Here is a 69,488-nt window from a genome sequence, read left to right on the forward strand (position 1 = left end):
AATTCCTTCCCACAAATTCATTAAACAAGGTTAATTTCTTTTTATCTTTAAAAGAAATTCCAAAAGAACTACTAGTAAAGCTAGGGGGATTGCTTACCTTAGAACGAGATGATAATGCATTTTTCAAGGCGGCCCTTTGCCTAGAAGTTGCCATGCTTCACCCTTTACTAGCTTGAATGTCTTCAAAAACTCACCAACCTCAAAGCTTAGACCCCGAAAGTTAAGATAAGCCTTAATAACCCGAAAAATCACCAAAAGCACGAATTTTTTTTCTTCAAGTGCACCACAATGGCCTTAGGACCGCCACCAAGCAAAGAAAAATGAAAAAAACTGAGTTTTTGGACCAAGGGTATTTTCGGAAACCAAAAATCCGAGTGGAGGGAACTCGAATATTTTTATGGGATCATGAACTAGAGGTTGTGAGGATCACAATAGCGAAATTTGGGAGAGATTTGATGAAGGGAAGTGGGTTAAAATTGAAGGAGAAGGTTGAGTTTGGTGGTATTTTAATGGTGTTTTGTGTTTTTAGGAGAGAGGGAGTGTTGAGGTTGAAGAAGGTAGGTGGAAAATGATAAAAAAATATGAAGGAAATAAGGGATAAAGGACAAAAATCGGGTGGAAAAACGAGCTGCAGCCGACGGGTATAATTGTACCCGGTCGGGTATAATTTCACCCGGTCGGGTATAATTTCGCCCGGTCGGGTAAAGTGCCTTTTTGCTCAGTTTTTTCGAGTTTTATCATGCAGCCGAGGGAGTTAACTTTACCCGATCGGGTATAAGTTTCACCCGTCCGGGTACAATTGTACCCTCTGGGGTACAATTAGGTCCCTCGGCCTTAAAATCAATGAACTTAGCACCCTTTGAAGGCAAGATAGCACCTTTCAATGTCAAATCGGCTTCCTTAGTCAAGAATTTCAATCCCCACAATCACTTCCACCCATGATGCCTCCTTCCACTTTGCCCTCTCAAGGTGACTCCCCTCTCGACACAACACAAGCAAAACATCTCGATCAATCATCAAAAATCCCTCTTCAAATCATCAAATTTTATTACATGGGTTGCCTCCCAAGAAGCGCCCTTGTTTAACGTCGTAAGCTCGACCAAGCCAAGAAGTAACTTAAATAAACGGACAAGTCATGAAGAATAAAATGGGATTCAAGGATGGACAAGACAAGTATCAATGAAAGTTATATGCTTCAAGATGGGAGAACCGGCAATGTAGTGTTTTAGCCTTTGTCCATTCACTTTGAAGACTTGATCTCCATCGGATACTTCAACCGCTCCATGGGGAAAGACTCGGACCACGGTGAAGGGTCCCGACCACTTTGACTTGAGCTTCCCCGCAAACAACTTGAACCTCGAGTTAAAGAGGAGAACCAACTCTCCCTCCTTGAACTCTCTCCGAATAATGGCCTTGTCATGGAATCTTTTGGCCCTCTCCTTATACAATCTAGAGCTCTCATAAGCCTCTAGCCTAAATTCTTCAAGCTCATTGAGGTCAAGTAGTCGTTTCTCTCCGGCGCTCTTCAAGTCAAAGTTAAGGAGTCGGATGGCCCAATGTGCTTTGTGCTCCAACTCAACCGGCAAATGGCAAGGCTTCCCGTACACCAACCGGAACGGTGAAGTTCCTATTGGTGTTTTGAAAGCGGTCTGGTAAGCCCACAATGCATCATTGAGCTTGGTAGACCAATCTTTCCTTGACCGGCTCACGGTCTTTTCAAGGATCATCTTGATCTCTCGGTTAGAGATTTCGGCTTGGCCGTTAGCTTGTGGGTGATAGGCAAGACTCCGCCTATGTTGCACCCCATGCTTCTTGAGTAGAGCATCAAGAGTCCTTTCCCGGAAATGAGTTCCACGGTCACTAATCACAATTCGTGGAACTCCAAACCGTGGGAATATGATTGTCTCCATGAGTTTGGTCACCGATTTTGCGTCACAAGTCTTTGTTGGGATTGCTTCCACCCATTTGCTCACGTAGTCCACCGCAACAAGGATATACTCATTCCCATTTGATGAGGGAAAAGGGCCTTGATAGTCAATGCCCCATACATCAAATACCTCCACTTCAAGTATGTAGTTCATTGGCATTTCATGCCTCTTTGAAATGTTACCACTTCTTTGACACTTGTCACACTTCTTGACGTAGGTGGCCACATCATGGAATAGGGAAGGCCAAAAGAATCCACATTGGAGCACCCTTGCGGCGGTTTTTCGTGAACTACCATGCCCTCCACTTGGCATGTCATGGCAATGAGAGATTATGGGTTGCACTTCTTCATTCGGGATGCATCTTCTAATTATGCCATCCGCACAAGCCTTGTAGAGGCACGGTTCTTCCCAAAAATATTGCTTAAGGTCATGAAAGAATTTCTTCCTTTTATGGGAGTCATAACTGCAAGGTGGGATGACCCGGATACCAAATAATTTACATAGTCCGCGTACCAAGGGACATCCATCAAAGCAAGTGCGAATAGTTGATCATCCGGCAAGGAATCGTCAATTGGCAATCCATCCTTCCCCTTGACATGGAGTAGCCGAGAAAGATGATCGGCTACCACATTTTCCACACCCTTCTTGTCTCGAATTTCAATATCAAACTCTTGTAGCAAAAGAATCCACCGAATCAAGCGTGGTTTTGACTCCTTCTTGATTAGCAAGTGCCTCAATGCCGTGTGATCGGTGTGTACAATTACCTTAGAGCCCACCAAATAAGAACGAAACTTGTTCATGGCATATATGACCGCCAAAAGCTCCTTTTCGGTGGTGGTGTAGTGCGATTGAGCTTCATCCAAGGTCTTGCTTGCATAATATATGGCATGAAGTTTACCATTCTTCCTTTGTCCAAGCACCGCTCCCACCGCTACATCACTAGCATCGCACATCAACTCAAAAGGTTCTCCCCAAGTGGGAGGTTGCATGATTGGAGCGGTGATGAGAGCTTCCTTCAACCTATTGAAAGCATCCAAACACTCATTAGTAAATTCAAATGGCACATCTTTGCCAAGCAACAATGTTAACGGTCGGGCAATTAAAGAAAAATCCTTGATAAATCTCCGGTAAAAACCGGCATGCCCAAGAAAACTTCTAATTCCTTTAACATTAGTGGGAGGGGGTAAAGTTTTAATCACTTCTATCTTGGCTTGATCAACTTCCAAGCCCTTACTTGACACTACATGACCCAAAACTACCCCGGATGTCACCATGAAGTGACATTTCTCCCAATTCAAGACTAGACCACTCTCTTGACATCTTTTCAAGACCTTACCCAAATTAGCTAGACATCCATCAAATGAGGTGCCTACGACGGAGAAATCGTCCATAAACACCTCCATGATATTCTCAACATATTCGGAAAATATAGCTAGCATGCATCTTTGAAATGTGGCCGGCGCATTGCAAAGCCCAAAGGGCATGCGCCTATAAGCAAAGGTGCCAAATGGGCACGTGAATGTGGTCTTTTCTTGGTCATTAGGGTGAATCGGGATTTGGAAAAACCCCGAAAACCCATCAAGGTAGCAAAAATGAGAATGTTGGGCAAGTCTTTCCAACATTTGGTCAAGGAAAGGGAGGGGGAAATGGTCTTTCCGAGTTGCCTTGTTGAGGCGCCTATAGTCTATACACATTCTCCACCCGGTTGTGACTCTTGTTGGAATTAATTCATTCTTATCATTGGTGACTACCGTGACCCCGCCCTTCTTTGGCACAACATGCACCGGGCTCACCCATGCACTATCGGAGATAGGGTAAATTATGCTTGCATCATAGAGCTTCAACACCTCCTTCCTAACCACTTCTTTCATAGCGGGGTTAAGGCGGCGTTGAGGCTCAATGGAAGATGCACCCTCATCCTCCAAGTGAATGCGATGGGTGCAAAAAGAAGGGCTAATCCCCTTTATATCATCAATTGAGTACCCAATGACATCCTTGTACTTTCTCACAACATCAAGTAATTTTTAAAGTTCGGTGTCATTGAGTGCACTATTGACAATAATAGGGTAAGTATCATTAGGGCCAAGGAAAGCATGTTTAAGAGTAGAGGGAAGAGGTTTCAACTCCACTTGAGGAGGCGTGGATCTCTCCTCTTTTTTACCATCTCCTCTCAAGCTTTCAAATTTTTTGTCCGGGTCTTCTTCAATTGTAGCTTCCATAGCTAGAGCATATTCCCGGTGTTCCTTGCAATCCTTTACCTTGCCCTCAAGGAACCCTTGCAAACCCTTGTCTTCATCAAATTTCTTCATATCAACCCATTCTTCTACCACATCAATCATATAACAAGACTTTTCTTCCGAAGGCTCTTTCATAGCCTTGTTCAAAGAGAATTCAACCTTATCTTCACCCACTTGTAGAGAAAGCTTCCCATTCTTCACATCAATCATGGCACCCCCCGTAGCAAGGCAAGGGCACCCCAATATGATGGGAATATTTGAGTCTTCGGGGATGTCCATTACATAGAAATCACATGGAAATGCAAGTTTCCCCACCTTGAGCGGGACATCCTCCACAAGACCAATCGGGTATCTTACCGACCTATCCGCAAGTTGGAGAGAAACCCTTGTTGGTGAAAGCTCATAACCTTTCAACTTCTTGAAAATTTTGAGGGGCATAAGACTAATGCTAGCCCCCAAATCACACAAGGCCCTCTCAATGTGCACCGTCCCAATCTTACAAGGTATGGAAAAACTCCCCGGGTCTTCAAGCTTTTGAGGAGCTTCATTCATGAGAATTGCACTACACTCCTTGGATAAGTTCACCGTAGTTGTCGGGCTCAAGGAGTTTTTGTTTGAGATGAGCTCCTTCAAGAACTTTCCATAGCTTGGAATCTCCTTTACGGCATCAATGAAAGGCATAGTAATGTTGATACCTTTCATCATATCCATGAACTTCCCATACTTTTGTTCAAGTTTGGCTCTTGCCAACCTTTGTGGAAAGGGAACCGGTGGTACATAAGTTCTTACCACTTGTTGTTGAGGCTCTTCAGCTACCCTTGTTGGTTCATCAATCACTCTTGGAGTTTCCACAACAATTTCCACAAGCTCATCTTTTCCCTCCTTTTCTTCAATTACCTTAGGAGGTTCAACCACAATTTGAGGTTCGATGACATTACCCGGTCTACTACTCTTCCTTTTCTTGACAAATTCCTGGTCTTCCAAATCTCTACCACTCCTCAAGTGGATAGCATTCATGGTTTTCGAATTTTCCTCGGTTTTACCCGGGAATTTCCCTTGGGAGGCTTGTAGTTGGCTCATTTGGGTAGCCAATTGGGAGATTTGGTTGTCCGTCATCCGTTGAGAAGCTTGCATTTGGGTTCTAAGTTGGTTGATGGATGTGGTTGTCTCTTCTTGTTTTTGAGTGGTATGGTTGATGAATTGTGTTTGAGATGTCATCATTTGTTCCATCATGAGTTCCATGTTTGATTTTGGTTGGGTGGGTTGTTGAAAAGGTTGGAAATTTTGTTGGAAAGGTTGGGTGGTTTGTTGGAAAGGTTGGGTGGTTGGTGGGTTAAGTGATTGAAATTGTTGTCTAGGTTGGAAGGTTCTTCCTTGGAAACCCGGTGGACCTTGATTAAATGTTGTGTTTTGTTTTTGAGTTTGGAAGTTTGGTTGTTGTGACTTTTGTTGGAAGGTTGGGTTTTGGACATTTTGAGAGCCATAAGAGAAGTTTGGGTGGGCTCTCAATCCGGGGTGATATTGGTTGTTGTTAAATGCTTGCTTGGCCGGACTAGACTCCCATATCCCGTTCACTTGCTCCATACAATTGCCATCTCCAACCACCAAAGGACACTCATTGGGTGGGTGTCCTTGGTCTCCACAAAGCTCACAATTATAGACTTGGTTCCTCATAGAAGAATTGCTAGATGTTTTGCTTGAGCTCATCAAAGCAACTTGTTGCTTAAGCTCTTCTATCATCTCCTTCACTTCCACATTGTTGGCCGATTCGACCGTTGACTTCCCTTTCCTCTTGTGCCTATCATTGTTCCAATGAAAGGTACGAGAAGCCATTTCTTCAATAAGCTCTTTCGCCGTCTTGTGGTCTATCTTATCCAAAGCTCCCTTCCCCGAACCGGAATCAAGGTTCATCTTCATCTCATTGTTTAACCCTTCATAGAAATTGTTGATGAGCTCATCATCCCCAATACCGTGGTGAGGACATAGCCTTTGGAGGCCCTTGTACCTCTCCCATGCTTCATAAAGGGTCTCATCTTCTTGTTGGGTGAACCCTTGGAGCTCACTCTTGATTCTTGCGGTTCGTTGGGGTGGGAAATACTTGTTGAGAAAAGCCTTAGAGACATCGTCCCAAGTCCGAAGAGAGTCGGGTTCACAACTTTTAAGCCACTCCTTGGCACTTCCCCTCAAAGAGTAAGGGAAAAGCCTAAGGCGTACGGCATCCTCCGTCACTCCATTGGCCTTGAACATGTCACAACTATCCAAGAACTCGTTGAGATGCTCGTTGGGGTTTTCGGTGGCTCCGCCTCCGAATTGGTTCCCTTGGACAAGTTGTAGCAAGGTGGCTTTCACATCAAAATTGTTGGCTTGAATAGGTGGCTTCACAATACTCGGATTCACCACTTTTTTCGGAGCCAAGTTATCTCTCATAGGTACCGCGGCCATTGTTACCTCCGTTTCCGGTGTTGCAAAAGGATTTTCGAAAGTTTCAAAGACGCGGGGTTCTTCTCGTAGGCCCTCAATCACTAAATTTTCTTGAGGAATTGGTGTTTCAATAAGCCCTCTTCTTCGAAGTGAATTTAGTCTTCTTGCGGTTGCTTCGATCTCGTGGTCAATCGGTCGAATTGGTTGACCTCTACGATTTCTTCTTCTCATGCAAAAAGTCCTACACACTCAAGAGAGGGATTAGAAACAAAAGACTTAGTCTAAACTAGAACGAAAACAATTAATATCTAGCCGAACTCCCCGGCAACGGCGCCAAAAACTTGATGGTATCAAGCTATACCTCGCAAGTGCACGATTTTATCGTTGTACACTATTAAGGGTCGATCCCACAAGGAGCTAGGAAGACTACTAATCGTTTTAACTCTATCGTTTAGCTAAGTCGACAATAAAGGGAGAAGGTTATGCTAGAACTACCAAAAACAAGGAAAAACAAGCTAAATAAGAAATAGGAGAAAGAGCAAGATAGAAAGAAAGGTTGTAAATCAAATGGGTTAAAAACCTAAGACTCGGTTCTTCCCAAACAATTCGTAATTCCACACAATCAAATCTCTAGGCTAATCACAAGGGTAGTTAGGTGAGGAGGTGACAACTCTAATTCGCCTAAGACCCCCCTCTCGGGTTCGAAATAGGACACTAGTACTACCCACCAACCCCCCTCTCGGGTTCGAAGGTCGGAATCCCTAACTTAATACCCGACTACCCCAAAAACATGCATTATTCCCAAGGTAGTCCAATATTTGCTAAGGTCATTAAGCCCCGTCAATTCCCGGGTCATCCCACTCCCTCTCTCGAGGGTCGATTTCAAACGCTAGTTTAGAGGTGTCCTACCCCGGTTCTCCCTTTCGGTCTCAACCAAGGATAACAATAGGGTCAAGTCTCGGGTATCCAAATCACAACCTAACCAACTCTCGTTGGTGGTCAAGGGTCGTAAGTCAACACTACCCAAAAGTCAACCCATAAACCATGTCAATCCTCTAAACTACCCTCACCAATTTCCCCAAATAATTAGCCTTTATGAAATTCAATTAGTGAAATTACTCATGTTGGGTCAAACCGAGCCCTAGTGGAAGACTACTCACTAATCATGGTCCTAATCGCAAAATAAACAATAAAGATGGAAACTTTGGTCACAAACATGGTTGGAAGATGGATTTTACTACTAAACATGCAACAATCCAACAATAGTTGTAAAGAAAGATGATTTAATCTAATAACAAGGTTGATTAAACTAAAAGACACAATCTTTAACCAAATCAACTCAAAGATTAAGTCTTTGAGGACAACTATCCAAAGATGAACAAATGAAAGAGAAACAAAGGAAAGATGAACAATGAAAAGATGAACAATGATGAAAGTAGCAACAACAAACAAACAACAACAACAATTTTAACATAAACAATAAACAAGAGAGAGAGAGACTTTGACTAAACTATCAACAAACAACAAGTTTCAACAACTTCCAACAACAAGAAATCTAACAACAACAAACAACAATGGAAAACAATTGAAGAACAAGGGAGAAAAGAGAAAAAGGAAAGAAACAATACCAACTATTGAAAGGATGAACAATAAGGAAGAACAAGATAAGAACAATAATAATAATCTTTGATTGATGAAGAATGATTGCCAAGTTACAAAGGATTTGAGTTTCCTCTCTTAACCTTACAAATTTCTTCCCCAAACTAGGATTGGATCCCTAATTTTCTGGGAAATCAAGTATATATATGCCTCCAAAAAGTTAGGTGAGAGTACAAAAAGAAGAAGACGAAAACTGCAGCCGAGGGAGTAAATTGTACCCGGGAGGGTACAATTATACCCGGGCGGGTACAATTATACCCTCTCGGGTAAAATGTCAAAATGGGCTGAAAAAAGCTAAAAACGCCAAACGGGTAAGAGGTACCTGACCGGGTAAGGTTATACCCGGTCGGGTGTCATTGTACCCTCTTCTGTAACTCCTCATAGTTGCTTCCATTCTTCGAGTAAATTCCGTTCCAAGTTCCGTTCCTCTTACATTTTCGAGCATGGTACCTACAAAAGGATTCATAAGTACGGGAAAAAGCTCAAAAGAGGTCTTACACTAAGCATGAGGGAAAAGAACTCGGACTAGGCTAATACTAACTAAATGAGTTCATAATGCTTGATTTATCATGACAAAATGGGTCCGAGACATCAAAATATAGGGGTTGAAGTGGTGTTATCAAAGCCCTCTTGGTTTATCGGAGTTTCAGGTAATCCGAGCCAGGTGAGATAATGCAATAATAATAAAAAAATGAGTAAATTAAAAATAACTCCCTTTTAAAATTCAGTTTTTTTTAATTACTCCCTTATATAATTTTTTTCTAAAATTACTCCCTTAAAATGCACTTTTATCAAAAATTGCTTCAAAAGTTTAATTTAGGCGACTTATTTCGTATGTTTTTGATCTTATTCTTCATTGTTATACCTTTTAAAGTATAAATTGGCTAAGATACAAACGGAATAAGTTCATAAACATACGTAATAAGACACCTAAATTGGAATTTTGAAGCAATTTTTGATAAAAGTGCATCTTAAGGGAGTAATTTTAGGAAAAAATTATATAAGGGAGTAATTTTTAAAAACTGGATTTGAAAAGGGAGTTATTTTTAATTTACTCTAAAAAAATATTATATTTTGCAGTAATTATAGTACACTTGTAAATTGTAATTTTGTGTACGAGTATGCTTATTATACTTATGTTAGGAATTTGAACACCCGATTTCCGTAAGAAAATTACTAAACTAAACACGACACAATTTGCGAAATAATATTGAGGATATAAGTCAAACTGTCGGTATGTATCATGACTAATTTTGGTGTACCAAACACTTGTTACATGGCATGAATCATGTCCGACACGCACACACAATAACCTAGTATATGTAGTTCTTACCTCACAAATTCCCATTTGTAACGGGTATATCCGTCGTAAGCTTACAACGGGTTAAATATTATCCATGTGGGGTAGATAAGACAAAAGCAGAATATCTAGGGAGTAACAATCTGTTTTGTCTTATCTAACCACATGAATATTATTTGACCTGTCGCAAGCTTATGACAGATATGTCCGTCACAAGAGAGACTTGTTGTTCTTACATATACTTATTACTCACAATTTGTTGGTGTATACGCAGGTTACGAATGGTGAGAACAATACTTCAACTCCGGTGTAGAATGTGTCAGTGCTTTTTTCTAATTGGCCATTAGATGTGATGTCGTTTTTAAATTTCGTTTGAATTATGTGTGCTTTTGTTTAACACAATTTAGTTTGTTTGTGTATTTTAGGCCCCGAGTTGAATTGCGTACTTAGGTGAGTGCTATATTTCACCTTTGTACTCATAAACTCATTGTCACATCGTTTACTTGTTTGTTGTGTGTAATAAAATTAATGGCCAATGTTTTTTTAATTTTCTTTTTGAAGTTTATCTTTTTTTTTTTTTAGTCAAAACAACTCAACCTATCAACTTCTATTATATTAAGTTGGTTAATATATAAATAATATAATACACGGTTTTCGAGATTCTGAGTCTCAGAACAAAATTCTCTTTAAATCACAAATAAAGTTTCTCGGATCACGTAAAACGGTCACACAAAATTTGAGAAGCAACGGAGGACTTTTGCGGGTGCCGGTATGCAATATACCAGCATTCGTCGAACCTCAAATACTCGTGAAAAACGAATTAATACTCGCTATTTGGGCCTGAAATCGAATTGAATAAATCCTGAAATGACCTTGGAAACGTGGTAGAAAAACGGGAGAAAAAAAACGTGGTCCGGTACACTCTCCCGAACGGTTCAAATTAAAGTGTATTATAATACACGGTTTTCAAGATTCCAGAGTCCCGGAACAAAATTTTCCGAAAATCACACAGAAGGTTCCTCGGGTAAGATAAAGCGACCACACAAAATTTGAGGAGCAACGGAGGATATTTGGGTGCCGGTATGCGATAAACCAGTATTCGTCGAACCTCGGATAATCGTGAAAAATGAATTACTACTCGTTATTTGGGCCTGAAATCGAATTGGTTAAATGTTGAAATAACCTCGAACACGTGGTTGAAAAAACGGGAGAAAATGAAACGTGGTCTGATACGACCTCCCGAACGACTCAAATTGAAGTATAATACACGATTTTTGAGATTCTAGGGTCTCTGAACAAAATGCTCCGAAAATCACACGGAAGATTCATCGGATCAGGTAAAGCGACCACACAAAATTTGAGGAGCAACGGAGGACATTTGAGGGTGCCGGTATGCGATAAACTAGCATTTATCGAACTCGGATAATCGTCAAAAATGGATTAATACTCGTTATTTGGGCCTGAAATCGAATTGGTTAACTGCTGAAATGACCTCGATAATTGATTGAAAAACTAGAAGAAAATGAAATTTGGTCCGGTACGACCTCCCAAATGACTCAAATCGAACTGTAATAAACGATTTTCGGGATTCCAGGTTCCTGAAACAGAATTCTCTATAAATCACACAGAAGGTTTCTCAGATCAGGTAAAGCAGCCACACTAAATTTGAGGAGCAACATAGAACATTTGGGAGTGTCGGCCGGTATGCGATAAATCAGCATTCGTCGAACCTCAAATATACTCGTGAAAAACGGATTAATACTCGTTATTTGGGCCTGAAATCGAATGGGTTAAATGCTGAAATAACCTTGGACACATGGTTGAAAAACCGGGAGAAAAAAAACGTGGTCGGGTACGCCCTCCCGAACGTTCAAATTAAAGTGTATAATACACGATTTTCGAGATTCCAGAGTCCCGAAACAAAATTTTCCGGAAATCACACACAAGGTTCCTCGGGTCAGATAAAGCAGCCACACAAAATTTGAGGAGCAACGGAGGACATTTAGGGGCGCTGGTATACGATAAAACAGCCTAAGTCGAACATGAGAACATCGCGAAAAATGGATTAATCCTTGTAATTTGGAGCTTTAATCAAATAAGGTAACTGATACAGGAGGGACATGGGTATATGTTCAAAATGCAAGTTCAAGTCACTCTTGACATTTCAGATTCGTTTACTTGATTTAAAAGCTAAATATCTTCAAAAATATAGCTAATTATGGTCTGATTCTTATTCTAATTGAAAGTACATGATGTTAGCTTTCCAACAAGTGGTCATACGTTTTATTTGGTTAAATAACGAAGGAGATATGGTCGTTTTAAGTTGAGCTGTCCAGATTGTACGCGGGTGACGCTATTTTGGCGAACTAAGATGGAAGCTTGGTTGAAATTGTTCTCGAGTTTACTTCCCTAAATCGAGTCCTATAATTAGTTTCCTAATTCGAGTCAGTTTGTTATTATTTTTCTAATAAATATAGGAGAGTTTCCTAATAAATTTAGGAAAGTCTGTTATTTTCCTAATCCTAGTTAAGGTAGTTGTTATATTATTTTCTAGTTAGTTTACGGTAATGTTAGTAGTATAAATAGAGAGCTTGTATGTCAATTTTATTAAAATAAATAGAGTTTGAGAATCAATAAAAAATTTCTTGTTGCTTATTACTTGCGAGTTTTAAGATTATTATTTCATTCTTGCGAGGGTGAGATAGTTACCATTCTTCCTTGCGAGGTTGAATGTTAGTTGTGTGTTGTTTCGAATTTCTTGCGAGGAAGGAGAGCAATTCACTTCATATCCTTTACTATTTTCGTTGTTCATATATTAAAAACACCAAAAATACAATATTTTTATTCCGCTGCAAAATAACTCTAAATTAGTTAAAACTTGTGATAGTTTTATATCAGTAACACCTGAAACAATCTTGAACACGTGGAAGAAAAATTGAGAGGAAAAGAAACATGGTCCGGTACAACCTCCCGAACGGCTCAAATTGAAGTGTATAAAACACGTTTTTAGGGATTCCAGGGTCCCGAAACCAAGTTATCGGGAAATCACACAGTAGGTTCCTCAGGTCAGACAAAACGACCACACCAATTTTTAGGAGCAATGAAGGACATTTGAGGGTGCCGGTATACGATAAACCAGCATTAGTCGAACCTCGGATAATCGTGAAATTGATTAATACTTGTTATTTGGGGTTAAAATCGAACATGTTAACTCCTGAAATGACCTTGGATACGTGGTAGATAAACCGGGAGAAATATAAACACGCTCCAGTACAACCTCCGAACAGCTCAAATGAACTGTATATCACACAGTTTCGGGATTTTAGGTTCCCGGAATCAAATTCTGCGCATATCACACGGAAGGTTTCTCGGATCAAATAAAGCGACCATACAAATTTTGAGGAGCATTGAAAGACATTTGAGGATATCGATATACAATAAATCAAACTAAGACAATCTTCTATATTTACTACTCCACATCTACATACCTTAAAAAAAAAAAAACACTACTTATTCAATGAGACGGGTTTTCAATAACATTATGGTTTATGACTCACACTAATTATTCCACGAGATGGGTTTTACCCAACATCTACATCAAATGTTTACTCAAAATCCACATTTCATGACCTTCGTAGAAACTTCGCACTGTGGACGGTGGTGGGATGTTGCATTTTTGCAACAGTTTTTTAAGTGTTATAAAATCATACGAGTGCGTAAATAGCAGCCTTTTCATTTGCAATCACTCTCAAAGTCTCACTTTGTTAGGTACTTGACCCACTTGACCTATCTTCTTTGTGGGCCCAGCCCACCAATAAGATAATGTGAAGCACTTTTCCTTGAACTGTGTAAACATCTTAATTTGTCTTTGGTCTTACTGGGTTACGATAAGGTTGTGACGGATACCGTTTTCTCTCACAAAATACTCATTGAAAGGTGAGTGAGAAGCACATGGAGGGTACCTCACCTTACCCCCTCTTTCTTTTTGTAAAAGGTCATAAGCTTGTGACAGGATTAGCCCGTCACAAGCAAGACTAGCTGTAAATTATAACACTGATTATAAGTTTTACTATTTTGATCTAAAACAATAAGTTAATAAATCAGGATTTTGTAACCATTTTATAGCCAAATGTAATTACAAATGAAAAATAAGTTACCATAAGCTATAACCCTGATTATACTATTTTGATTACATTTAATCATAAAGTAGTCATATATATCGTTTAAAGTTTCAGATGAAACATGGTTGTCGATACAAGAATTTTCGACATTAATGGATATGTCTAACAATTTAGTATTTCGTATACAAAAGTTTATACGGAACTTCTTTCTCCATGAGCCATGAATATATTGTCAAGAAGAAAAAACCATGCATATCAATTTTACAAGGATGAGTAAAAGGGTGACGTCTCACAATCGATTAAAATAATGTTAAAAGGAACCGTGATTAGGAGATGTCATAAGTCATATCGAGTAATAGAATAGTACGGAGTATTACGAATGAGTAATGGTTCAATGTAAAGTTATTTCTTGTTAGAATTGGTATGCTAAATTTCACTTAATTTTATTTACAGCTAGTCTTGCTATAGAAAAATATATCCGTTTACAGCTAATGACGGGTCAAATAGTTTGAAAGTGGCGATATTTTTGGCCCCACCATCCCACTTATTGTTTGTCCTATTAAAAATATGGTATTGTATTTGATCTGTCATGAGATTTTATGTTTTATTCATGCACAAGTAAAATCAAGTTCGAGTGAATTTGAATTAATAATTTATTAACTTTTATTATACTCCCTCTACTTTTTAATATATGACGTTTTGCTTTTTCGAGGCGAACTTTTGACTTTAATATTTACAACAAAATATTTGGTAAAAAATTATAAAAATTATACCATTAGATTACTTATGAAAAACTCTTTCATATGAGTATACATATCACTATATTTAAGCATATAATTTGAGAAATATTGAAAAGAGAAGTGTGTGTATTCGAGAAATGTGAGAAATCGTATTAAGAAAAATAGAGGAGTACGAAATAAGCATGTTATTATCATTTTTCCGTTTTATCAAAAGTTCAATGTGAACATTTGAAATCTGTATTCAGATAAACGAAAAAATCGGGTAAATGAAAACGAATATGCAATTGAACCGTATTGACATATTTGTATTATACGATTTTGATCATCAATTAGTCCTGAAGACGGCTTCGGAAGCAGTGACGGGAATGCCACTCACAAAACGAATAAGGGACAAGGGTGGGACTCTATGTTTTCCTCTCTCCTCTATTTGGGTCATTTGTGAGAAAATGGTATCGTCACTCCAAAGCCGACGGATACGCACTGCCACAAATGAGATTTTGTGTTTCTATCAAGACCGTCTCTTCAAAATTTTAGTAAATGACTCAATAAGTCAAACAATTGGTCTCCTCGCGACGGTCACCATTTGTAGCGGATATTTTGTGAGTTAAAATGGTAATAAAATGGGTTAGTGGAGAAAAGAACCACATAAATAGTGTTGCGAGAGAGAGAAAAACGAATACTTTGTGAGATAAAATGGTATCCGTCACTCCAGAGTGACGGATATGTGCCGTCACAAATGAGATTTTGTGTAAGTCAAAATACCTTCAAAATGAAGTAGAGTTCCCTTAAATGACAAAAGGCAAGAAAATTATACAACGGAACCCCACAAACTGTACAAAGAGATGAACATGTGCAACCACTAGACTACAAAACTAATTTATTCTCAATTTATTCTCAATTTATTCTCAATTCCCACGTCCAATAATTTGTCAAATGCGTCAATTTTTATGCAAATTCTCTCATTTTATTTTCATATAACACCCTTTCAACCCTTTTTATCTAAACTTTTGGGTATCTTTGAAACCTTGAATTTTCAGGTTCAAAGAAGTAGATAGCTGTCACTGTATCAGCAGTGAACTCAGATTTTCTGTTAATCTGGGATTCTATGTTGGACCAACTGTACAAGGTAACCTACTTTTTTTAATAATCAAATCATCAAGTTTTGTTTGTGACGGTCATAAGCTTGTGACGTCTCATTCTTACCTTTCAGGTTCAAAGAAGTAGATAGCTGTCACTGTATTAGTTGTAGTAATTTGATTGAAAGTCTTTAGCTTTAGAACAATTTGACTGTGAATTTTGATGTGGATTTCTTGACCCAATTTTCATCTTGGGTTATTCGGAAACAGCCTCTTTGTGTTGCTAGAACAAGTGTAAAAGATCGCGTATATCCGACCCCCCTTACCCCGTAATGTTATTGTGGTTGTAGTATTTCACTATTTCTCTGTTGAGGTAATTGTTAATCTGTTATCATCATTTCTGTGTTTTAGGTGTTAGTGTGTTGATTTCTGAACTGGGTGTTTTTCATTTTGGATAAAGATGAGATCTTGAATGTTAAATTGGGTGGTTTTTGAGCTGATTTGAAGTGGGATTTCAGGGATTGGAAAGATTTAGGGTTAATCATGGAGAAAGGGGTGAACAATGGGGGTAAAACTATGGAAAAACACCCGAGTTTTCGAAAGGTAATGGAAAAACAAGTGAGTTTTCAAAATGGGGTGGATAAAGTAGAGAGTTCTGGTAAAACTATGGAGAAACTTGGGAGTTTTCGAGGTGGGGTACGAGGGTTATTGGAGAAACAGAAGAGTTTGCATTTGAGAATGGAGAGGCAATTGAGTTTTGTAGGTAGTGAGAGGAAGAAGAGCAAGGAATCCCCTGGAAAGCGGGGTGATACGCCTCTTCATTTGTTCGCTAGAGCCGGTCATTTGAGCAAAGTTAAGGAGACTCTTCAGAGTTGTGATAATGGTGCTTGTAAGAGCTTGCTTTGTATGCAAAATCAGGAAGGAGAGACTCCTCTCTATGTTGCTGCTGAGAATGGACATGCTGCCGTAGTAGCGGAGTTCTTGAATTATCTGGACTTGCACACTGCTTCAATTGGGGCAAGGAGTGGTATTGATCCCTTTCACATTGCTGCAAGACAAGGTCATGTTGGTAAGTTTCTGTCTCGGTTGTCGAGTTTTCTTTGTCTATTCTTAGCTTCTAGTTCAAGCTCACTTTGAATTTGCTCGGATATCATTTTATTTTATACTCCCTCTGTCCCGCTCATTTGTTGTCCTTTTCCATATTGGGGTGTCTCAGTCAATTGTTGTCCTTTCTATTTTTAGAATGAATTAATGAGCAGTTTGATCATTTACACTCAATTTGTTCCGCTAGTCATTTAGTAATTGACTCCTTCCTCTTTTCTTGGTCTTTGTGCCAAAACCAAAGGACAACAATTGACCGGGACGGAGGAAGTATTAGATTAACTAAATCGCTCCTGTGCGGTGGATATTTTCATGCTAAAGCATTCCGTTGTTCTTTGATAATACAGAAGTGCTAAAAGAACTTCTCCGAATTTTCCCTAACTTGGCCATGACAACTGATCCATCTAATACAACGGCACTTCACACTGCTGCTACTCAAGGCAACATTGATGTCGTAAATCTTCTCTTGGAAACCGATTCCAACCTTGCTAAGATAGCCAAGAATAATGGCAAGACTTTGCTCCACTCTGCAGCTAGAATGGGACATTTAGAAGTAGTTAAGGCCCTATTGCAGAAGGATCCCAGTATTGGGGTTAGAACAGATAGAAAGGGTCAAGTTGCATTGCACATGGCTGTTAAAGGCCAAAATCAAGAGATTGTTATTGAACTGCTTAAACCTGATCCATCTATCGTGTGTCTAGAAGATAATAAGGGAAACACGGCTCTGCATATTGCAACAAAGAAGGGTCGCACAAAGGTCAATTTCTATCCTACTAAGTTCTTAAGTATGAGTGAGTGTTAGTCTATTTTAATCCCCTCCTTACACCAATGAGCATGTGCCTACACATATACACTCGCGATGGTATGAGGTCTTAAAATGGAGTAATGTGAATGATTTTATGCCTAGTTTAGTTGAAATGGTTCGTATAGATCCCATGGTGCATGGTTATTCTCCCATTAATATCTAAGGGCTTTCCTCTTTAATTTTTGTTGCCATTTAACCCCACCTATGATCAGACCTCGCATACGATTCATTTGGGCCGAGTAAGCTCGGGCAGGAACACACTAGTTATGTTACTCACTTTGGGGCAAGTCATTTTGGGCACATAGCCGCTTCTGGCAGGGTGGTTACAACTTACAGGTCTGATCATTCTGGTCTCTCGTCTGAGTTGGATCTTTTCGAGCCAATTTCTTTAGGTTTGTCATTTATTTTGTAGATGAACTTAACTCTGATTTCGAATTAGTTATTTTACCGTTATTAGGTATATTTGGGAATGGGATAGTTTTGTCGGGTAGTTTTGGCCTCGACATTTGGTTCGCATCAATATTGGTCCAAGATGGTACAATTTGAGTACTGGTTGGATCTGGTGAAACTTATATCTTTATTAAAACCTGCAGATTGTCCGTTGTCTTCTATCGATTGAGGGCATAAATCTGAATGCCATTAACAAGGCAGGTGAGACTGCATTAGATATTGCTGAGAAAGTTGGACCTCCGGAGCTTGCTACCATCTTAAGGGAGGTCGGGGCCCTGAGTTCCAAAGAGCTCGGAAAACCTCCGAGCACTGAAAAGCAGCTTAAGCAAAGTGTTAGCGACATCAAACATAACATTAAAAGCCAGCTGAAACAAACACATAAAACTGATATTAAAGTTCAGAAGATTGCAAATAAGGTCAAGAAGCTCCATAAAAATGGCCTGAACAATGCGATAAATTCGGCCACAGTTGTTGCTGTGCTCATAGCCACTGTTGCTTTTGCCGCTATATTCCAAGTTCCGGGTCAGTATGTGGAGCAAAAAAAGACCGGCGCTTCACTTGGGCAGGCCGAAATCGCAGATTCAGCGGCATTTATCATCTTTTTTGTGTTCGACAGTGTGTCACTGTTCATCTCTCTGGCTGTTGTTGTCGTCCAGACGTCTGTGGTGGTCATAGAGCAAAAAGCAAAGAAACAGCTCATGTTTTTTATAAACAAACTCATGTGGGTGGCTTGTATTTGTATTTCAATCGCCTTCATCGCTCTATCTTATGTGGTGGTCGGTCCACACGTGAAATGGCTAGCAATATGGGCAACGGTCATCGGGGCTGTGATAATGATCCCAACTATCGGGTCCATGTGCTACTGTGTAGTCAGGCATCGAATAGAGGGATCGAGAAGGATTAAGAAATCCGAGAGCAAGTCCCTCTCCTATCCTATGTCTGTAAATGTATCCGATCCCGAGTACCTGAGCAGTGAATATAACAAGAAGATGTATGTACTCTGATGAAACTAGGAGGCAGAAAACAAGAATGAAGAAATTGGATTTGCTACTTCTGTAAAGAGCTACTCTCCTTTGGCACAGTCCTGCGGTATGACACATATTTAAGTCGGGAGGTCGAGACTGTTGTTATTATAGAATATCAAGTCGTCAAAATAAACATGTTATATATATTCAGCGAGCTTTTAGGCTGAATTTATCGTTAGTAGCATGGTATTATTAACGCGAGTGAAGTTTTAAGTTGAGATAGAGTAGAGCCAAGATCCATTCCTGTAACCTGGCAAGTATCATTTCTCATGCTAACAACAGTCAGAAATCAGAATGTTGGAATGTAATCTACTATTAATGCAACTACAATTTTTCGTCATATTCCCTTTTCGGTTTAGCTGAATTCAGGCTGTCATGTATATGACCGGGATTCAAAACCCGTAATCAAAACTGTCTTTGTGGTTCCAATTTCCATGTTTAACACAGAATAGTCGCATCTGACACTCCGATTTGCAACCCATGTTTAACACTACTACTTCAACTAATCTCGGTTTCAGGAGCGGACCCAGGATTTAAAGAAGTGCAGAAATTTGCACTGCCTACATCTCTGTCTGCTCATATATAAACTGAAAAAATCAGATTTGACAATTACACTGTATTTTCAGATAACAGGGAAAATAACTGATTTAAAATGAGTTTAGTCTGACTTCTTCATGTATGTACAGACTGATGTTATGACAACTACACATAAACTTCTAAAGTTAAATAAAAATAAATCAGAACAGATCAACTGCGGTCACCAGAGTCGGAGTTGTTATCGTGCTGCTGGTTGTCTGATGACGGCTGAGCTTCCTTATTTCCTTTCCTAGAGCTATTTGATCTTGAGTCTATGCGAAATGACTTGGATGAGTAGCAATGGCGGACATAAACTTGATGCCTTTTAGTCTCCATGGAACAACTATTCTGAACTTGAACTGCCAATATCACAGCCTTATCCCTCGTGTCTTCCGACCACCAGTTTTGTGGTACGCCTTCCACTAGATCGCCCAGTGTGTGGAATTCTGTATGGCGTACCATCACTTCCATGGTTTGTCCGGGACTGATTACCCCACATGCTGGCATAACCTGCGTAAAATGATAGATGTCGTTTTATTAACATCTTAGAATGCAACACGTTTCAGTTAGCTTAACTGGTAAAATCGTTGAAAAATGGATGAAGCATTACCTCAAGCCAGCTAGGGAAGCCGAAGGAACCTTTAGGACGAAACTCAGAAACTTCCCCATCGTCATTGACCGGGGATTGACCTTCACATATAATACGAAACGCTGCTGTCTCTTGATCACTCTTGTTAGTGATTTGCAGACTGTAACTCTCCTGGTTTTGGAGAGTGATACTATCTGAGTTAACAGTTATCTCCGGTAGCTTAGCGTATTCCTTAAGCAAAGTTTTAACTTCTTCGCTAGTATTCATGATGTCCCCATGCTCTTTTCTCCTGACTGATCTATCTACACGAGCTAAACGTACACTGAATTTACACCGGACAGGTTTATGGTCACTGTCTGTAACTTCCATGCATGCTTCGTACCTGAAAAAAAAAAAACCGGTGTTAAAAACTTAAAAAAAGGATGATTTGTTCATTCTGGTTTGATTCAAGCACTAAACCCTAACATACATCTGGATTGAGCTTAAAACCGGGCAGTTTAAACTGCACTCGGATTGGCCTGTTCTACAATCACGATATATAACCCTGTCACACCATGCAGGAATCCGCTTCTTCTCTCCAGAGTCGTAACCTGTGAAAGATCAAGAATGCAGCTATCAGTAGGGGTGGGCATAATCCGGTCCGGACCAGAAAAATGAACCGGTCCAGACCGGAATCTAGTGGACCGGAACCGGAATTAAAAATTCCGGTCCGGTCTCCGGTCCACTATTTTCCAAAATTCCGGTCCGGTCCGGTCCAGGACCAGTATTTTCCGATCCCGACCGGTTTGGACCGGAACGCCCGGAATTATTGTTATTTGCATTTTTTTCTTAAAATTGTATTTTTATTGGTCCAACCGGTCCGATCCGGTATTTGTAAAAGTGGGTAATTCCGGTCCAACCAATCCGGTCCGGTCTTGGACCGGAATTTTGGAATCACCCAAAATAAGGTTTGGAATTTCGGAATCACCCAAAATAAACCAATAAGCCAAAAGATTAGCCTTAGCCCGAGGCAAAACGTAGAGCTGGCACAAACTGACCTGATCTGAAATGACCCAGGCCATGCTAATCGGAAGAAGAATATGGAAACTTGAAAATAACCCGACTTGAAATGACTGATATAGAATAATTACCTCCTAAACCAGGGATATGTTTCTCAAATTTGTAGGTGGGAGGAAATTTGAAAACAGCCTCGCGCATTCCCTGAAAAACTTTGCCAGCTTTCATTTCTGCTCTAAGTTGATCCTTCTCTCGAAGCCAATCAAAACTTCGTTGAGAAACAAGATCTCTGGCTTCATCGTAAGATATTCCAAAGAGCCGATAGTTAAAATCACCACAAAATACAACCATGTCTGCCTCTGATAAATCCGTTCTCGCGTCTTCCCCACTGGCACCCTACAAGATTCAGGTGTCTCAGTAAAATAATACACTTTCCGTTCCATTAATATTGCAGAGCAGATTAGATAAGATGACATACATTTGCGCGAAGTACTTGAGAAGCAGAAGAAGCTCCTGCTGTAAGAAAGACGATCAATGAGAAGTCGGAAGAGAAAAGTAAATGCAAGAGAGCAGTACAGAAGCAGACGTCTCATACCAGCAGCGACATTCAGCAAGTGAGACTGTCGAGAGAACACCATTGTACGAAAGATGTGATCAAAGTCTGCATTTCTCCGGTTTACTGCCTCTAAATGCGCAGCTAAGTGACAGTTGACAAAGCAAATTATTCTGTCATGGACTCTCAACCTTACGCCTACGCCTCCCTACACAAGCATATGCATCAGTGCATCAAGATAATGCTGATACACAGAAAATTCATAGTTTTGTACAGCAATCATACCTTGTTACCAATTGTTCGGCCAAAGCCACAAGCAACAGCTGCAACATCAAGGTCTCCGACATGCGTTCTTAACTTCTTTCTTACCCTGTAACAAGAAAGCAATCAGTTCCAAAGTTGATGGTTTTAGGAGGTCAGAACAATGAAACAGTGGAACCGGAACTTGAGGTTATTACCAGATAGCGATCAGTAAGGCCGCCAATTGTCGAGAACCTACACGTTCAAAGATTGGACCTTCCTCTAAAGCCTTGCCAATCGCATCTTGCCACATTTGCCCAATGGCGCTCCCTTCTAATCCTACCTGTATACACAAGACAGTTGAGATTTGAGAAGAGAAAGCATTCAGCAACAATGACAACTAGTTTTAATCCCGTGCAAAAAATGCACACTAAGTTAGATATAAAAAATACATTATTCTGGACAGATTAAATAATAAAATTACTTAAAAAAATTGTAAAATATACTAGTATATTATAAGTACATAATCTGAAATCACATTATATTATTTCTATTCAAAAATCGATTTTCCATTTGCAAGGTAATTTTATTTTTTGACCTAAATTTGTACAAAATTAAAAGTAGATTTTTTGTTGGGTATTGTAAAATTATTTCTTAAAATTTAAAGTGCGGGGCGCATAAAGTAGATTTGAAATGACAATTTTATTATAATAATGCAACCTTGTATAGTATTTTGTAAAACTTAGTAAATAAACATATAAATTTGTGAAACTAAACTTGCAAAATAAAAGAACTGAAATTAATTAATTTGTTATTTTTCTTAAATCTCTCGGCCAATCAAAAAGCTTAAAAAAAGTCGGCTTTACCGTCTCTTTAGCTGCAGACATAGCAAGGAAGCCAGCACCCATCTCAACTTCCTGCAACCCAACCACAACAATTCCAACATCCGAAGCTGCAGAACCCAACCAAGCCTTAAGTCCTTCAGGATTGGGTTTTCCCTGACCTACATTCCACGACCCAACCAAAATCTTCACACCTTCTTTTCTGGTGTATAACAATTCTTTAGCCGACAGACCTTGCCGTATAATGTTATCAATCGGTCCAGGAGACGTAAGGTGCCAACCGCGAATACCTCCATGAATACCCATGCTAAAAACATACCCTCCTCCTATCGCCATCTTAATAACCGGACTAGTATGCGCAACCCAACCCGATGTAATATTCCCATCAAGGTCCAACAATTGGATGATACCACTAGCGTGCCCGACCCAAAGTCGAGCACCATGAGTACAGAAACACAGAACAGCTGTAGGATTGTGATGAAACTCCTGTAAGCGATTTCCGTTAGAATCCCATTGAACAAGTAACCCATTTGAGCATCCACTCCAAATTGTTCCGTCTGAAGTTAGAATCATTGCCTCGGTTTTCTTATTATCTTCGTTAAATGCTCCTGACCCTCTTGCTACTCGGCGTACAGCATCTGCTGCACCCATTATAGCGTTGCGTGAGCGTTGCAGAAAGCCTTGAGACTTTTCCTTCTTTGATGTCGAGGCAAATTTTACTTTCTCGTCTGGCTCTGCTGGTTGATCTTGGGTCCCTGGCATCTCAGCTCGATTTTCTATGTGCCCATCGATGTTAAACACTTTTATAAGCTCCTTTGTACGCGCATCCCTACAAAGACAGTCATCAAAGTCCAAAAACAGCACAAAATCACGGAATAAAAAACTCATCGTTCATTTCCGTCTATTCACATAACTGTCTCCTGGTCCCTTTTCGCTAATGTTTTTTTTCTTACATAATGACTATACTACCCTTGCTACTTTTCATTACCTACAACCCAACCGGCCCACCCGACCTTAACCCATCCTATTAGTACTTTTCATTGTCCATTACCGTTATCCACTCATTTTCTTAATTCTTGTGCCATTTCAACGATGGGACAGTTATCCGGAATAGGAGGGAGTATTATACAGGGGTAGAGAAGCGAGAAGTACCATAACGAGAAGGAGAGGGAAGTCGCGCACCAGATCCTGGCTCTAGCATGATCAGAAAGAATGACCTTAACATCAGAAGACGAGATGTGACAGACACCATTCACGGTAACTTGGCTTCTTAAGTCGATATTTGCTCTCTCGACTAGCAAGGCCGCCATGTGCTTTTCCTCCACAGATAAAGAAAGCGATTTCTCTACCGACTCCCACGGCCATATCTTGATCACGCCACCTTCTCCGCCAGACCATATGTCACCTATCAAGCCACAATAACCAATGTCACTCGTATTTAAAACAAATGACCAGGACAAAGCGAGAGAGAGTATGGAACCATACCGTAACAAGACATGGTTAAAGAGAGAACCGGGCCCTTATGAGCCGACCAAGAAAGACCTTCCTTAAACGGCGTTGCTTCATCAACACCAGTACTCGGTTGATCCATTTTCCAAGACCGAATCTTACCGTCTTTATGACCGGTCCAAACCAACCTATTCCCATGATCAACCACCATACAATACGTAGGAGACGAGTTAGCAGACTCATAAAACGGAGCAGCTTCCTCGTCTCCTCGTCTCACCCTCCCACCGACTCCACTCCCCGCCTCATACGCATCCCGAATATTCCAAAACCTGACCCCATTCTCCTGCCCGGCCCACAATTGTGTCTCCGTACACCCGATGGTACGGAGGAACTTCCCGACTTGAGTTTCCCTCAGCGGGTGAGGCCGAAGCTCAAGCGCTGGGGGACGGGTCGGGTGGACTGCAGCACGAGTAGGGGTCTTGAAAATGCCTACACCGCCGCTGGCGGTGAATTCGGGCATTGCGAGGCGGGAGTCGTCTTCGGTGTCGGTGTCGTCCGGGGCGAGAGACGGGGTGGGGCCGGTGTGCCCAGGGGAAGGGAGGGAAACAGAGTGATCATAGCGGACGGGAGCAACGGTCGAGGAGGAGGAGGATGATGACGAGGAAGCGAGGGAAGGGTCGATGTCGAGGCTGTGGTTACGGTTATGATGACGGTGAGTTGGGACGCGGTTTTTGGTGACGGAGGGAGCTTCGACTTGACGGTGGTGGGAGGATAGGGAGTAGGTTTTGAGGTTGGACGGGTCTTGGTCGTCGAAGCGATCTTCCATCGCTTTCGACAGCGATTAAATGACTGGAATTAATGAATGAGTGAATTAATTAATTAATTAATTAAGATATGAATAAATGGGAATGAATCGATGAAATGTTGCGTGATGTGATTGCGAAATCGGGAATTGAATTAGAATGTTGAAAGAATAATGAATTGAATTAGAATGAGAATGAGAAATGTTGTGTAGAGAGAAAGAAGGAAAGGGAAATGAGATGAGAGGGAAGAGGAGGTGAGTGGAGAAGCGGGAACAAAGGGGGAGTTAACGGTTTCTAATGTTTTAAGTTAGTTATAATCCGTTAATTTAGAGAGAGTGAGTAAATATAAAGAATTCACGTAGATAATATACTCTTTAAAAGATACACTATTCTTAAGCTGAAACCTGAAAAGGTAACTGATAAGGTAGTTGAAAATTAGGAACTGATAAGGTAGCTGATTATATAAAAAAGTGTTTGGCAACGTAACTGAAAACATAACTGATTTTGATGAAATGACGTAAAAGGATATGATAATTATTTAATAGTATAAATTTAAGGGGTACAAACGGGAAATTAAATCAAATCAGGTACCTGAAATTTCAAATGCTACTCTAGGTAGCATTTCATTTCGGGTAGCTTATTTGGTTAAATAAGCTACTTGCCAAACGCTTACAAAAAAATAAGGTACTTGAAATTTTGGTCAAATAAGCTACTTTGACCAAATTAGGTACCTGGAATGCCTTGTCAAACGAAGCCTTAATATTTGCTTTTGGTGTGGATATTTAACACCTCACATGCATGTGACTTTCGTCGGTACAATACTACCATGCATATAAATCCAAAAAAGGAAACGTAAAGAATTTGTTAAACATGCCGAAAAAGGAAAATCTAAAGAATTTGAGGTATGGGTGGAAGTAATTGTCTAGTACACTTATATGGGAGGAAGTAAATGTAAATAATTTGGCGAATGAGAGGGAGTGTGAATTCTCAAAGTAACCATGTATTTTAATTTTAAGCGTAAAAAAGTCGTCTGTCCGTGATTTGGGTTGGATCAATGACTTGAAATTCGAGGTCAACTAACAATGGGTTATTCTAGCTTAATCAGATGTCTCGTGTTCGAGCCCTGAGAATGCAGCAGTGTTAAAACTCATGGGGGAGAGTTTTACTGCCCTAGTGGTCCTACCCGACTTGTATCCGGATTATCTACCCCAAAAAAAAAATGACTCGAAATTCGAAATTATGCAATTAAACTTAATTCAGATAAATTGCTCGTTAGGTCAAGTATTCCCAATCATAGTTGTACTCCCTCCCTCACATTTATTTGTTAACCTTTGATTAAAATACTCTCACAAAAAATAAATGATTAAATGATTGGAATGAAAGGAGTATACCAAAGCAAGAAGCAATAAGTCATATGAAAAGACTGAGGGTGATTTGTTCTTGAAACTATATAATTCCTTTCAACTATGTACTTAAGCAAACATCACACCAAATATGCATACAGTTCATGAGGCTGTGTCTTTGCATCTTCGGCGATGAGATATGAATCGACAAGAGCTTTTCTGATTATATATAGAAAAAGGACCAAATGGTCTCCTAAAATCTTGGTAAAGACACCATTTTAAGTCCTGTAATAAACCTTCTCTACAAACAATGTTAAGCTGATGAACCTCGTCCCGAAATAATAGCGACCCTTTAGTTCTACCCTTGTTCAGAATGAATCTATACAGAAAAGAATGCACCCTTCGCCTCGTCAGTCCAAGTAGAAGAGAGTTACAATCTTACGGAGGTTCTTGGCTTCTTGACACGTTTCCATGAGTAATTTGCTATCGTGAAATGCAAAACAGATGATTTGTTGGACTTGTGAGATTATGTCCATGTTGCATAGCCTGCAGTTCAGCAGTTTAAGACGTTAACAAGTCTCTTGATAGACCGTCTCATTGTTATATATGTGAGACTAATCCTTTTTACCCCAAAAAAAAACACTATCTTTTAACTAACCCAAAAAAAACTGAAATAAATAACTAATTATATTGGTGGGTCTCAAAGTCTCATGATAATCTTATAATGAGCCCGTCTCACATGAAAACTTATGTTAACAAATATACCTCGGGTCAGAAGGAAAGACCTTTTTTTCATAATTAGTGCCTAATGAATAGCAAAAGCAATGGGGAATAGGAGGCGCGGAGGGTGGCAACAAAATTTGATAAGGACCTTAGAAGGTACCTTGGCAACGGACTAGTACAGTGAAGAACAATGTACATGTGGGGTCGACATTTGTTTTCAAGAAAATATGAGAACTAGTCGAAAGTGACGGTTCTACAGATGCATTGCCTGTGAATCTGTGATTATAGCATAATTTACTCACAAACCTCCTAAAATTTACCCCCTCCGTTTCTTTTCCTTTAAGGTCTGTCAAGTGTCCCACTTATCTGTACTGTTTAATCCTTTCCTTAATATTGTGCCATGGTTGGAAGCGAAAGAAATCAATGAAACGGAGACTGTATAATTTTGTTCCATGTATGAAATGGAGCCAAAGACTCCTTAGTCCTTACTCTTGGTTCTGGATTAATAAGATGGAATAAAGCAAAATGATTCACTAAAGTGGTTGCGCTTCTTTGAGTTCTTTCTATTGTGAAGTATCATTCCTACATTGTAGTTCATCTCGGGTCATCTAGAAACAACCTCTTTGTATAAATTGTATTGCTTATACAAGGCTAATATTTGATTTCTTTGAGAAAATACAGAGACCTGTAACAATATCAAGAGATAATTGAACCTCGAATTATTACATACCTGCTAGCTTCTAGCAGAGGTAAGTGATCATTATGAGGCTTCTCAACGACATTCTTCACCTGCAATAACATTGTAAGGAATCCTTAATACATACTCAATTATTGCCAAGATTATACTCCTTGCCAGAAACAATTTCACTGCAAGTCGAATTAGTCAATCTAAAGGCATATCCAATTAATTAGCAGATAGATATTCTCTGTTCACGTAACTATTAACGAGTAAATCATGAACCATATTCTTCGCTTGCATGCTAAGACAGCTTATTTTATGGAATCACGCAAAATTCAAAAACATCTAAAACCTTGGAAATCGGAGAATGATAAGTTTGGTAGTAACAATAAGATAATAAGGCTCTATCGAGATTCCACAGCCCTCTAACAGACACCTTCTGATGTGAACAGATGACATTTACATGAGCTGTGCTCCCTTCCACATGAAAACCCCACGAGGCCACACATGGTTCAACTGTGGAATCAGGAACCACGTTTAACATAAAGGGGTACGTATGGGGATTGAAGATATCTAGACCACCGATCTTGAAGAAAAATGTTTCCTTCAATTATAAAGTACGCAGAGTTTTTTTTTTTTTTCTAAATGGAAGTTCAACCAATGATTGAAAATCTGATTCCAAGAAGGAATTATAGCATGGACTTCAATGTCCAAGTGTTATGCTAGCAGCGAACCCTGCACTAACCTAATACTACTCTTCAGGCATAATGGGCTTAAGAAATAAGAATGAACTAAATATTGAACAACTCATAATTATCACAAAGTATGTAGGAAAGTGAAGTCTTACTTTTGACAACAATTCTTGACTCTCTGAAGACTGCTTTTTTAAACTTTGAGGCAGAATCACAGTAAGAAGTTCCGGTTTCTCAGCTCTCAATGCACCTCTAATAACAGCTGAATTAGTCCCTGAGGCACCGGAAGTATATATGTGGTTGTTCTGCAGAAACAGCAAACTTTGTCATGAATAAAAGGAAGGAAGTCAATGGCGGCATATGAAATGACGAAAATGAATTGGACGTACAGTTATGACCATAGCATAGCTAAGAATCTCGATTAGCTCTTGATGCATAAAGCCCATATTCCTGGTTCCGAAAAACCCTATTGATCGTGGCCCTTGCTGCTGGATGGCCAACAATTCCTGTAGAACATTCCAAAACGGAAACATGAGGATGACCAATAGCTAAACTAGATTTAACACTCTAAAAATAAAACGTAGGTAAAGCAGTATAAACTACAAAAGTACAAACACAATTATTGCTCCATACTCTGGTATACCATTCTAAAATAAGGATTCATTGCAAGGACAACTGACGGTTGCATATTGCAAGGACCAGAAAATGAGGATTAATCATAGCTAATTTAGATTTACTACTTATTAGTTGCGGAAGATATGATATAGGAAAAGTAAGATGAATCGCAAGATGAATTGTTACTCAATAATCCAATGTACAAATCTAATATAAAATTACACAAACAACAGAGCAGATACCAATGTTGAGAAAGAGCATAAAGTATGTAATACTCGTATATTTTAATCCTAAATTGCTAACTAATTATATTTATTTAATGCAAAATTGCATTGACATTACGGAGGGATGGGGATGAGGATACCGGCCTCCGCCCTCCGGTATGTGGTAGATGAAAACGATTTGATGTTAATGCCACATTACAAAATAAGTTTCATACTGCAATATTCGAGCAGTATGAAAGCCATCATGTTAATTTAAAATTTTATTATCCCAGTAACAGCGGTATTTCGCCACATTATAAGTATATCGTGTGAATCCTGTGTAAGACATATTTATGCAGATGGAAAAGTCATCAACTCATCAACCCTAACAATAAATGAAGAATACAACTTCTGACTCTTGCATACAAACGTCACATATAAATTTCGGTAAACTTTATAAGGTAGCCACAGCAAAATGAATAAATACTGGACCTGAATGTAATCAACATCACGGATTGGTTTATACTCGGACACCATTACTGAGCTTGATCCCTCCACAAGGGATTTAGCTTGTGATGGAATTTTGGTGCCAGATTCTTCATCAGATCCAAACACGCCAGTGGGATCTTCCATGCTTGTCATCCCTTTGTCCGTGTTATGAGGGTTCTTCATACTCGCAACAGCCCACTATACCAGATTATCATGTACATAAAAAACAGTCCCTGGTATTAAGTCATTAGTGAAAACCACATGCCATGATGTAAAATGACAGATGAACTCAAGCTACCTTGACCGTGATAACTAATGATGGTATCACATAAAACACAAATTTTTCTTCTTTTAGATGTAACTTTTGACAGAAAAATGGCAAAAGCTACACTTTCATGTTAGTATGTTACAACTTAAATACTTTCTTCAAACGACGAACTTCTATAACTGTTTATCATAGCCAATACGGTTTAAGTAGGTCCCAACGTCAAACCAACTCAAATCAATTAAAAAGGGTGAACGCTCCAAAGATTTAGCCAGCGCTGAAAGGGGAAATATATCAGCGCCTAGCTTTTACAAATCAGACCATCTAGCTACATTTTCTCTGTTTTCAGCAATTTAAGTAAAATCTACCTAAAAGGCTAAAACCCCACCTGTGAACTAATGTCTCCGGTTCCACACACCTATCAAGTTTAATTCCAATATTAAATTAATAGAAACTAAGTATCATATTAGGAAGTATGAGATTTGCCAAAGATTGGCCAATAAGAACATTTCAGATATCGCAAAAGGCCAAAATTGCACCAGTATTTACATCTTAGGGCGATTCTCTCTGTCAATCTCATGCTTACTGAAAATGACTACCAAGCATAGTTTCCTAATTGAAAAATATACTACTTCTATAATAATACATACACCTTTCTGGCATCTCCGTGAATAAGCATAAGTGGCTGAGCAAGTTCAACTTCTATAAGGATACTCCTTTCTGGCATCACCGTGAATCTATCTTATCTTGTCAAACGAATTAAATCCTCAAAACCCTAAAAAATCATTAACTTGATCCGGCAACAAATGTAAAAGAAATGGTCCCCACCCTTAATGTCACACAAGACCCTTCCTCACAAATTTAACTTAGTATCCCAATTCTTATCTATCAACCAAGAACACATTTAACGGAACACATTGACTTTCAGAACCTTCACTCATCCCAGCTACACTATCGACAGAGTTTTTCATTAGGTTTATATCCATAAAGAAGGCACATTTAATAATCTACGTGTAACCATATCCCAAGTACTGAATTCAAGCCCACAAACACATCCTGCAAACTAACGTTCATACCGCTAGCCACTAGAATCGGTATGAGCATTGCTGACGAACACTGTCGGGATCCTACCAGGCTACAAACCAATCCAGGCAAAATGCAAACAACAACAACATCAGAGCCTTAATCCCAAAATGATTTGGTGTCGGCTGACATGAATCATCCTTTAGAACCGTGCATGGGTCCAAGCAAAATCCAAACACAACACAAATATCCACCAAACAGCATTATGAATCCGATGAAGATTCGAAGCAATACCAAGTCCTGATAACAATGTCACAAATTGAGCAGACAAACAAGGCCACTGCACCTAAGATTCTACTTCCTCTACCCAAAAATAACTAAACTTTCAACATCAGTACACATCATACTAACCATAAGCTTCTAAATTTTGGAAAACTACCCGATTTCCGGACCGAATCCTAGTTCTTTTATCTACAAACAGCACAATTCAAAACCTCCCAATTCCATTTCCCACTTCAAAACAAAAATCCAGCAACAACCCAAATCCCAAAATCCACAAAAACATCATAAAAACAATCTCAATCATTCAATCATCAAATACCAACATTACAAAAAGAAATCAAATTCCAAAATAAAACACAATCAATCAAAAAACAGCATAATTTAGTAGCAAAGTGGATAAAAGGATGAAACCTTGGAGGAAAAAGATGATTTTTTGGGGAGAACCCATTTGCAGTGAAATGAAGAGAAAGTAGAAGAAGTTGTTGTTGATGAAGAAGAAGAAGGATTAAAAGGGGTAGACAGTAACAGCCGCAATGAAGTGGTGGTTGACATTATTTTTTGTTTTTCTTTGATTTTAGTTTTTGCTTAGTTTAGGAGATTAGGGTAGACCAACCAACATATATATACTTCACTTTTACAGTCAAATTTTACCCAGTATCAAACTCATTTTTTGGTGAAAGATTGGCAACTTTTTGATGATTTTGTTGGACACCCACGTTTTTGTTTTCTGTTTTTTGGGGTTTTGAAATGATTACCTTCTTTTATTTCCTCTCGACACGACTTAGATTTTATTCTGCGATAATGTAATGGTCCAAACTTATCCTAAAATACCTCATATTACTCGATTTTTAATTTACGTCAGTCGTGCAGATGTCAATTAGCTTAGTTAATAATGTCGTGACACTCAATCCCTCGTAACCTGGGTTTGAACATTGTCAGCATCAAAATCGTCATTATGGCGGTAACAGTTTCTCTGTGTTTCTTTGTACTTTTTGTGTGTAAATGCCTCTTTGGATCCCTTTATATCCTTTCTCTTGGCAGATTTAGTAATTTGGTATTTCAATCGGATGTGAAGGTACATTAATTGCTTGCAAATACCCATTCCATAGCTAGCGGATCCTTCGTACCAACAAAAAAAAAAAAAAAAAAAAAAAAAGCAAAACGGATCCTTTTTGTTCAAACGGTACTACTTAGCCCGTTTTAAGGTTTGATCCTTCTGTTTAACAAAGAACTTCTGAGTTGTGACTTGTGATAAGGGATACCTGTACTAAAAATAGGTACAAAATTAAAGAGTCGCTCTAAACCACGCATCAACAATTAAAGAGTTACATAAAGCGGCACAGAAGAATGATATCCCAATAAATCGGCATATAACAGTAATACTCCCAGAATGGGGTAAAGATTGAAAAAAGAGAGAGGGTACATAGGTTATCCCTACGTTAAGAACGATAATCGTCAACACGAACCACGTACATGGTATGAAAAGCTCAAAAGCACGGCTAGGTTAATAAGTCATTTCACATTATTACAATTTGAGGGCGAATAGTAATCTAAGATATATACCAGGAATTCCCACAGATATCCCCTCAGAGGTTCAGCTTACAATAGTTGAAACGCATATCAACAGCTTACAAAACTGAATCGGGATGAAACGGCTTCTCTAATTCCACTTTCGAGGTTTTGGAGATAAAAGGTGTCCTAAGATTCGCAGTACAACAAGGTGTGGTCATATATCCCATCTCTTCTTCACCCGAAACATCAAAACTGAAGATTTAATGTCATCTTGAGGTACTTGAAGCATGAACTGAACTTTCATTTTCATGGGTGCCGTTTTGGCTTTTCCGGCTTCATCTCCAACCTGGAAAAAGAGCATTTACGTGTTCAGCATTCATCTATTTCTAGCTATGGAAATAAATCCAAATTGTTAAGCAGCTCAAAAAAGTGTGTCCATAAATATCATTGTGATATTCTGTATTCGTAACACCAATCAAGAATTCACGTGCACGAGGAAATACTTTTAGAAAAGGGTTGATAAAAGAGATCTAAACAGAAAATAAAAACCACGGGTCGTGCCTTACAAAGGTTCAGTTTCATTAAAATCTTCCAATTAAAAAACTACAAACAAAGAGCAATGCAATGCATGTTTCTACCTCAAACAACGAATCAGACATGGTCAAAACTAAAAAGCAACTTATTAATTACTCCTTTAAACCTCAATATATTTGGCATTCATTTAAATTGTCAAGTGCCTACAAGGCTACAAGAGAAGATATCACATTACTTACCCAAAGCGACGCCCAGCCCAATCTGATCTCAGAGTCGTATCCGGCTTTGAACTTATAATCGTTGCCAGCTGTATGCTTGTACACCGTACTCCAATAGTTTGAATCAAAGTTGTACCAATAACTGGAAGCATAAATTTCATGGCAAACTTCAGAAATTTGGTATAACTTTAGATGCATATTTAAAAAGAGTGAAGGACAGTAGACTTTTCTCTCTGCCGAAAATGTCAAAAGTTGCAAATCCATCCCAATAGAAATCATCCTCTAAAATTAGAAGGAAGACGGAAATAAACCTTAATTTGTCTGAGGGACTAAAGCGCCGTTTAAATGCACATGACACTGCATTTGAAGGTAAAGAAATGCTCGGTATGAAAGACATTTCATCATCCTGCATGAATTTCAAATATTTTAATCAGCACTACTTATAAGTTGAAAGCAACTAGCATACTGCATAAGCAACACAAAAACAAGTAGGTGTCTTAGCAATTCAGCGTTCGACAGATTCTACCACAAAGCCGCTATAGCAACATGTCTGTAGGAGGTGACCGTAAAGTCTCAAGTCATAAACTGATATTGCACAAAAATGGAGATACTAGAAAGCACACCTTATAGGAGTATCGCAGATTCAAATTTTCATCTTTGTACAGAGCGGTGCAAAACCCATTAAGAATAGAACCTTTCACGACACCATTTACTGACAAAATTCTCTTCACTTCTTCATCCTCTTTCTCCTCTACTGACACTTCACCACAAGGAAATTTCAAAGTTGCCCTCGGCTACAAAACAAGAGCAAACAAGGACCTCAGCATGGAGAAAAATAAAACATCAACACAAAAGGAAACACTCATATTGAGGTACTCTCTTTTCCTACGACATTTCATGACTAGGTTGAGGAAGAAGGTGTAATATATTCTCAAAATTCCAGCAAAATGCAGAAGCGATACTATACAATTATAAAATGCTACATTGATGTATGGTCGATTGGTCGTGTGACCACATAAACTTTCAGGATGCAAATGTCATCATGATTCATGAACTTAGAGGAAATGCACATAACACCACCCACACAGTTGATAGGCATGCTACATTTTGGCTCAAAACAAGCCCAAGATGCAGCTACACGTGCCGAAGCACACCTTAGAGAAGTAGCATGACATGACAACATCACGACGCATCGCCAGCATGTCAAGGGCGACAAGGCGCTGGAAATAAGAGCCCTTGACAACGTGGACTTTTGGTCTAGTTACTCTAGTACTTTATTAACATAGTGATAGCCGCCCACCAAAGAGTATTTTAGAAGGATTACTTATTTTGCATGTTGTTCATATATTGAGGTGATAAATAGAGGGAAAATACTACGTATTACATAACTAAAACAAGCTCATGAATTTGCTCAAGGAGAGTTCAAAACAGACCAACTCACCAAACCAATGGATGGAACTGGAGATGCCAGCTCAACTTGATATCCTGGATCAGAAAGATTTGCAACCAGTGTAACTTCTCCCTGTTGTGCCTGAATAATAAAGGCAATATGGGATACAGTAATAGAATGTTAAACACCGGTTTAGATATCAACAAATAGATGTACACGCACTCGTCATAAAAGGAACAAAAAAATACCAAATCACTATAAGAGATAGTTTAAAACTTTAAATTTTAATTATCTGTGTCTGAGTCTCTGAGATAATTTCTACCCTTTTTACTGATATTTAATCTGTGCCCCGTAAAACAAATATCATTTCATGACCACCACTAACTTTTCACGTTAATTGGAGAGAGCAAAAGAGACGTAGAAAGGCACAGAAACCTTTGAATTATGGGCAGCTCTGAGCTGCAATCCAGAACCAACATGAACTGAACCTTTAACTTCGACATTCTTCTCGTTCAAATAATAATGGACAGAAAAGTTCCTTGTGAACAGTCCAACCTGACGCCTATACATTTCGTTCTTCTCGTTATTCTGGTTTAATTAGCGTAAATGACTTGTCAAATGCCTGGGAAGGTAAAACTGGATATCTACTATGCCACTTACAGTAGACTTGTGCATTTTAACCTCTCAGGTTTTTCAAGTTTTCAATGTGTTACATGAGCACTTCCTAAATACAACATGTAGGTGCTTCAAATTTATTTAAACAAATTGACTCGTTTTCTTACTCTATGTTTCAGCTATCGCATTACAAAATTTGTCATTACACAACATCAACATTCAACAAGCACAAAATATGAAGTTATATTGTTCAAAGCTTCAGTCTTCAGACAATAAAACATCCACAAACGAAATTCTAACATCACATCGAGTAATTCACTTAGTCTTAATTTTCAAATTATCATATTGACTATCACATGTTTGATGCATGTTTACCTAATTCAATTCATTATCCGTTCTCAACAAACTCAAAACACCATACATCAACAAATATTTAACACAATAAATAACATCTAAGGATCTAACTAAACCTTGAGATTGAGCAATCCGCTTCTTCTCAACCTTTGGATTATGTATCTTACTAGCAATCAGCTATTAAATGCATGTTTGCCTAAAGCAATTCATTTCCAAATCTCAACAAACTCAAAACAACATACATCAACAAATATTCAACACAATCAAAAAGTCAAAACTAACAAGTGAGTAACAACAAAACAAAATAAACCTTAAAATTGAGCAATTCACTCATTCATATCCTTCGAATTATCATATCACCAATCCGATATCAAGTGCATGTTACCTAATCCAATTCATTTCTAGATGAAAAAAAAAATTCAGCGCAATTGAAAATATCTAAACCAAAACTAAAACGAAATAAACCTCAAGATCATGAGCAGCATTGAGCTTCAAGTGACACAACATCGACATTGCAAACAAATGCAAACAATAATCTTATATTGTTCAATTTTACACAAGAAAACATCCTCCAAAACAAATTTCATCTAACATCAGACGAAGTAATTCATTTTTTCTTGCTCTTCGAATCATGGTAATTACAATCAGGATGCATGTTTACCTAATTTAATTCATTTTTCAACCTCAACAAATTTCCGCTATAAACTGCAATAAAAAACTTCAACGATCAAAAACCTGAAAAACTAAGAACAAAAGAAAATGAAACGAAATAAACCTTAAGATCACTAGCAGCAGTGAGCATCAGATTATTTAATTCACTTATTCTTAATCTTCGAATTACCATAATTACAATCAGGATGCATGTTCACCTAATTCAATCTCATTTCTAAACCTCAACATACATAACAAATCTCCACCATAAACCGCAATCAAATGTCAACAATCAAAAACACCAAAACTAACAATGAAACGAAGCGAAGCCTTTTTTAGATCATGAGCAGCATTTGAGCTTCAGATTAACTAATTCACTTATTCGTAATCTCCGAATTATCATAATAACAATCAGGATGCATGTTTACCTAATTCAATTCATTTCTAAACCTAAACATACATCAACAACTCTCCACCGGACACTGCAATCAAATATCAACAATCAAAACAGTGCAAACTAACAACAAAACAAAATTATCCTCTTCGAATTATCGTAATTTCAATCAGATTACATGTTCACCTAATTCAATCAAATTTCAACAATCAAAAACGCAAAACTAACAATAAAACAAAAACAAAACGAATCGAAGCGAAGCGAATTAAACCTTAAGATCATGAGCAGCATTAATCTTCAAATTCGGTCCAACATCAAAGAATCCATTAAACAACGCATTCCTCTCAACGACGTCGTAATGAACATTAAGATGCTTAGTAACAAGAGACACCTGAGGTTCAACAACCTCACCAACAGAAGTATTCCGAAACGAGAGCTTGAGCTTAGCGAGGCCATTAAAGAGCTTAGAAGACACCTTATGGAAGAACAGTGAAGTATCGCTGTCAAACTCGGTGGTGAGTCGAATCGGAGGACGTCGTCGGATGACGGAGCACGGCGGAGGAGACGGCGATGTTTGCGGCGGTTGGGGCGGTGGTGGAGAGTGTGGTTGGAAGGCGGATGGGCCAGGAAAGAGGATTACAGGTGGTGATGCGGTGGGGGAGGGTGGTTGTTCGGTGGTTGTCATGGTGGAGAGAGAAAAAGGGATTTATTTTGTGGCGGAGATATTTTTGGATGGTTTTTTTGAGTGAGGTGTGGACGTGTGAGGTGGGTGAGAGTTGAGTGAGTGAATGGTTATTTTGTTTTTTTGTTTTTTTGTTTTAAAAAATATAATGCATATTTAAAAAAAATAATTAAAGTTGTTGGCCTATGCAGGTCTCGAACCTGCGACCTTCGCGTTATTAGCACGACGCTCTAACCAACTGAGCTAATAGGCCTCTGTTGGTATTCAATTTTTTTGTTTTTTTGTTTTAAAAAATATAATGTATATTTAAAAAAATAAAAAATTAAAATTGTTGGTTGGCCTATGCAGGTCTCGAACCTGCGACCTTCGCGTTATTAGCACGACGCTCTAACCAACTGAGCTAATAGGCCTTTGTTGGTAATAAGCTGTCGGGAGTTTGTTATCAATAATAAGTTTTGCTTTAAACAGTTCGGAATAAGACTGACTAATGTCACCATTTTTTTAGGGGGCTGTTAATGCCACAACCATTATCAACTGCTCCACGGGATTTTCTATGTACATTTATGCATGGGTGTACTGTTTATGTGAGAGAGGAGTTGTGGATTAGTTGATAACATTCGTGGCATTATCAAGAGCCTTTTTTTAATAGAGTGTAACCATTTAATGACAAAATATAATAACTAAAGTTGTCACTTTTTACCCTAAAAATGACGGGCTATAACCCGTTTGAAATAAGAATTTACGTTGTACTATAGTTTCATTCTCTTTCGTTATTAGCTTTGTTTGCAATTTCTCCTTCCAAAAGCGCAATTGAAATGAAGTTTCTCAACATAACTCATCTTAGGTTGTTCACGATCAAATTTTAGAGCAGTATCCTTAAAAAAAAAAAGAAAAAATTTAGAGCAGTATGGGCTGTATTAACGAGTCGAGTCTAGATTATCAATGAGTCGTTGGGAAGCTTTGAAGAGAGCATTACATGAGAAAACTTGTACAACAAAGACTTGCATTCCATTGACCATCGTTCAGTCATTCATTCACATATTTCTACATGTATGAGACCCCAGTTACTTGGTTTTACTTTCTACATTTCTTCGTCGGCACAACAAATGAGTTTGATACATATCTATTCCGGGAAATAAGCCACTCGATAACATGGAGGCACACAAATAGAACTCGCTAAAGTTTCCCCCCCTCGAAGCACTCAGCACACGGGCACACGATGACTTAGTAAGCACACAAATTCTGAAACCAAATGTGCAAAAGTTTTTTGGGCTTGAGTTAAGCAGCAGGAACAGGAAGGGGTTTCCCTCGACCCAATGAGAATCCTCGGGTGCCATCAGGCATTCGAGGTCCAGGAGGCGGCTGCTTGGCAACACCAACAACTGGCTGCTCACCGTTACTTGTCCTGTTATTCTGATGGTGATGATTATGATTGTTGTTATGACCCCTTCCTCGCCCTTTTCCTTTGCCCCGATTCCGGCTCTTTTTCTGTCCTCCCTCTTTCTCCATGCCTTGTTCGTCTCCCTGTGAGAACAAACAATGACAAATTTTGAAAAAGAGATGAAACAAACATGTTAAACCAGGGCATCTACTAGGATAGTTGGTTGCCCCTTCGCCTGAGAGTTTACAAATGGATGAGCATGGGGTATGTGAGATTGTGAGCTAGCTCAAGGGGTAAAGTCATTAAGTAGTAGTACTCATAACCGGCGTCGAAACTCGGCAAACTGGAAACTGACCTTGTGGCTCCTTTTACAACCAAAAAAACATGGATGTGCATGGGGTATGTGAGCTAGCTTAACGGGTAAAGTCATTAAGTGATAGTACTCATAACCGGCGTCAATACTGGGCAAAATGAAAACTGACCTTGTGGCTCTCTTTACAACCAAAAAAAAAATGGACCAAAAGATGATCGCTAAAAGAAGCCAAGTGGACATTGACACGAACATTTAATACTAGAGAGGATGTTCAAAAAGCTCAATCCAAAATAACTATCAGGATTCGAAGAAAGCTATCAAAAATACTGGATAAACAGCATACTTATACGAAAGGAGAAAAATATGCACATCAGTTTATGAATTTCACGAAGCAGTCATTAACTGAAATAAGTTGTACAATAAAGCCAGCAAATACAACTAATCAGATGTGTTTGTCTCCATCAGATAGCCATTTAATATAGTGATAGCCGAAAATACTTACATGTTCGGGAGATTGGCCACCCATCTCAGCAGTAATATGTTCTGTTGGTTTCTCATTTTGGTTCAGCTCAGAAGTGGAAATAGATACTTCTTCACAGTTTACTTCGCCATCATTGCCTGCTTTCTTCGCTTGTCTTTGGCCAGGCTTCAACTGAAGCAAGAAATAATGGGAAAAGAAGGGAATATATATGGATCAAATGGAAATCATCATAATATAAAAAGCGTATTAATTCCGGTTAAAATAAATTACCTATTTAACGATCTAACAAACATGTAGAATAACGGGTTACAACATTGTCCTTTTAAGGAAAAAACGATCACTTTTGAGGTTTTCAACTGTGTGTCTCATTAGCTGATTTACAAAGGACCCAACAACCAAGTTACTGCAAGTCTGCAACAATTGGTCCATTTGTAGCTAATGAACAGTCCCTGAAGTTTTCAAGGGTAATAATCAAACAATTAATCTGCAAGAATAACCCACACCAAAGTTCGAGTTTTCTGGGATTAAGTTCTGGGATGTATTTTCTCACCAAATAACCCACATGTAGGAATAAATATACCAACATAACAAAAAACCTTCAAAGGAAATAAGCAAATAGATGATCTGGATGTAAAGAGCTTATACCACTTGTTTCAGAAGTGGACGAACTCTTAAACCATTCCTCCAGCTATCCTCAACATTCAGCTCCGCAATCTGAAAGAAAAACAAAATTTTCACCATTTTTACTCAATATCCTTTCAAGGAAAGGAAATTTTTTTAGGGGAAAAAACATTTCAATGAGAACAACAGAAATATAGAAATCGCAAAAGCAAACCAAATCCATACCGCTTTCTCAGCTAGCTCAACTGATTCATATTCCACAAAAGCATGCAACTGCACAACAGACAAAATTGTTGTCTATTAGGACACACAATAACAGCCATCACATCAACAATACAAGTTTCAATAGAAGTTCTAACTATTCCAGTGTAATTAGCCTCCTCACCTTATTTGTTTCGTTCACTTGAAGGATATCAGATACTGAAATAAAATGTCACGTCCATTCGTTTCAACTATTTTTTAATATTTAGAATGATAATCAGCTAACACCACACACCAGAGCACAATTCAATTCATTTCTTTAGCACTATAAATCCAATCACTACTTCAGTAAACTCTGTTCTAAAATTCAATTCTAAGCTAAAAGGGATGGGGTGATGAGAATGATATTTAATGTGGCAATTCTGTCGCGCCAAATTTTTTGTATAAAATTCATCAGTTGTGGAAAATTTTAATCATAAGAACATTATGACCAAAAAAAAAAAATTAAAACAGAAGGAAAGAGCTGAACTCACAAACTGCCCTTGTATAGAACAGCAACGACTCAATAAAGCAAGGACAAACTACAAACATGTAACTTTGTCACAGCTGAGCATAGTACTTTCCGCTTACCTTATTGTTGTAAGGATAATTGTCAGTTTTTGAAGACCTAGATGCTGAGGAAGCTCCATTGTTGGAAGGCTGAGGCTGACAGGTGCGAATAGACTTCACACTGAAGAAAAACAATGGGGACAAACGCTCAACTATGACCAAGAAATAGTATACCAAGCACCAATAACTCTATACCCTAATACGCCATAATAGGACCCTTTTTTCTCTTCTTTTATCATATACTCCTACTTATATTTGCGGGCCTTCCACGGCAACATCCCTATCAATGTTAACAGGGTATATGGAAGGGTAAGTGAACCAACATCCATCGTTGATGAAGCCTTAAACATCTTGTTCCATGAAGTCTATATACTACACATGCAATAGTTAGATAGAATGTACCTCCCAATAACTGAGAAAATCTTCATTAGATTTTGGTGGCAATGATCCTCTGGCAAATTTTCTGCCACAATGATGCGAGCCTACACAGGGGAAAAAAAGTATATGACGCATAAATGCATGTAGAAACACAGAGTATTTCAAGGTGCACAACATATAATATGGAACTGATAATTAATTATATAGTACTGTATATATTAATAAGAGTAACACGAAAATATTCGAACTTAATTGCGTACCTGCAGTTCTTCCATGTCAGAGCTAGTAAGAGGTTGCAGGCGTTTCACTTTCTTCCCATCTTCACTAACTGCCTGAAATGAAGGCCAGGATAAATTTGTGAGATGGGCAGAAACATTCTAGACTGCAGAAACAGTATCAAGACGAGATATTTTATAAGATAGAAAAAAAAACCACTAGCTCTCTCTCAGAAATTTCAAGACACTAGCAAACTTGCACGTAAAGAGTACTCGCGAAAGAACGTACAAGTTTTGTTGAGTTTCTCAATACGGCTGCAAGCTGAGAATTACTGCTTATCAAGGCCTTAATCTTCTTAAAGGAGGCAACAACTGTCACTGGAACTGCATATAGAGTCACACAGAAGTCAAAATGGTATGACAATTCATCAAAGCAAAGAATAAATAAATAATATGATGTTCCTAAATAATACTCCCTCCGTCTCAACAGATTATTTACATTTTATTAACATACTCCTCACGAATGAATAGAAGTGTAAAGAATCTGTTGAGACGTAGGTAGTACATGATTATCCTCATTGTCACCCAAGAGGCACCTACCGAGGCATGGGGTCAAATATGCAAAAAAAGGTAAAATAAAAGGTTGAATGATCATACCAAATCCTTCGGGATCCTTGAAGATGAACTTTATAAGATGATCCGTAGTAGCCAAGTTCACATCACTGAAATAGTACTCCACCTAAGTCATCATTTGTTAGGTCGTTAAAAGATATTCAGTAAAATAACTTATCATAAGTCTAGGTTGAACTATGATTTTAAAAAACAATGATTCAAGATCCGAAAGCAATAACTATCAGCACAAAAATTAAATTGTCAAGTATGCAACATGCAAAGTCTTTCAAGATTAAGCCAGGAAAATCAAGTACTTAGTTTCAGTAAAGATTGTCCTTCACGTATATCTCATGATGAAATACACACAACAAATGACTCTAAAGGCCTTGTTTGGATACAAAAAAAATGGAGGGGGAGAGGAGTTTTCCCTCCAAATATTTTTTTCTTTGGAGGGAAAATAATTTACTTTTCCTAAACTCTAAACCATCCCCCTCCAAATCCCTCCACCCCCACTTGATTATCCAAATAAAGAATATTGGCTCCCTCCAAATCCCTCCCTTTCACTTCCCTTCAAATTTATCTATCTAAACAAGGCCTAAATCTCCCTCTTATTACAGCCCAAATCATCCTTCCGTCCACCTTACCGAAGCTCGCATCTCAAGAAACCTCTCTCCTTCAAACTAACAGGGGCACAGCACCTCTGCAGTTATGCTATCCAATACCACCAAGTGAAGACATAAGTAGTTTAAGATGTTTGCAAAATCGTGTCAAATGGTATTTCCGAAATGGCAAGCCACGCATCTCTTCCAGCAGCCTCCGGACGTTGGTTGGCAAGATCGTGCTACTTACAATTCACAGTCTTGGCAAATTAAGAAAGTGGCAATTTATAGAGTTTCTGTGAAATGTATCATATTATTTTTCCATACACACCTTTTCACCTATGTCACATCAGAAGACGCTATATCTTTATTTCATATCTATCATTTGGACCATAGTTAATTTCACTATTTTCTCAAATTATTTTTCAAGCTAGAGAATTCATCTTATTTAGTGAGTTGAATTTCAATTTCTAGGCTTGGAATCTCACAATGTAGACAACTTAAAATGTAAACTACACCATGCAATTAGGGTATAATAGAAATATAAAACCCCATCAATGATCAAATTGAACTCCTATACTCCATTACATTTAAACGCCACCGAACTAAATTTATGAGTCCCTTGGAAATAATTAGGCCATTACCAACAAGTTTCGACTATTCTACCCCTAAACATTACACGTGATAAACCAAGCATATACGGAATACCGTAAATCACTTAATCTCCAACCAGACTCATATATTTCTGCAAATTCAGAGTCAACTTCTGCACATGAAGCCACCTTGATCACCATCCTAAACTCATTCCTCTTTTTTCGCTGAAATGTAGTATAATACCTCAGTCACCAACATTTGACCAATTCTCCATAAATTAATCAACACAATGTGCTAATATACCGGGGCAATAATCTCCAACCAAAAAAACCACGATTCCAATCAATTAGTCAACTCAACAATCCCTCCGCCTCAATCATTTATTTACCTTCATTTAAAACACCCCTCGCAAAACACAAACAAGTGACTGAGACGGAGGGAGTAATAACTAATAATCACCATACGAAGACGTAAATCGAACAAAAACTACAAAAACAAACCTGATCACCATCCTAAACTCATTCCTGTTATCTTACCAGTTACCTAAATATTCATCCACCAACATTTGACCAATTCTCTACAAATTAATCAACACAATGTACAGAAAAACACACTTCCAATCTATAAGTCAACTCAACAAATACAATTGACTGGGACGGAGGGAGGGAGTAATAATCACCATACTATCTTTAACTAAAATACGCGTGACAAAAGGTAAACAATTGACTAAGACGGAAAATCGAACAAAACCTAGGAAAACAAACCTGATTAATCAACTTCTGCGCGGCCTCATCCGATAATCCATTAGTATTACTACTACTATTACCACTACCACCTTGATCCTTATCAACTTGACCGCCTTGACTAGACCCCACAGCATCCACCTGCTTACTAACCTTCTTATACTGACGATCATTGTTACTCTGATTATTACTGTTATTGTTACTATGATGAACTTGATGGTGATGAATATGAGGATGAGGATGCGGAACACCGCGAACCGGAACCGGAATCGGAATCGTCGGCGGGAACACATGTACCACCGCAGTAGACGGCGGCGGAGGCGGCGGTACGATCATCGGCAACGGCGGCGATTGAGCCGGTTTCATCGGAACAAACTCTGGCGCTTTAGCGTTTAACTTACTAAACGACGAGTTTCGAGATAACGGAGGTTGTGGTTGATCAGGATCGATTGGAATTGAGGAATCTAGGGTTTGATCGGACATTTTTTTAATTTTTTTTGGGTTTTAATTTGGGGATTTAAAGAGAGAGAGAGAGAGAGAGATCGGCGGAGAGAGGAGTGGAGAATTAAAGGGGATTTGGGATTTGGGAGGGATGATTGTGGGGCCTACTATGGTATACCAGTACTCATAGTAGTAATGTTGTTGTGGGGTGTTTTTTTTTTTTTTTTTTTGGTGTTGATCAGAGATCCTCACCGACAACAAAAGAATCTCCTTCGGGATATCAAGCGCAATTTAATGGGTTGACCCCTCCCAAGTTTGGCTTTTTTCATTCGCAAGAGTCAGGAATCGAACCCCTGACCACTTGTTTAAGAGATGAGAGCCCTTACCACTCACACCAGCCAACTTTGGTAATGTTGTTGTGGTGTAGTGTGGCAGTTTTGGGGGAAGATTTGATTTTAATTCGTGATTGGATTTGAAGTCGTATTCAATTATTTTCATCATTGGTGTGATTGGAATTTGGGAATGGTCGACTTAGACGATTCCCAAGTCGTGGCAGTAAGTGGATTATATATCTGATGTAATACATTAGATTGTATAGTTTTTGAGCATTAAGATAAAAATTTTGAGTTTTAATCTAAAATTTTTGAGTTTATTATTAAGTTTTTAAGTTTATTTATTTAAACTTTAATCTCAAAAAAATTACATATAAGCTCAAAAAAATTGATTTTTGACATCATAAAACTAAGATGAAATTTATAAACTTTATAGTACTCGAAAAATACACAAAAACTCAAAAAGTATTAAGCATGATGTAGTACATCAGATGTACAATCCTTTTTCTCCAAGTCGTGGTCGCACTAATTAGATCGCAATACGATTTTACTCTTAGTCTCACTTTATTTATCTTGATTTACTCACACTTTTTCAAGCAGAAGATCATGACTTACCTCATTAACCCAATCATTTTTTCTACTTTCCAACACTTCCAATTAATTTTTTACTTAGTTTAAATGTTGTAACCAATTACAACATCACACATATAAGGTCATCAATTAGGTTAATTTGCTCCACCCCGGGTCACCAATTGACCATATCATCTCAAAGGTCATCCTAATCATCTAAGAAGGTCATCCTAATTATCTTGCTAATGGAGTAATGGGTAATTAGCATGACCCCACAAGGTCATGACCTTGCTCGGGCATGGTCTTAGATAATACAGTAAGTCATTGAGATACCTCTTTTTAATCCCACTTTATGTGTTTTTCGTTACTATTTTATTATTATAATCGCAATTTCTAAATCTCGTATATCATTTTACTAAATCCTACACATTTTACCGACTTATTCCAAATTTACCCCTCCCATTTAGGGATGTCATCGGGGGCGGGTACAAGTGGGTACCGCCCCGCATCCGCCCCAGTTGGGGCGGGGATGGATAGAGCTTTGGCGGGTGGTGGGGCGGGTGCGGGTATGAAAATTGTACCCGCCATGGGTAATGGGGCTGGGATGGATTTTGCATCTTACCCGCCTCATACCCGTCTACCTGCCAATCATTAAAAAAATTAATATGATTATGACAATTTTTTAAATCTTATTTAGTTATAATTAAGACATAATGTTAATAATAACTATTTTGTAAAGATTTTTATTAACTTCTTTGGTGAAAAAACTAAAATTATAAAGATAAATTCAAAAAAAATGGAAATTAATAGTGAGTAAATTAACTTGTGCGAAAAATTTATCGAATAAAATTATGGTGTAACGGGTTAATGGGTAAGCGAGCGGGTACGGTTTTATATTTCCGTCCGTTCGGGCGGGGATGGTTTTGGAAACTTGTACCCGCCACGGGTGGTGGGGCGGGGATGGGTACAAGTTTTTCTTGGTGAGTACAGGGTATGGGGGAGCCTATATCCACCACCGCCCCGCTCCAATGACATCCCTACTCCCATTTCACATACGAATTAAACAAAATTAAACCCAATCTGGAATTCCCTCGTCCTTCTCTTTCTCTCCCCTCTTCCAACAGTGTCCCCTTCTCCGCCGCCTCAAACGTCGTCTCTGGCCATCAACTAACGACAACAACAGTATCAATTAACCCTCCGCTGGCCCATATGTCGTACCTCTTCAACACCCAAAATTCATTCGTCGAAACCACAAATACTACGCCGTGTTCCCTAAAATCTAACGCCGATGTGCACTTGTTGGAGCTTGTGTCATCCACAAATTAGTGTGATAACATTTGTAAATCTCTTACAGGTTCACAAGGGTATACTTCGTATATTTAATCAGTTGATTAACGTTTACCTAATAACGGTTGGCTTGCTAAAAAGTTTGACGTTATTGTCATACAGATGGCGGTGATCAACTGGTCCCTAAAGGTCACACCTATAGGACGTGTTTGAGAAATGTGGTCATAGAAATATAATCACATTGATGCCCAAAATGACTAAAAAGTTAGTCGATGTGTTGATGAGATAATTATTTATAGAAAATTAAATAATATTAGTTGAGACGAATTAACTGTCAATTCGTAAATTAAATATAATAAGTTATATTTAATTAAATATATATAATGTTAGCTTGGACGAATTAATCTGTTAATTCGTAATTAAATATAATCAGTTATATTTAATATCAACAAGTTGAATGTGTCATAGTGGTAATAGTGAGGGTACACAAGCCAAGAGGTCATGGGTTCGTTTCTCACTAGATGACAATTCAACACATATTATATATTTTTGGAAAGACCAAAATAAGGAAAATACACTCCTTATTTTCGGTCTGGTTGGCGAAAATTAGGATGTTTTTTTTTCCTAATTGACTCCATAATTTCGGTCTGTATAAAAAGAAAGGGAGAGAATTATTTCTACCCTAATTCTTTTTCTTGACCGAGCCTCCTCTCTCATAAAAACACAAAACAACTAAATTTTACAGAAAATTTTAAATCGATTTCTAGCATAATCAAGGGGCATATCTCATATCGTCTTGGGTGCAACTAATAGGCGAATATCAATTTTGATATTGTTCTTAGGCCATATTTGCTAGGACCGAAGGTTAATTCTAAATCCTTATACTTTGTTTATGTATTTTGTTTATGATCTTTTATCATCATTGTTAAAATTCGTTATAATCCTTCTAGTTTAAGGGAAGTATACAGATTATTTCCCACAGCACTTAAGTCAAGTCCACCTCTATGACACCCCCATACTCCAAGTGCTTTACCAGGACCACTCAGGTATAGAAATGTCACCATCTCGGTTTCCCGAGGCAATGATAATCAAATGACAATAACGAAACATAATTTAAATAGTATAAAGTTAAGTGATTACAATTCCCAAAAACCAAACTCATAAAATACGGTACAAGTTCTCCAAAAGCCAAATGTCTAATAAACTAAATAACATTGTCTAACAACAGCGGAAGACTCTTCTAACTGCAAGTGATGACTCATCCCAACTAGCCCATAAGCACCATATCAAACATGCTCAACAACTGCTCACCATCCCCGAATGGATCACCACAGTTTTACAAAACAAAGACGGGGTCAGTACTAATCACACAATACAATCACAAAGAGACAAGAATCAAAACAGCTCAATCGTCACATCAACCCGAACTCCATCACCAACTTCTCAATACTGACTACACACTAAAGTGTGTAGCCTTGCCAGAATACCCATCGCAACAGGTTACTCCTCGCCGCCAGTGGGGGACCGCAACCGTTTCCACCTAAGTCCCGCTCATCTCCATCGAGCGATAAACCCAAATCCATTAATGTGCACATCCCTTCTGTGGCGGGTTACACAGAAGGCGAATTGATAAGACGCATTTAGTAGGTGTTAATTTGGACGTATTTGTGCAAATTGGTGGTTTTGCGACGGTCTTTAATGTGCTTTGTGGAGTAATTTGTTAATTAGCTTTGTTCTTGGCAACATATGGGATTTATAGATGATTTTGGTACTTTGATTAATCATGGAGATTGTTAATGGAGTCGGGATTTGAAGTCATGTGTGACCTAAAGTAAAAGTGAAGAGTGATGGTTGAAAAGAAGAAGAAGGAGGAAGAAAGAAGCTACGCGCAACCTACATTCAACCAATGAGGTCGAATGTAGGTCGAACTAAAAGAAGAAAAACTTCCAGCAGTTACATTCGAGCAACATTCGACCAACATTCGAGCTATGCGCGAGCTGGAAATGAATCTATGTCATGTTGATTTGGCTACATTCGAGCTGCATTCGAGCTACGTTCAAGGTCAACAGTTACATTCGACCTTGGTGTAGACTCGTCATATCATACCTTGTTATTTTATTTTAATCGGTTTGTTCCGACTTTATTATTATATATTTCCTAATCTAGCTTATTACTATATAAGCTTAGTCTTTAGTTTGAAGAAAACACTTTACTTTTACTTTTTACACTTTTGCAATTCCAGAAGAAAACCTAATTATTTTAGATCTAATATGAGGAACTAATTCCTCCCTTCTTGGTTCAACTTTTGAAGCTACCGATTAATCGATTGTGATATTGTCTTTACCTTTTATCTTTCAAATATTGTTCTAATCTCTTGTTCTTTATTCCTTTGATTTTTATTTACTTTCATTATCTGATCAATAGTGTTAGTAATTATTAATCTTTTGCTAGTTTAGATTATCGACTCAGTTTGCTTGATATCTAAATTAAAGTAGCAACCTTTGTCCTTGTAATTGATTCAGTTTATCATTATTTGGATTTAGAAAGAGATTAAACATACAATTGAATTACGACTGCGTGGTTGTGGTTATTGTTTCTATCGATTCCTTTATTCATTACTGCTGCTATTGGGTTGAATCTGACACGCGTGTGTTAAATTATTTGATAGTTAGGGTCTTATAATATCGTTGATCGAATTATTTGACTATTCTTAAGAAGGAACAGAAATTAATATTTCATATTTATTTCACGATAGATACTTGAAGGTAAATTGGTATTTGAGACTTTCGATGATAGATTGACTTAATTGGTAGCGGAGATAAGTTGACCCAAGACTTTTAATCATCTGAATTACTCTAATTTCATTACTTGCTCTAGTCTTAGTTGACCAAACAAACAAATCCCCCCAAATCGGTTACTTTACTCTGCATTAATACACATATTAGTTAACTTAGTCCTTCTCTGTGGGTTCGACCCTTACTTCCATTATATTGCTATTTTTAGTAGTGTAGTTGAATAAGTGATATAAATTTATTTTGATAGGCTACGACTTTCAGCCCGTTACGAATCATGAGCGTGAAGCCACTCCCGCAAGTGACTCCACTCAGCCAGGGACGCACCCCGAAGAACACAAACAGATACAATCAACAACAACCAACAATGATAAAATCCACAACTGTCGCAATACCGATATGATACTTTAATAACAATCACAATCAACACCAAACCACATTATGTGACTAATACTGAGTAGGGAAACCCTACCTGGAATGCAAACACATGCAAACGATCTTAGCAGCTGTCTCAAAACCTTTCCTCTACGAATTCTCCTCCTATCACATAATCACATAATTACTAACAACACAACTAATCACAAAAACCCACAATCCCATAAATTAGGGTTTAAACAAAGTCAATCAAACGCTATAAATTTGGTATGTAGATCTTACCCTTGACGCAAGGATCACTACGATGCAAAGAATAATGAAATCCGACCCCTCAAGCTCCGGGATTTGCCAATAATGCGGATGAAGAGAACAACGTAGTTTTAAATCTCCTTTGAGTGAATTAGGTTTATGAAAAGTGTTTAGTGAAGAAGACGATATAAAATATATACTAATCCGCGTCATTAACAAAACCCGTCAAAATATTACCCGTTAACCGACTTACTCGATCGAGTAACTAACGTACTCGATCGAGTGCCACTTACTCGATCGAGTACCCTACAGATAGAATACTGTTTCGTAACTCAAAACACCCTTACTCGACATAGTAAGGCCTACTCGATAGAGCATCCAGAGACTCACAAAACCGTAGTATTACAACCTCATTCGGTAATGGCTCGGTCCGTTAATGGCGTCGACTTGCGTGGGTGACCCTGTGTTTGATTGGAATACTAGGAACTCTATTCCGTCGAAGAAAACGAACCTTTTATCTTTTATGTCATTTAAGGAGACTTTCCAAACTAGATTTCAGCCGACGTCGGTGACGTGAATGTTTCCATGAAGGGCCAAAGCGATGTCCTTCTAGGCGGCAGAGGAAGGGGAGTTGGACCAATCGGGTTGGGAGAGCGATAGAGAAAGGCGAGTAGGGGTATAAACGAGTCGAGCTGAGCCCGAGCACGAGTGGGCCCGGGCTCAGCTCGAATTTTGTAGCTCGAGCTCGGGCTCGGCTCGAAACTCGTCGAGTGTAAAAAATTTAAGCTCGACCTGGCTCGGGAAAAGCTCGAGCTCGGCTCGAGCACGTTTTGTCATTATATTTTTTCAATTTTTCACCTTTTAAACCTAACTAAATATAAATATTTTTAAAAAACAAATAAAATTACAAAATACTAAATAAATATTATAGTATAACATACTTCTATAAATGTCTAAATAAAATATAATCTGAAATAAAGATAATGTTACAGTATAGAGATTATACAAAAAAATTATAAGCGAGCCCAAACGAGCTTCCGAGCCGAGCCTTATTTAGCTCGGGCTCGACTCGTATTTAATCGAGCTCGGCTCGAGCTCGGTTTGATCGAGCACGAGTCGAGCTTTGACCGAGCCGATTCCGAAGGCTCAACGAGCCGACTCATATCATAGACAGCCCTAAGGGCGAGCGCTTGGAGAGATAGGGTTTAATTTTTTTTGGTCGGGTGTGTTAATAAGAGAGGTAAATTTGGAATAAGTGGATAATTTGTGTAGAATTGAGTAAAATGATGTGCGAGATTTAACATATCCCTTATTAATTGTGGCTAAAAATGAATCTTAATTTTCATAATATTTCATAATTATTTCGATTTGATTTAATGCATATATATAATATATTTATATAAATATATAAGCCTTTTAAAATTACATGTCTAAATAGTAAAAGTAATTATGCTAATAGTTAAAATAATTATACTAACATTAGATATATTAATATGATAGTAATTCACGGGAATAGTGAAATTATTATTATTAATGCGCCAATAGTGAAAGTAAAAAAATTTATGTAATAATAATTACGGCGAGAGTAGTGAAAGTAAAATAACGAATGTAACAAAAGTAACAAACTAACAAAAAAAAGTACTGACCCGAGACCCGAAGTGACCCGACCCGAAAACTATGGTCATGTGATGTTTGGTACTCAGCAGATTATAATTAGCAGAAGCAGATTGGTCAAGCATTACAAATGACGGATTTAATTGGCATGTTTGAGTGTTTTGACCAGTATATTAAAATTAGCAAATTTAGTAGAAGTATTTCGTAATTAGCAGGTTTAGGTTAATAGATAGTTGTATACATGTGTAAATTACGGATAGATTCGTTTTTTACAATCTACTAAAGTGAATATGCAGGGGGAGTAGCATATTGGAAAACTCTAGATTAGAGCTCAATCTACTGTTTCAATATGTCATTTGCCAAACACGTAATCTACCTAGTATAAAAGCTAGATTTTTTAAATGCTTCCTATTGGTTCCTATCTACCTAGTATAAAAGCTAGGTTTTTTAAATGCTTTCTATTGGTTCCTATTTTGTAGGGATTGAAATTCTTTTTAGTTGTGTGGGATCCCATGTTATTTGAAAGAATTAATTACCATCTCTCTTGATTCAGTTTATTTTGCATTTCCTTTCATTGATTCACAAATAACCCCACATAATAATATATATGACATGATTTAGAAGAAGAAAATAATTGCAGCAACATATCTTTGATTTAAAATCTATGAAGTCGTGTCGCGTGAATATTCCTTTTATACTAATTAAACAAAAATTAAATTACACTTTTTTTAGCGTAAAAAATTAAATTACAATTTATATCCTCTCATATTATCTTTTAAAAAACAAAAAATAATAAAATCAGAAATTTTGTAATATGAAAAAACAATTACGGAGTCCTAAGCTACACTAAAAAAATTATGCAGTAGTAAAAAAATTACAAAACTAAACCTCAATTTTTGTCGATACGGCGTTTTTGTTTTCGGAGAGGCCCTTTGACTTTAATTTTTACAAAAATTTAGTAGACCGAAAATCATAAAACTACACCATTAAATTCCGTATAAAAAAGAGTTTTAATTATGATGTTTTTTTTTCCTTATATTTTAAGAAATATTTAAGAGAAAATAGAGTGCCTTAAAAAGTGAGAATGACACATACATAAAACTAGAAGGAGTATTAGTTAACGTATTTTTATATTAGAATTTTAGAAACGACCCGTGCATATTTTGCACGTGATTAAAACTAGTTTAGTAGATTGCTGAGTCAAACATGCTAAAGTCTTCTGTTTACCAAACACCTCCTATATTTATTTCATTACAATTTTAAGATGTTTAATAAAAAAATATATTAATGATAATTTTTTTTTTTTTGGTACATAATGATAAATTTATTAGTTATGCAATTTTAAATAGAGATAGTCCGATCAGGGCCAATGACCAATATTAGTTAGAATTATTTCTATAAAATAATCCAATAAATTATTAGGTTACGGGTTCGATTTACCTTGCGAATAGTGTTCACTCTTGCCCTCATCTTAGGATCGTTTTGTTCACAAAAAAAAAAATAAAAATCTTAGGATTGTTAGGGTTTATCAACGGAGTGAAGTTAGCCAGCTAAACGCTTAAACCCGTTGCATAACCCTTCTCTACCCCCTGTTTTCATCTCCTCCTTCCCAAAGTTTGTAAGTTTTCTTTGATCCTTTGTTCAGCTAATCCGCAATTTTTTTATTTTAATTTGTGCAATTGTAGAATCATGCCTACAGTAATTTTTTTTACAAATGCTTATTTATGGATCTCTGCCCAAATTTTTACCTTTCTAATTGTTCTGAATTAATCCAATGTATTTAGGATTTGCTATGAATAAAAGTATTGAATTGTTTTTTTAGCATAAAGAGAGCCACAAGGGCAGTTTTGATTTTGACGGGTTTGAAACCGAGGCCATGACCAGCGCGTCTTGCTTCAGACGGCTGTTTCCCGTCTGTGAAATAAGACGGGTAACATGTTGTCATTTTACAATAAAATGTTGTTATTTTCTGATAACATGTTACCATTATTTTTCACATCATTTTCAGGGTAAAAAGTGACGCCTCTAGTCATAACATTTTGTGGATTAAATGGTTACATTTTTTTTAAAAATGGTTACATTTTTTAAAAAAATGGCAACATTTTATCCGTCTTATTTCAGACGGGAAAACAGCCCGTCTGAAATAAGAATTTGCGTAGTTGAATTATTCTACATTTGATTTGTTCTTTAGGCGGATTTTTAATAAAGTCGTGTTTTGGCTGTTCTCAAGTCAGAGACTAATTTTTTAATGGGAAATTTGAAGAAATACTTATTTAGTTGCGGGCTTGTTTCTATGAGTCTAGATGTTGAATCAACATTCTTTTGGCCGTTCTCTATTCATAAACTAATTTTTGATGGGAAAGCTGAACATTTTCTTAAGTAGTTGCTGGCTTGTTTCTGTTAGCAGTTTAGCACATGTCTTATTTAGATGCTGAAACAATCGTCTGATGGTGCGTTTGATATCTGTTTCTTGCTCTGCAGTGTTAGGTGTCTTCTAAAGAATAAAATGAGGAACATGATACCAACTGATCCTTCGCAAATCCTTTCTCTTCAAACCCGGATTCAAGATGGGGACCTAGTGGTAGTATACGAGCGACATGACCAAATGAAGCCCATCAAGGTAACTGAGGGTGCTGTGCTTCAAAACCGATTTGGAGTGTTCAAGCATTCGGATTGGATTGGAAAGCCATTTGGGTGTAAAGTATTCAGCAACAAGAAGGGGTTTGTTTACCTTTTAGCACCAACGCCAGAGCTGTGGACCTTGGTGCTAAGTCATAGGACCCAGATTTTGTACATTGCTGACATTAGCTTTCTTATTATGTACTTGGAGATAGTCCCTGGATGCTTGGTTTTGGAGTCTGGTACTGGTAGTGGGTCACTCACCACTTCACTTGCAAGGGCTGTTGCTCCGATGGGTCATGTCTACACTTTCGATTTTCATGAGCAGAGGGCTGCTTCAGCTAGGTTAGTTTGCCCTCCAATTATATTTAATGATGATTTAATCTTTTTTGAGCAATGTTTATAACTTGAAAAACCCAAAAAAAGAGCTTCCAGTTTTATGATGGATTAATGCATGTGTCTATTTAATAATATCGCTGGAACCCTGTTTAATCATGCACACTGGACGCTCATGGTCCTTGGCGCCTCACTAGGTCTTTGTTTCACATGGCCGAGCCACAATAACTGAGTTTCCCTTGTTTCATTTTAAATAGATGCAACTCTTATTGTCTTTGTAGTTTTCTTATTCCCCAACCAATTCTTTTTTATCCGAATTGCGGAAACATCCCTGATAGCGTACAAATGACGCGTAAGAATGCTGGATAGTTGCTAACAATTGTAGGCAGACATATGTAACATTCGACTAAGTACTGACAAATCACGTTTGTTTTTTCAAAAATAGGGAGGATTTTGAAAAGACAGGTGTGAACAGCTTAATTACAGTTGGGGTTCGGGATATTCAGGGCGAGGGATTTCCTGATGAATTTGTCGGCAAGGCAGATTCTGCGTTCTTGGACTTGCCTCAGCCTTGGCTTGCTATCCCTTCAGTTGGAAAAATGCTGAAACCAGATGGGGTTTTGTGCTCATTCTCGCCCTGCATTGAGCAGGTTCAGCGCTCATGTGAAAATCTTAGAACGAACTTTACAGGTAACTTTTCTTCAAGTTGACATTACTTCATGCTTGGTCATCCTCACTTCACTTTGGCTTACTTATGGGAATGGTTTTCTAATGCTTAAGAATAAGTAAAAGTTGTCAAAGTGGGATTTAGGGGACACTGTTTACTTTAGAGCAAGGGATTCAGTGATTTCACATTTGAAGTTTGAACCTTTGAGCGATACATCAATTGTTTTATTTTGCGGCGTCAGTAAGTGATTTAAATGGGTACTTGGTGCAGTTATTGCACTTAAATTCTATTTTTGGGTTTTAAAATATAGAATCATATGAATAATGTAAAAACCCGTGAGTTAGAGCCTCTTTTTGGTAAGATCAAGGAATGAACACTTTCTTGCTCCGTAACGAACTTTTCCGAAAATTTTGAACCTAATATTTTCAAAGAAAGGCCAGTTAGGTTTGGAAGTGAGTCTTGAAAGTCCGAGTCTTCCACTGGATAAATAGATATAAAGATGGTTTTTTCGTTGCCTAGGTGAGAATTTTTGTCCTACGTAATCAACTGCCAACATCCAAAGCAAGGAGCCCAACACATTACTTGAATTGAAGGACCCTTCACTATTTCGGTAGTGGAATCAGTCTAGTTGATTCTTGTTAACGTATAGTCTCGTACACTTCTTCGTTGCAAGTTCATATATTGATTCTCCAAAGTTGCTCCTGATCTTGCAATCAGAAGTACAGAACACAATCCTAGGTTGACCAGTTTATCAAAACATTCCCCTAGCACATTCTTGTAATTTTAATCGTAGAGCATTAACGAAAATAAAAATTCTACCTATGGTTCTGGGAGTTTTTACCAAGTAATTTTTTGTCTTCTATATAGATATAAGAACATTCGAGGTTCTCTTGAGAACTTATGAAATAAAAGAAGTGATATCCGAGTCAAGCCAAGGAGATGAGAATGTCAGCTTCAAATCCCCACCTTGCAAAAAAAGACAGCATTCAACTGAGAAAAGCAGTGCAATAAACGCTTCTGCTACTACAACAGTGATGGCTAAGCCATGTGCCGAAACAAGAGGTCACACTGGTTATTTGACATTTGCAAGACGGAATTGTTTTTCATGATGGCATTACCCATCCACAGTCAACAGACCCGTCCAATTTCGGTCCATACGGATTTTGGCTGGTCAAATGTCGGCAAGGCGTTACCCTGCCAGTCAGCTCCTTGCATTGGAAGTCCTACCTGTGGAATCGACTATTGACTATGGAGTTGGACATCGGGGAAAAGAAGCGGGACATCAAAGTAAGTCTCAGAATTTATTTTGTATCGACTAGAAGTACTCTTTAAACCAGTTTTCATTGGCAGAGACGCTGCAATGTACTCTCTACTACTTTCTAGTTTGCTGCTGTCAAATTGTTGTACACCATTGATTTTCTAGAGCTTTGTAGTCGCTAATGATCGATGATATATGTTGTACCTTTCTTCTGGGTAAGTTACAAGCTAATTATCGATACAATGTCCAGATACACCAGTTACTTGTAATTCACGGTTAATACTTAGTCAACTTAGGCTTTGTTTTTTTTTTTTTTTTTTTTTGTTGCTTAAGAGGGGCCAAGCCCCAGTACAATAAGAGAAATTAAACACGAACTAAACGTGGAAATGCTACGCCTAGAGCATCCTCACGCAGGATAGTACGAAGACCATCGGGAGGTTCTTCTAAGTAGGTAACGGTTCAACTTAGGCTTTGTCAACATGCGTAATTAACCTTAACTTCATATCTTTCTGGGAGTGGCATCCCTAATTTGATTGCTTTATAATATCCGTTTTCTCCTAAATATGGTAAGATTAACAAAATATTTTTACTAATTATGGTAAAAATGAATTTATACTTGCATATCTCATGATAAAACCCGATATATATATGAACTTTCTAGATTAGAAGTTAAATTCATAATATTAGATAACTACTTAGGATTTGAATGCCACATCATAAGGATTTGACTGTCATACTAATCAAAGCTTGTCAAAACTTCTCCCACTCTGTTGCTCACTTTCATCCCTTAGTTATCCTTTAATAATGAGGCAAGGGGTTTAATCCATGCACATAAGAATCAAAGCGTCTTGCTTGTGACGGGCTAATCCCGTCACAAGCTAAAGACCTCTCACAAAAAGGGAGAGGGGACAAGGTGGGGCATCCCCCATGTGCTTTCCCACTCACCTCTTATGGGTATTTTGTGAGAGAAAATGGTATCCGGATATCGCCGTCTTCAATGAGATTTTGTGCATAAGAATATAGCAAACTTCTTCCCTAAGTGTTTACCTAATCGTTAGAGCAGCAACAACGAGAGAATTACTCATTATTGTCCATGGTGGACATCGGGTTTACATAGAAAAATTACTGATGTACTCGCTAAACTACATGCTCTTATATATTTTTATATATAACAAGATTACAAACTTGTGTTCTAGTGTAAATGGTCGTTTAGATGAGTCATCGATTGCGTGAGTTATTGTAAATTAAGACGGTCTTAAACAAAAATTAATGATAAACGAGAATTCCAATTAAGTTGAACTCACATCATGTTAATACAAGATTGTCTAACAAAAGGCTAACTACCCGCATGATTGCATTGAAATTTGAATTGTAATCCAAATAAAATACGCAATAATTTAACCTTAATACAAAAGTCAAACTAGATTATGTAGCTAAGCTTACAAAGATTTGAGATAATCTGATACTAATCTCCTTGACAAGAACTTAATACAAGATCAACTTCGTTGTTAGCCATGGAATCCACTCACAAGTTGTGTTGAACGATTCATGGCAAATTCCTTGCAATTTTTTTTATATTATTAAAGATGTGAAATTAGACTTTTATTTTTTTGATAGAGTGATAATTAAACATTACTTTCGTGAAACCAACAAGTTTGCTACATTTATAGCTTCTATTGGACATTCATGTCCAACTCTTTCGAGGTGGTTTGAAAGCTGGTGGCTTTAAGATATGTTGGTCCTACTCCAGATGATCAATCTAATTTTCTTACCTTAAAAAAAAATTCATTGTAGACGGGTAATAATGTAATATCTGTCACTTTGAACAAACCTCTCGTAAGAAGCGCAAATGAGAGAGTAAATAGAGAAGGTTGTGAGAAGTTTCTTTAAAATGACGGCAAGTAAGACAAGTCGTTAAACATTAGGCCCAACCCATCTAATCTGAGCCGCCCTTTTCTGAAGTTTGACTCTTAACACAACTTTTTGCGTGTGTTTGTCAAAAGGTCAAGCTTGCCTAAGTTTACAACGACCTTATTCTTTGGGCTTGTAGCTACCTAAACACTTTGCCAAACACTAAAAACAGTTTAATATTATTTGTACTAGCAATTTTCATATAGGATCGTTTATACGGAGTATAATACGATGTATATGATTGACATAAGAGAAAAATAGCCTAAAATTAACATTTAATTATATTAATATTTTAGGTAGAGTTTGATAACTCGATATCTTAGGGTAAATGCTGACATATTGTAAGTTATTAATATAAAATATTTTTTTTTATAAAATTAATTAACTAATTTAATTGTTTTTTTTTTTTTTTTTTTTATAATTGGGCTAGTCATATGTGTAAAATGATTTTATGTAACAATTTGTGATTGAATATACTCTTATAAGTTATTATCGTATTTCTTGCACTCGAGTATTTTTTGATTTGTGAAAACTATTTCGATAATTAGGATTTATATTTGGTACTTATATATATTTTTGTTTTGTAAGAATATGAGCATAATTTGGCTTAGAAAAGTCCAACTATAAGTTGGATTAGGTTTATGATTGTGATTTACTCTTACTCGTATGGTCAAATAACAACATTTAATAAATGTGTATTTTCCACATTATCAAAGGATGTATCTTTGTTAACATAAATCGTTCAAAAAATCTCTCTTATCTGGTACGATAGGACTACAAAAAAATTGCACTTATATATATATTTTTTTTTAAAGAATTTTATAGATTATTATGGTTAAATCAGACTACGTAGATCAATGGTGAAATTAAGCCCGAAAATCAACACCATTCGTCCAAGTGTTCAACTAGTCTTAGTCTTAGATGGTTCTTGTAGTTGACTAGATGGTATACAAGTATACCACCTTTAGGCTTTAGCAGCCCACGGTGACGCCCAAATGGAAAGATTGTGTTATTACAATTGACCTTTCATAGTTTCATAGCCAAAACAAAGTCATTATAACTAATAATTGAAATGAAAAATGGGCGGATTAAGTAATTTTTCTTTTGTGTCAAATGAGACGCAAAACTAATCATATACTCCGTATGAAGGACGGACATTCAAACTTGTTATTCATTTAATATTTATCCGTTTTAATCACTAGACTAAAAAACTTTTGAATCGATCAATCAAATTGATAAAAGCCTAGTGTCACACATTGGCATATTTCAAATTTCACAAATTTTCATCTGTGACGGGTCGAATACTACCCATATGGGGACTGGGGAGATAATAAGACAAAAACAAAATAACTAGAGAGTATCATTATATTTTGTCTTATCTATCCATATAGGTAGTATTTTATCTGTCACAATTACGACGAATATGTCCGTCACAAAGAAGACTTGTTGTCCAAATTTTTACCGACATCAAATATATGTTCACCTGCTCATGATTGACCTATAAATTATTGGACAAATACTGAGCTGGACGTAACTCATAGTAAATCACAGTCACTGACTGCCAGCCAAGCATTTCTTGATTAATTTGTTTTTATTATAATAATAGAATAATGTAACATGAATTGTCGATATTCCAAAGAATAAGTCGTCTATATTGAGAAGAAATATCGTCTTTCTTCGATCTTTAGTTGTCATGTCCTTGTCCTTTACCCCATCTATAATCTCCACATGCAAAATGCTTATACACTAGTGTAAGGAGTATGATGGATTAAAGGGGTTGTAATTCGGATGACGGTGATCGGGTCTAGTTGAGAAACTAGGGGTTAACAAGGTGAATCACCCCCTAAATATTGAAAAAGTTTTTTTTTTTTTATTATCCAATACGGAATATTAGTTTGATCTCCTATGAAATTTATCGCCCCATAACTATAACCTCTGCCACCATCTTCTGACAAAGATGATGGTCAATGTGGTGGCAAAGCTAAGGCCGCTAATCGGGTATAACTTGTGAAGATTTTGAAGAGGGTTATTTCTTAGAATGAACATGTTTTTTACTGGCTGTTTTTTTTCCGTTTTGGGTCAAGTATGTTGGGCTGAGTCCTTTGGATCACTTGTATACTTGATGTATGGTGACTTTTTTTTCATTAATATACTTACATTTTAACGAAAAAAAAAACATGTTTTTTAGAGTATTTGAACTAAATTGGGATTGAATTGAGTTAGCTAAATTGTACTAAACGAATGAAATTGAGTTGAACTAAACTAAATTGAGATTAGCTAAACTGAATTGATCAACTAAGCTGAAATTAAGCTAAAAATAACAAGGCCTTAGTGAACTAGTGACATTTGAAAAAGTAATTAATTTTATGTTTACTTAATTATTTAATAAATGAATTGATTATTTGCATTGTCATTATTGTTAAAATAACACTAATTTTTGTCAATGGCAAAGTTCATGCCATTTGTGTCTTTTATATTGGAGTATAATCTTTTAATGAAGACACAAAAAAACGTTAAGCTTACTTGTTGATATATAATACGCCAACAAGAAAAATACATCACTTCTAGAGTTCTAGAGAAAGACTTGCATTTTCTTTTCAATATGTTAAAATTTTTTTTAATTAGCGTTGATTACATGATTATAACACTTGGACAAATTCTCATTTTAGACCCGTTGTATCCGTCTGAAACTAAAATCGATTAAACATGACAATTTTACAATAAAATGTGTACATTTCATGATAAAACTTATTATCAGTTTATTGTTAAACACAAATTCTTGTTTACATCCGTTATTATTTACAACGGAGGTATAAATTCAACCCAACTAACACCTTTTTTCGGGGTGATAGGTGATACACCCCTCCGGTATAATTTACAACGGTTATAAGCAAGACTAATTAATTATTAAAAAGTGATAAGTTTAGTTATAATTTTTTAACATTAATTTAAATAATCATTTTCTATTATAAATGATAATATTTTTCTCGTCCTAAGTTAAGATTTTCTAGTCTTATGGAAGACTTGTCTTAACACTTGAATTGTTTATGTTATTTGATGGATAACACCTAAATGAATGTCACTATCAAGAGTGTTACCTTGCAAAAATGTTCAAATCAAAAGTGACCTTTAAATAGAAGACATATATACCAACTCCAAACAAGAAGAATAATATAGAAGCAAAGCAATCTCAAACTTCTTTACCTCTATTCTTAGCTTCCTCTCAAAACACCAAAAAAAACTACAAAAAAGCATACACAATTAAAACTTCTTCATTTTAACATATTAAGTATACAAAAAAAAATGGAGGGTTTAATCCCTATGGTATTTAAGGCAATAAAGCGAAACCAAACTCGTAGACAGTACCGATGTCTTTCAAATGGAGCTTCACTACAATCCTATGACTTATTCTATGATCAAGTTGATGAAAGTCGAGACGTTGTTAACCACGACCGTTCAGTAGAGACCCGTGACAGGTTTGATGGAGGGCAAAAGGGTCATACTCATAGAAGGTTTGGATCAATGGGAAATTATGAGATGAGAAGTAGTGGGTATAATTTCAATAGTTATGGTGATTATGAGCCAAATAATAATAATAATGCTAAACGAGTAAATGAACAATCTGCCTCTTTCTCTTTGTTATTCCAAAATATATAGAACATACATATTAGGGTTAGGCTCACAGCCCAATACACAACATAGATACGGGCCTAGTACAGAAGACCCGTATTATAGTCCTATTACCCCCCCTCAAGTTGGAGCATATGGATTGAAAATGCCCAACTTGCGAACTAAAGACGTGAACTGAGAGACGCCGAGAGCTTTGGTAAGAACATCAGCTAGCTGAACAGTGGTCGACACATGTGACGGCGCTATGAGTCCTAGCTGAATAGCATCCCGAACGAAGTGACAGTCGATCTCAATATGCTTCGTACGTTCATGAAAAACCGGATTATGAGCTATGTGCAAAGCTGACTTACTATCACTGAAAATCTCAACAGGCTTGGTTTGCGACACTCCCAAGTCCCCTAGTAATCCCTTGAGCCACTTAACTTCACAAGTAATGGCACGAAGGGCACGATACTCCGCTTCAGCAGAGGACAAAGAGACGGTGGGCTGCTTTTTGGTCTTCCACGAGATGGGAGATGAACCCAAAAACATAAGCCATCCTGTTAGGGACCGACGAGACTCGGGACATTTAGCCCAGTCCGAGTCACACCATCCGGATAGCGTCAAAGGTGACCGAGCGTAAAGGAGGACACCCGGCCGGGGTGCCCTTTAAGTAACGGACGACACGGAGAGCCGCATTCCAATGGTCCTCCCGAGGAGCACTCATGAATCGAGACAAAAGATGAACGAGTACGATAGGTCCGGTCGAGTGACAACAAGGTAAACTAACCTGCCTACTAATCGGCGATACGGCTCAGGATTAGCAAGGAATTTACTCGTCTGTTTCACCCAGTGATGATTTTGCTCAAGAGGAGTAGAGACAGGCTTGCAGCCCAGAAGACCCGCCTCGCGAAGAATGTCGAGGGTATATTTGCGTTGGCATAAGAAGATTCCATCGGTGTTACGGGCCACTTCGAGACCCAAAAAATACTTCAACTCACCTAAATCCTTCATATGGAAACATGTATGCAGATACTCTTTGAAGGAAACAAGGGCATTTAGATCATTCCCGGAGACAATGAAATCATCGACATAGACTAGAACATGAATTCGGACCGAGCCCTTCACAAACGTGAACAAAGAATAATCATAGTAGCTCTGGGAAAAACCATACCTCTTCAAGGCGGACCCAAGCTTGGAAAACCAACATCGAGGAGCCTGCTTGAGCCCGTACAAAGATTTCTTCAACCGACAAACAAGGCCAGGCACCGGAGAGTGAAACCCCGGAGGCAACCGCATATACACTTCCTCCTCCAAATCACCATGGAGAAAGGCATTGTGGACATCCATCTGATGCAAATGCCACTTGTTCGCAGCTGCCACGGTTAGAAATGCCCGAACAGTAGTCATTTTAGCGACCGGAGCAAACGTCTCATCGTAGTCCACTCCTTCGGTTTGGTGATTACCAAACACAACCAAACGAGCCTTAAATCTCTCTATAGTAGAATCGGACTTGTACTTAATTTTGTATAGCCACTTGCTTCCGAGAGCCTTCTTACCGGGAGGAAGCGGTGCCAGTACCCATGTCTTATTGTCAACCAGAGCCTTCATTTCGGTTTCCATAGCCGTGCGCCAGGCTGCACTCTGAGCTGCTTCTTTGTAAGTACGAGGTTCGGTGTGGGTCATTAAGGCTGCCAAGTAAGAACAATGCGGAGACGAAAATTTCTTACACGATAAATAATTAGCTAGGGGATACGGAGTACCTGAGGTTGGCGATGACACGCGGAGAAGAGCAGCACTAGATGGACTACTATCAGGATCATCATCACTGTCGAAATTAAGGACAAAATCACGGAGATTCGTTGAGGGGATCTTACTTCGATGACCACGACCCATGGGGGCAGTCGGTGGTGAGCTGTCACTGGTGGGTCCAGCCGGACCAGACGAGGGTGTCCCACCAGTGGTGGACGGAGTAACTGGGGGCGTGTCCTCATGGCCATCGACATTGGGTGTAGGGTCCGGAGGTGTGTACTCATTTTCCCAATTAATAACCAAGTCAGGTGCATTATTTTCATGTGAATTATCACTTGCAGGGACCACACGTGAGGATGGAGCAATGAAAGGGAATTGTTCTTCATAAAACTTTACATCACGTGAAACGAAAAATTCTTGACGGTCGAGATCGTATAAGTACCAACCTTTCTGTCCAGACGGATACCCCATAAATACACATTTCCGGCTTCGACTAGCAAATTTATCACCCTTTGATTTTTGATTATGAGCAAAACATAAGGAGCCAAAGACCCGTAAAATGTCAAAATTTGGAGGTGTCTTAAATATAAGCTCATATGGTGTCACATTATTTAGTAACCGGGAAGGTGTTCGATTGATAACAAACGCAGCAGCAAGAGCACATTCCCCCCAAAAACGAATAGGAATACCACCCTGAAATCGCAAGGCTCGAGCGACATTTAATATATGTTGGTGTTTTCGCTCCACTCTCCCATTTTGTTGAGGGGTACCCACACATGACGACTGAAACAAAATTCCTTGAGCGGAAAAGAATGGTTTTAATGTATGAAATTCAGTACCGTTGTCACTCCTCACAATTTTTATGTCAGCGGAAAATTGTCTTTTAATCATGGCAATAAATAAGAGGAATTTATTAGTGACGTCAGTTTTTGCATTTAATAAATAAATCCATACTCCCCGTGAAAAATCATCAACCAATGTCAAAAAATATCGTGCTCCGGTCGTCGAAGGAACATCGTAAGGTCCCCATAAATCGCAATGAATTAATTCAAAAGCATTCAAACTTTTATTACTGCTTAAAGGAAAACTGCTACGAATATGTTTGGCTCGATGACAAACCTCACATGGTTGTGACAAAGAATGTTTGCTATTACGTAAAAAAGGGAGCAATTTAACAATTTGCTCGGATGGATGACCCAACCTATTATGCCAGAGCTCGAAGACAGCCGACCCCGATGTTACCGAATGCAACTCCTCCGATTTTTGACAGAGATAGTAGAGTCCATCTAGCCTTTCACCCGTGCCAATCGCCTCCCTCGTATCCCGGTCCTGTATGATGCAAGAATTAGCATTAGTAATAAACTCACAATGCAACGCATCACTGAGCTGAGATGCTGAAATTAAGTTACAAGTTAATTGAGGCACATATAAAACCGGATCGAGCGAGATAGTCGGAGTGACATCCACACGACCCACAAGAGAAGCATGGATTTTCGAGCCATCAGGTAAGCCCACAACACGATTCGATACATTTCGAACATCACTGAGCAGCATGTAATTACCAGTTACGTGATGAGAACATCCCGTATCAATTAACCACTTACCGGAATGATCATGGGAAGGCGTACCATATACCGTTACAGATGACGCGGAGGACGTGGATGCAACTTGAGAAGCATTCACAGTAGATGTCGAAGGGGTGGTTTGAACATGATTACTAGCATCAGACTGTAACCCCTCCCCACGGCTGCCACCTTCTTGCTGCGAGCGAGAATTATAGCCATTGCCACGCCCTCCACCACGGCCACGCGTAGATGACCCACGGCCAGCTCCACGCCTCTGGTTTTTCAAATCATAATACCAATCAGGTACTTCTCCAGTTAGATCGAAACACATTTGCGGTCATGCCCGTTACGTTTGCAATGATTGCAATACGAGGATTGACGTTGATTCGAGACATTTGAGACGGGGTTTATTAGGAATAGAACTCGTGAGCGAACATTGAAGCTTGCAATTTCGTGAGCTTCGTGGGTTTGAGCGAGACCCCGCACACGCTCCTCTTGACACACCATGTTGTAAGCCCGTGCCACTGTCGGCAGCGGGGTTTGCGCTAAAATTACTGACCTTAGAGACGCATACTGTGTCGCATGAAGGCCCAACAGAAACTGATGCAAACGATCGGATTCGCGACGTTCCACATGTTGCTTGGCACTGGTACAGGCCGAGCAGCATTTACACTCGATGATGGGTTGATGCTTGTCAAGGTCGTCCCACAATTGGCACAATTTTCCGTAGTAGACCGTGATGACATCCTTCCGGTTCGTTGACAATCTCGAAGACCCGCCTGAATTTGATGGATGCGAGACCCATCGACAACACCAAAGCGCTCGTGTAGAGCATCCCATAAACTCTTAGCGTTTTCGAACTTCGGAAGCAAGGCACGTACCTCGGTGGAGATGGTGCGAGACAGCCACGCGACAAGCATAGAGTGTATAGTCTCCCAATCATCATCCGTACACGGAGGTTTTGGTTCGTTAATGACACCATTAACAAAAACATACTTTCGGCGCGATTTGAGCGCAACTCGGACTTCGTGTGCCCATTCTTCGAAATTATCAAGAGTAAGACGTATGTGGGTGATGGAATCACCAGGTTTATCTTGAGGACCAAGGTAATACGGAGAGGAGGGGTCGATTTTTGACCCGGAGCCATCACCGTTCGTCATGGTGACGGCTAGGGTTTGTATTTTTATGATTTTAATTTTGATGTAGGTAACACTGATACCATGCTAAACGAGTAAATGAACAATCTGCCTCTTTCTCTTTGTTATTCCAAAATATATAGAACATACATATTAGGGTTAGGCTCACAGCCCAATACACAACATAGATACGGGCCTAGTACAGAAGACCCGTATTATAGTCCTATTAAATAATAATAATGGTGTTGGTAGGTTATCATCTAGTCCTCCTATGCAATTTAAGAGAAATCGAAGTCATAGGATTTTTTCATGCATTACTGGTGAAGCTTAAGAATCTTTTCTTTTATTTTGTTCTTTTTTCGACAATTGAATTGGCGTCATCAGATGGTACTCAATTACAATTTCGCAATCATTATTTAGATTGTAGTAGAACTAGACATGAAAAAAAAAATGTGTGCATGTAGCTTGTAGTTATACTATGGTCATTTGATTTACAATTGTACATATTTTTTTTTTTGTTTTTTTTTTTTTTTGTTACTTTGGCATGAATGTAATAAAGGGGAATAATATTGTTGTACATATGAAGTTATGAATAAACTTCCTCATTGAACAAGCTATATGAAAATAAGAGATCAGTTTCGTAATCAGTTGTTCTCCAGTAAAACGGTCTTAATTATACAACAACGGTATAATACCGACACATATAAAATACAAATAATAAATCATTTAAATCAAGTAGAGTTAATTATTTACGAGACCCATTTTACAACTACCCCTTTATCCCGATCATTTATTTTACTTATTTTGTTTTTTGGTGTCTCATTCATTTGTTTACCTTTCTATATTAGCCATATTTCTAATGGGTAATTTGTAACATATTCATTAGTGTTCACTTATCATCCAAAAGTAAAAGTATACAAATGATTAAGACGGATGGAACTCTTGCGTAATTGATTAATGTGAGTTGCGACTTGGTCATGCACCAAAAAAATTGTGAAACTTCCATTAGATTAGATTAGATTAGATTAGTTTAGTGTATTATTCAACATTTTCACCGACGATTAGGTTGAAAAAGTCATGTTTCGCGTATGATGGTTCCTTGAAGAAGTTAGCCTTCTTTGAAACGATATCTATCAGGTCACTTTTAGTGGAGGCTCTATTTATTTGATTATAACAAATAGTTTGAACAAATCATGCAAAGAACCTTCTTGGAATTGTAAGTTCCATAAATATGATTTATTATGTACCTCGTATGTCCCAGTGAATAGTTTACATTTGCTTTGTTTTGTGAGGAGAAAATAAAGTAAATGTAAACTATTGACCAGAACGAAGGGAGTAACACGTAAGATAAGTCGATAGCAGGCTTGATGGTTAGGAGTCGGGTTACAATTTATTTACGTATCATGTAGTATTCCGTATCATTTTGGACCAAGCTCATCTAGACCCGATAAAATATATCCAACCCAGATAACCCGGTTGAATAACCTGACTCATCCCCAACCCGACACCCAAACTCAAGACCGAGCTGGACCTAAACCCAAATTGACCCGACTCAATATAACTCGACTTGAATGTTTATTCTTGCACATTGGTTCCATAAAAAAGTCTTATACTAATTGACCCGAAATGACCTATTCCCTGACCCGACTTCCTATAAACGTAAAATTAACCCGACCCAAATTGATCCGTTTGTCAGGTCTAGCCGTCTAGGCTAATCTCATATCATAGGGCATTAGGGTGTACGGTATACCTATAAAAAGTTGTTGAAGTGGTTAGTTACAACAGTTTAATGGACAACATAACAAGGTGATCTTTATTACATGATCTTACTGTGTCTACCAAAAAATTGAAGTGCAGAAATTGGACAGGTAGTTGACTCTTTATACAGTTATTACACCAATAAATCAAATTAGATAAGAAGTTTGCAACAATCAACCCGTTATATTTCCAAGTGTACAATACTACTACCGACTGAGAGTCGGAACAAGCCATGAAATGAAACCGAGCTTTGTTTCGCCTTTTTCCCGTTTGTTACAATAATCAACTAGCATGGTCCATAGATCTCCGACTGTCCATTTATGCGCCAAAATCCATGCACACACCTGCCCACAGTTTCAGTTACTGTCAGGTCTGTCACCAACAATTTAGAAGGTGAAGTTGCTCACCAAACATAGACTATTAGCCTACTAGGGATCTGAAAGACCTTAAATATATGCACAAATTAGATTTTTCTAGGTTAACAATCCAATCCATCTGCCATGTTACGGACCAAGACCACATTGTTGAAACGAAACAAGCTTCATGGCCGGGTATAAGAATGAGATGAAACCCGTGACGCCGTGACAAAGTCTATATGAGTCTGTCTCACACTACAATAGTATAAGACCGTCACTCAAGAGACTTATTGTTAACATAATAGGTGTAAGGTTGCACATCCGACCCACTTCCCTGCCATTTCGAGATCCCTCGAGGCACCGAGGTAATGTAATGCAGGCTTGTAACAAAGTCAATCAAATATGCAAAAATAAATAGACATCCAGGACAGACTAGGTTCTGTTACTAATGATCTACCCATGACTGGCCGACCGGGTAAACTGAGATAATTTGGGAAAGACCAATAAAAGTAGCGAAAATTACCTGGTCCAACTTTTCC

The 69,488-nt window shown here is 38.1% G+C and overlaps 7 protein-coding genes, 1 long non-coding RNA gene and 3 other non-coding genes across 14 annotated transcripts in view; 4 read left to right on the forward strand and 7 right to left on the reverse strand.

The window, feature by feature from the left end:
* Window positions 1–6,131: 6,131 nt before the first annotated feature.
* Window positions 6,132–6,238, forward strand: LOC141624477 (small nucleolar RNA R71). Its single transcript, XR_012534284.1, has one exon. It is a non-coding gene; the product is annotated as a small nucleolar RNA R71 (small nucleolar RNA).
* Window positions 6,239–8,864: 2,626 nt separating this feature from the next.
* On the forward strand, window positions 8,865–10,092 carry LOC141618899 (uncharacterized). Its single transcript, XR_012531524.1, has 2 exons — window positions 8,865–8,909; window positions 9,820–10,092. It is a non-coding gene; the product is annotated as an uncharacterized LOC141618899 (long non-coding RNA).
* A 5,131-nt stretch (window positions 10,093–15,223) lies between these two features.
* LOC141618895 (uncharacterized) lies at window positions 15,224–19,203 on the forward strand. 2 transcript variants are annotated; one of them, XM_074435957.1, is made up of 4 exons: window positions 15,224–15,532; window positions 15,894–16,551; window positions 16,931–17,340; window positions 17,982–19,203. In XM_074435957.1, the coding sequence occupies exons 2-4, from the start codon at window positions 16,026–16,028 to the stop codon at window positions 18,840–18,842; spliced, it is 1,797 nt and encodes a 598-aa protein (XP_074292058.1). In that variant the 5' UTR covers window positions 15,224–15,532; window positions 15,894–16,025; the 3' UTR covers window positions 18,843–19,203. The 2 variants fall into 2 exon arrangements, with proteins under 2 accessions (XP_074292058.1, XP_074292059.1); XM_074435958.1 differs by having other exon boundaries at window positions 15,236–15,532; window positions 16,001–16,551.
* Window positions 19,169–25,167, reverse strand: LOC141618894 (type I inositol polyphosphate 5-phosphatase 12-like). Of its 2 annotated transcripts, none has more exons than XM_074435954.1 (11): window positions 24,145–25,167; window positions 23,812–24,064; window positions 22,684–23,488; window positions 22,036–22,160; window positions 21,863–21,947; window positions 21,620–21,785; window positions 21,503–21,540; window positions 21,159–21,420; window positions 20,498–20,618; window positions 20,050–20,410; window positions 19,169–19,949 (listed from the first exon to the last, which is right to left on the reverse strand). In XM_074435954.1, the coding sequence occupies exons 1-11, from the start codon at window positions 24,932–24,934 to the stop codon at window positions 19,611–19,613; spliced, it is 3,345 nt and encodes a 1,114-aa protein (XP_074292055.1). In that variant the 5' UTR covers window positions 24,935–25,167; the 3' UTR covers window positions 19,169–19,610. The 2 variants fall into 2 exon arrangements, with proteins under 2 accessions (XP_074292055.1, XP_074292056.1); XM_074435955.1 differs by having other exon boundaries at window positions 21,503–21,537; window positions 24,145–25,121.
* Window positions 25,168–26,454: 1,287 nt separating this feature from the next.
* Window positions 26,455–31,897, reverse strand: LOC141618896 (uncharacterized). 2 transcript variants are annotated; one of them, XM_074435959.1, is made up of 7 exons: window positions 31,637–31,897; window positions 30,309–30,338; window positions 29,659–29,853; window positions 28,738–28,854; window positions 28,504–28,653; window positions 27,708–27,766; window positions 26,455–26,800 (listed from the first exon to the last, which is right to left on the reverse strand). In XM_074435959.1, the coding sequence occupies exons 1-7, from the start codon at window positions 31,775–31,777 to the stop codon at window positions 26,665–26,667; spliced, it is 828 nt and encodes a 275-aa protein (XP_074292060.1). In that variant the 5' UTR covers window positions 31,778–31,897; the 3' UTR covers window positions 26,455–26,664. The 2 variants fall into 2 exon arrangements, with proteins under 2 accessions (XP_074292060.1, XP_074292061.1); XM_074435960.1 differs by lacking the exon at window positions 30,309–30,338.
* Window positions 31,898–32,579: 682 nt separating this feature from the next.
* LOC141618900 (outer envelope pore protein 37, chloroplastic) lies at window positions 32,580–37,705 on the reverse strand. The gene is made up of 6 exons (XM_074435962.1): window positions 37,165–37,705; window positions 34,931–35,020; window positions 34,113–34,283; window positions 33,801–33,895; window positions 33,511–33,631; window positions 32,580–33,083 (listed from the first exon to the last, which is right to left on the reverse strand). The coding sequence occupies exons 1-6, from the start codon at window positions 37,576–37,578 to the stop codon at window positions 32,952–32,954; spliced, it is 1,023 nt and encodes a 340-aa protein (XP_074292063.1). The 5' UTR covers window positions 37,579–37,705; the 3' UTR covers window positions 32,580–32,951.
* Window positions 37,706–37,754: 49 nt separating this feature from the next.
* On the reverse strand, window positions 37,755–37,828 carry TRNAI-AAU (transfer RNA isoleucine (anticodon AAU)). Its single transcript has one exon. It is a non-coding gene; the product is annotated as a tRNA-Ile (tRNA).
* An 83-nt stretch (window positions 37,829–37,911) lies between these two features.
* Window positions 37,912–37,985, reverse strand: TRNAI-AAU (transfer RNA isoleucine (anticodon AAU)). The gene has a single exon. It is a non-coding gene; the product is annotated as a tRNA-Ile (tRNA).
* Window positions 37,986–38,552: 567 nt separating this feature from the next.
* Window positions 38,553–44,994, reverse strand: LOC141618898 (la-related protein 6B). The gene is made up of 10 exons (XM_074435961.1): window positions 44,344–44,994; window positions 42,432–42,513; window positions 42,064–42,158; window positions 41,820–41,891; window positions 41,584–41,663; window positions 41,203–41,302; window positions 40,597–40,644; window positions 40,396–40,464; window positions 39,772–39,921; window positions 38,553–39,099 (listed from the first exon to the last, which is right to left on the reverse strand). Exons 1-10 carry the CDS (start codon window positions 44,803–44,805, stop codon window positions 38,854–38,856), a joined length of 1,404 nt encoding a protein of 467 aa, XP_074292062.1. The 5' UTR covers window positions 44,806–44,994; the 3' UTR covers window positions 38,553–38,853.
* Window positions 44,995–53,449: 8,455 nt separating this feature from the next.
* Window positions 53,450–57,153, forward strand: LOC141618904 (uncharacterized). The gene is made up of 4 exons (XM_074435965.1): window positions 53,450–53,600; window positions 54,464–54,946; window positions 55,383–55,627; window positions 56,472–57,153. The coding sequence occupies exons 2-4, from the start codon at window positions 54,489–54,491 to the stop codon at window positions 56,711–56,713; spliced, it is 945 nt and encodes a 314-aa protein (XP_074292066.1). The 5' UTR covers window positions 53,450–53,600; window positions 54,464–54,488; the 3' UTR covers window positions 56,714–57,153.
* Window positions 57,154–68,645: 11,492 nt separating this feature from the next.
* The window catches only part of LOC141618902 (poly(ADP-ribose) glycohydrolase 1-like), a 9,604-nt gene continuing 8,761 nt past the window's right edge, over window positions 68,646–69,488 (reverse strand). Inside the window, exons 10-11 of the mRNA XM_074435964.1 lie at window positions 69,473–69,488; window positions 68,646–68,937 (exon numbers count right to left, since the gene is read on the reverse strand). The exon at window positions 69,473–69,488 is cut by the window's right edge and continues 47 nt beyond it. Of these exons, the coding sequence (XP_074292065.1) occupies window positions 68,800–68,937; window positions 69,473–69,488 (154 nt within the window). The 3' untranslated portion in view covers window positions 68,646–68,799. The remainder of the gene's footprint in view (window positions 68,938–69,472) is intronic.

Source organism: Silene latifolia, chromosome X (assembly GCF_048544455.1).
Source record: "Silene latifolia isolate original U9 population chromosome X, ASM4854445v1, whole genome shotgun sequence".
NCBI classification, from domain to species: domain Eukaryota; kingdom Viridiplantae; phylum Streptophyta; class Magnoliopsida; order Caryophyllales; family Caryophyllaceae; genus Silene; species Silene latifolia.

What these genes read in the sequence shown, in the direction of transcription:
- LOC141618894 (XM_074435954.1), bottom strand. Translation starts at nt 24,934, where the DNA reads ATGGAAGATCGCTTCGACGACCAAGACCCGTCCAACCTCAAAACCTAC. An exon ending in CTTGCTGAATGTCGCTGCTG is followed by an intron (nt 21,541 to 21,619) that starts GTATGAGACGTC and finishes TCTTTCTTACAG; the next exon opens with CAGGAGCTTCTTCTGCTTCT. An exon ending in ACATATCCCTGGTTTAGGAG is followed by an intron (nt 20,619 to 21,158) that starts GTAATTATTCTA and finishes GATCTTTCACAG; the next exon opens with GTTACGACTCTGGAGAGAAG.
- LOC141618900 (XM_074435962.1), bottom strand. Translation starts at nt 37,578, where the DNA reads ATGACAACCACCGAACAACCACCCTCCCCCACCGCATCACCACCTGTA. An exon ending in CAGTTCCATCCATTGGTTTG is followed by an intron (nt 34,284 to 34,930) that starts GTGAGTTGGTCT and finishes CTTGTTTTGTAG; the next exon opens with CCGAGGGCAACTTTGAAATT. An exon ending in AGTCCCTCAGACAAATTAAG is followed by an intron (nt 33,632 to 33,800) that starts GTTTATTTCCGT and finishes TTATGCTTCCAG; the next exon opens with TTATTGGTACAACTTTGATT.
- LOC141618896 (XM_074435959.1), bottom strand. Translation starts at nt 31,777, where the DNA reads ATGTCAACCACCACTTCATTGCGGCTGTTACTGTCTACCCCTTTTAAT. An exon ending in CCGGAGACATTAGTTCACAG is followed by an intron (nt 29,854 to 30,308) that starts GTGGGGTTTTAG and finishes AATCTGGTATAG; the next exon opens with TGGGCTGTTGCGAGTATGAA. An exon ending in CCTCTGCTAGAAGCTAGCAG is followed by an intron (nt 26,801 to 27,707) that starts GTATGTAATAAT and finishes GCTGAACTGCAG; the next exon opens with GCTATGCAACATGGACATAA.
- LOC141618895 (XM_074435957.1), top strand. Translation starts at nt 16,026, where the DNA reads ATGGAGAAAGGGGTGAACAATGGGGGTAAAACTATGGAAAAACACCCG. An exon ending in TGCAAGACAAGGTCATGTTG is followed by an intron (nt 16,552 to 16,930) that starts GTAAGTTTCTGT and finishes TTGATAATACAG; the next exon opens with AAGTGCTAAAAGAACTTCTC. An exon ending in CAAAGAAGGGTCGCACAAAG is followed by an intron (nt 17,341 to 17,981) that starts GTCAATTTCTAT and finishes TAAAACCTGCAG; the next exon opens with ATTGTCCGTTGTCTTCTATC.
- LOC141618898 (XM_074435961.1), bottom strand. Translation starts at nt 44,805, where the DNA reads ATGTCCGATCAAACCCTAGATTCCTCAATTCCAATCGATCCTGATCAA. An exon ending in ATTATCCTTACAACAATAAG is followed by an intron (nt 40,645 to 41,202) that starts GTAAGCGGAAAG and finishes TCTGTTGTGCAG; the next exon opens with TTGCATGCTTTTGTGGAATA. An exon ending in GTCCACTTCTGAAACAAGTG is followed by an intron (nt 39,922 to 40,395) that starts GTATAAGCTCTT and finishes TTCTTGCTTCAG; the next exon opens with TTGAAGCCTGGCCAAAGACA.
- LOC141618904 (XM_074435965.1), top strand. Translation starts at nt 54,489, where the DNA reads ATGAGGAACATGATACCAACTGATCCTTCGCAAATCCTTTCTCTTCAA. An exon ending in CAGAGGGCTGCTTCAGCTAG is followed by an intron (nt 54,947 to 55,382) that starts GTTAGTTTGCCC and finishes TTTCAAAAATAG; the next exon opens with GGAGGATTTTGAAAAGACAG. An exon ending in TCTTAGAACGAACTTTACAG is followed by an intron (nt 55,628 to 56,471) that starts GTAACTTTTCTT and finishes TCTTCTATATAG; the next exon opens with ATATAAGAACATTCGAGGTT.